At 39.4% G+C, this 63,846-nt stretch overlaps 1 protein-coding gene and 1 long non-coding RNA gene across 3 annotated transcripts; one reads left to right on the top strand and one right to left on the bottom strand.

Moving 5' to 3' along the window:
* The first annotated feature begins 6,547 nt into the window (after positions 1–6,547).
* Positions 6,548–12,421, top strand: LOC123385246. The gene is made up of 3 exons (XR_006597450.1): positions 6,548–6,635; positions 7,561–7,700; positions 12,328–12,421. It is a non-coding gene; the product is annotated as an uncharacterized LOC123385246 (long non-coding RNA).
* Positions 12,422–17,503: 5,082 nt separating this feature from the next.
* NMUR2 (neuromedin U receptor 2) lies at positions 17,504–32,048 on the bottom strand. 2 transcript variants are annotated; one of them, XM_003981478.6, is made up of 4 exons: positions 31,178–32,046; positions 24,606–24,690; positions 22,050–22,175; positions 17,504–19,041 (listed from the first exon to the last, which is right to left on the bottom strand). In XM_003981478.6, the coding sequence occupies exons 1-4, from the start codon at positions 31,892–31,894 to the stop codon at positions 18,770–18,772; spliced, it is 1,200 nt and encodes a 399-aa protein (XP_003981527.3). In that variant the 5' UTR covers positions 31,895–32,046; the 3' UTR covers positions 17,504–18,769. The 2 variants fall into 2 exon arrangements, with proteins under 2 accessions (XP_003981527.3, XP_019695618.1); XM_019840059.3 differs by lacking the exon at positions 22,050–22,175 and having other exon boundaries at positions 31,178–32,048.
* Positions 32,049–63,846: the final 31,798 nt, after the last annotated feature.

Genomic DNA, 63,846 nt, shown 5'->3' with positions numbered 1-63,846 from the left:
AGGGCCAAGTCTCTTGTCTCCCCGCTTCTGTAACTTCCTCAAGCATTTACCTTTGGTAGTTCCCCCATCCCCTGCATTACAATTTCTTCCTTTTAACGAAATCATTCCCATTGCATATAAATATACTCTAGTTTCTCACATTTTACATTACCCTCTAACTGTGCAGTTTCTATTCTTCTATCATCATATTTCTCTCTTCTTCACTGTAAATTTTGAAAGATTGGTCTACTTTCATTCACTGGATCTGGGTCCTTATCTCCCACTTTGTCTTCATCCACTCCAGTCTGGCTTTTACCATTGCTGCTTCTCAAACCATTCCTGTCTATGGTCATCGTGTTGCCAAAACTAATGGACACTTCTCTGAACTTCTTATTCACCATTAACGGTAGCCAGTCTCTCCTTCATGAAACCCTTCTCCTGGTGTCTAGGATATCCACCCTCTCACATTTCTTGAATCTTTATATATTTTTATTTATTTATTTATTTATTTATTTATTTATTTATTTATTTACTTTGTTGTTGTTGTTGTTGTTTCAATCCTACCTTTAATTGTTAGCGTTCCCCACTGGTTGGTCCTAGACCATGCTCTGCCTATACATTCTCCTACAATGATCTCATCTACCACATGGCTTTAAATATCAAATGGATGAAGGATTTCATCAAATCTTTATCCTGTATTCTTTTCTGTGGTTCAGATTTATATATCCATCTGACTCCTTACTATGTGTAATTGAATGTAAGATGCCATTTTCAAAACAGAGTTTTGGGGGGCGCCTGGGTGGCTTAGTCAGTTAAATGCCTGACTCTTGGTTTCAGCTCAGGTCATGATCTCATATTTTGTGGGTTTGAGCCCTATGTTGGGCTCCCTGCTGATGGTGCAGAGCTTGCTAGGGATTCTCTCTGCCTCTCTCTTTTCCCCTCCTCTGCTTGCTCTCTTTCTCTCTCAAAATAAATAAATAAACTTAAAAAAATTAAAACAGAAAAAAAATATTGAATTTTTCTTTCCTCTTCTTCCATGCCCCTCCAACTTTCTCATATCATTAAATGGCACCTTCACCCACCCAAGTCCGCTCAGAACCGACTCAAGACAAAACCCCAGGAGTCAACCTTGATATGTTCCTTACTTTCATTCCCGACTTAGAATCATGGTGTTTCTTTCTGTTTCTGAAAAATATCTTCTTTCTCTGGTCAAAGAGCAACAGTACCAAAAACTTATTAAAGGTGACAAGACAGATTTTATTCAGGCTTTATTCAGCAGGGGATAGAAACTCTAGTATAAACTGAGCTCACCTCCGGTTAAGACAAAGGTAACTGAGATTTTTAAAGTGATGACAGGAAACAAGGAAGGACCATGGGGAAGTGAAAGGAGGGTGATAAAAAGGGACTGGGGGCTGTGGGAAGTGGAAAATTACAGAAAGGAATAAGTGGAGAATTACCAAAAATGATTTGGCAGTGTGAGTTGGAACAATGCACATTTTGTAGTTTGGCAGCATTGTGTTTTCTATGACTAAAGACTCTGCAATGGAGCTAGGGTCACCTTTAGGGACATGGCCTAGTACAGGTAGAAGCCAGGCTCAAGTTTAGTCAAATCTCTTAGCATAGTGTTTGTGCAAATCCTTTGTGCCACAAAGGAGTTTATAGTTCATACCCTCTTCATTATTACCACCTGATCTTCACTTATCCTCTGGACTTAGGAAGGAGCCTCTTCAATGGTCTCCTTGTATACGTTCTTGCCCAGTGCCAGTTAAATCATGTGTTCATTGGCCATTAAAGACATACAAGTCAAAACCACAATGACATACCATCGCATACCCATTCCAGCGTATGAAAAAGACAATAATGAGTGTCAGTGAGGGTGCAAAAAAAAAAATGTAACCTTCCCAATGCTGGTGGGAACATAAAATGGTACAGTCACTTTGGAAAAATTTGGCAGTTTCTTAAAATGTTAAACATTGAGTTACTACATGACTGGGCAATTCCATTTGGAGATACCCACCCAAGAGAAATGAAAACATATGTCTACACTAAAACTATACCTGAATGTTGTTACCTGTCTGTTGTGGATCAGCATAGGGGCTCTGCTTCTTGCTGTCCATTTGAGAACATGGAATGATGAAGCAGCTACCATTCCTACCAACAATTGCTAGTTGTTGTTCCAGGGAGAAAACATAACTGTGGCAGATCTTACATCAGCAACTAAGTGATACATATTACTTCTGCTCTGAATTTAGAGGCTAGAATTAGTCACAAGTCCCCATCCAATAGAAGAACAAAGAAGGAAAATCCTTGGAGGTGGAGAACCAGAAATGGGCAGCAAGCGTACCAGTGACTCTGTTGTCTGTGCCCTGGGCTTGGTATGATTTCTCTTCAACTCTGTGCAGAGCTGGCTTTTCACACTTCTCACACTTTAGTTCCCAAGACTTCCCTGAGAGCACTTCTATAACAAGTTCATCCCAAGCAGTGCTTCTCCCTCTTGTGCAATCCTTTTGAGTTCTATGTCTCCTCCTCCAATGTGTTATGACACTGCTTAATTTGTGTTTTGAAATTGTTTGGTAAATTTCTTTGTCTGTTTTACTATGGATTAACTCTTCCCACTACAATGTAAACTTTTGGAGGCTGTAATTTGTATTCTCTGTTTTATTCATTACTGAATCCCCAGCTTTAAGAGCAATGCTTAACAAGCTCATAATAGAAAATCAATAAATATTAATTAAATGAAAGAATGGACATTTTTTAACCTCCATCACATTTTTTATGCTGTTCCTTCTTCCTCTTCTTTCAAACAAAATACTATACATTGTCTAATGTTCAGCTTAATTTCATCTTCACTATAAAGCCTTTGCCTAATTAGAGGTAATTTCTAACTTAACCATGCTCTCAAAAATTTTTATTTTTTTTAATAGAAAATACCCTTTTATCTTTGTAATTGTATGCATGACTCTCCATTATTTCCTATTCCATACTTTGAACTAGATTTAAGAACCCTATTAAAACTAAATATTAGGTCTCATAAGTATTTTATATCCCAGTGCTCAGCTCATTTAACAAATATTTACTGAACATCTGTGTTCTAGGCAATGTTCCAGGTGCTGAGGATAAAGTAGTAAACACACAGACAGAGTCCCTGCCCTCGTGAGACTTATCTTTTACTGGGACAGACAGACCACCCCACAAGTAAATACATGAAATTATTAAGATGTGATAAGCGTTTTGAAGAAAATTAAAGTAGAGTAAGGGAGATACATAGCAAAGAGGGAGTGTTGGTCAGGGAAGCCTTTTCTGAAATGTGATATTTGAATAGAGAGCTGCTGAAATGAAGATGTAAGCCGTAAAACATCTGGGAAAAGTATGCTTTGGGCAGAGAGGACAGCAGGCACAAAGGCCATGAGATGGTAATGAACCAGAAGAAGACTATTATGTGGATGGAGTGGAATTGGGACCACATTTCACGCAGGGCCTCTGTAGGCTGCATGGTACTTTTACATTTTGTTAGTGCGCATTAATAGATTTTGAACAGATCAAGATTCTTTAAATCATCAAATCAGCTCTCACTCCATGTTCTGTGTAGAGAATAGTCTGTGGGGAAGGAATGTGGAACCAAAAAAAAACAGTTAAGAAGCTGTTTGATAGATCAGACAAGGGAGGATTAGCGTGATAGTGAAGAGGTGTTTCATAAGTGGCTGCAAGATCAGTGATGAGTGTAGCATCCAGGGAGCCAGGTGAAGAAAGTGTTTCTTTCTTTCTTTTTTCCTTTTTTCAAAAATGTTTATTTATTTTGAGAGAGAGAGGGAGAGAGAGAATCCCAGGTAGGCTCTTCACTGTCAGTGACCTAAGCTGGAATCAAGAGTCAGACGCTTAACCAGCTAGGCCATCCAGGCACCTCAAGAAAGTGTTTCAATAAGGAGGAGGACCAAATAAATGAATGCTTTGGAGGAGTTGAGCAAACAGACTTGCTAGTCATTGGTGGGCTGAAAAAATATGGTTTCCCTGGAGTAGTACAGACAAAATCCTGACCAGAGAGATTCCAAGAAAAGATGGAAGATGAAAAGTGGGGGCAGAGAATATAGACTGTGATGGAATTTTACTATAAAAAAGGGGCAGATAAGTGGAGAAAGAAAGTATTATTTTGCATAAAAATGATTACTTAATGGATTGAAATTCAAAACCAACACTTATAAGGAAAGATAGAAGGCAATGGATTTATTGGTAATTATTGGTCACTCACTCTAATCTTAAGTGGAAGCTTGAGGTCTTTCAGTTAAGAAGACCTCCTCTCTCCACTATCTTCTCTTTCTGCTTCTTTAATCTCTCTCTGTGCTGGGTGAGGAGAAAGAACTCACTATGGATCAGGGATGAAAGGGACTCTAAGGACCAGCCAGCCCATATTGCTAATAGTAAGTTCTAGAGGAAAGCAATAAAGGGAAAACCTGTAGATTTGTCCTAGGCGAAGTCTCTCTTGTCCCTTTTAGAATTGCTCCTTCTTATTCCCATCCTTTCTTGGCCATGATATTCTTTTTGGGTTTCTGCCCAGTGCTTTTGAATTTCACTTTCCAGAAAGCCGGTTGTCCTGGCCAGAACTCTTAATTAAAGATTGAAAAAAAAAAAAAAAAAAGAGAGAGAGGTGGGGGAGGAGAGAGGAGGAGAGAGGGGGGCAGTGAGAAGGGAGGAGAGAGAGAAAATTAAAACAATAAAAAACAAGGCAAAAAACCAACTCTAATTGATTCAGTTTAGAATGAGGAATCAATTCTTTTTGTATTTTTCCTTAGCAAAGAAATAAGATCTTAATTTTTTTTAATGTTTATTTATTTAAAAAAAATTTTTTTTTCAACGTTTTTATTTATTTTTGGGACAGAGAGAGACAGAGCATGAACGGGGGAGGGGCAGAGAGAGGGGGAGACACAGAATCGGAAACAGGCTCCAGGCTCCGAGCCATCAGCCCAGAGCCTGACGCGAGGCTCGAACTCACCGACCGCGAGATCGTGACCTGGCTGAAGTCGGACGCTTAACCGACTGCGCCACCCAGGCGCCCCAAATGTTTATTTATTTTTGAGAGACAGACAGAGTGAGAGTGGGGGAGGGGCAGAGAGAGAGGGAGACACAGAATCTGAAGCAGGCTCCGGGATCCGGGCTGTCAGCACAGGGCCTGACATGGGGCTTGAACCCACAAACTGTGAGATCGTGACCTGAGCCGAGGTCAGACGCTCAACCGACTGAGCCACCCAGGCACCCCAAAGAAGTAAGATCTTAAAAATATATGTATATTATCAGGCTGTGGACAGAAGAAAATGTAAAAAAAAAAAAAAAAGAAAGAAAGAAAAGAAGCAATCCTTTGACTGTTTTTAGTTTCTACTAATGACCAGCAAACATTAACTTATGGGCCATGGGGCACCTGAGTGGCTCAGTCAGTTAAGCATCTGACTTCAGCTCAGGTTTGTGGGTTTGAGCCAGGTGTTGGGCTCCACACTGTCAGTGTGGAGTCTATGTGGGATTCTCTTTCCTGCCCTCTCCCTCTCTCTCTGCCCCTTCCACGCTTGTGCTTTTTTTCTCTTTCTCTCTCAAAATAAACTTTAAAAACAAAGCAAAATAAACAAAAAACCAAGAACTTAGGGGCCAAACCTGGCTTACTATCTATTAGTGTAAATAAAGTTTTATTGGACCATAGCCATGCTAATTTGTTTACATATTGTCAGTGGCTGCTTTAATGCTACAACAACAGTGTTGAGTAGTTGCAAAAAGGAATTAGTTTACACTGTTTTTTTAGTTCAAAATCCTAAAATGTTTAGTATCTGGCCATTTTCAGAAAAGTTTGCTCACCCCCTGGTCTGTACTAACATTTCCCAAAATTGCCTTCAGTGACATTACCTCAGTGGTAATGAACACACAGGCATGGAAACTCTAAATTAAACAAGAGTAAGCTTATTTCCTCACTGTAGGACTTTACAGAGCCTTTAATATTTCACTATGGATGTGAGTCTCTAAAAGGGGATAAAATGTACCTTGTAGGTTTCAGAATAAAATCTTAGAGAATTAAGATGGTACAATGGTTTTGATTTCTAAAAATGCCTAAATTCTGGCCTGAAAGACACCTCTTCTTTCCATGAGGTCTCTGGACAAGTAATATCCACACAGAAAAATAGAGTGAGACCAAAATGCCACAGTATTAACAGCTGCTCAAGTGTCTAGTCCCTCACTGCAGAGCTCTCCTGCAAATGGTGACAGTGAAACACACAACTTGTAATGTAAGTTACATAAAGTGCTTCCTACCCTCCCCCTGACTTAAATCTTGGGGTATTACCGTCTCATGTTAGACTCATGGATAAAGGGCATTCTAAGGGGATTGTTGGGGAGCAGTATGGCAGCTTTGCAGATCGGGTCCTAGCCTAAATTATGTGCTTGGGAAAGATGAGAGAATGATCAGAGTCATGCCTGCACAAAAGCACCAGTTTGTAAATGGAAGTGTAAGAGAGAGAATAGAATCTTGTTTATACTTTCAAGGTGCAGTGTTTGTATCTGATACTAACAATGGTCCAGTCAGTATTCCGGAACTCTGAACAATTGGATATGTAATTCCTTCCCACGTGCAATTCCTCCTTCTTTGCTGTTGGTGGAGACAATTAAAGAAGTGCCCTGGCATGGTGAGAGGATGCTGTAGTGTGTCTTTCTTTACAATTTTCTGATTTTCCCTAACTTTTCTGACTTCCACATTTTTTTGTTTTTTTTATGGAATTCATTGTGAGACCACCATGAATCTTCTAGGACACACCCTTAGAGAAAGTTGGCCTAAGCCAGTGGTCCTCAGACTTTAGTAGGTATAAGAATTCTTGGAGATACTTAATAATAATTCATATTCCTGTATTTGTATTCCACCTCAGAGGTTCCATTTAGCAGGTTCAAGAATCTGCCTTGTTTTAACAAACTCCCCAAGTAGTTCCAAATAAGGTAGTCCGTTGGTCATATTTTGAGGATCAACTGTCTTGACACTGGCTGGAGAAGCAAAAGAAGTCTTCTTTTAAACTATCATTTTTAAGTGGTTTTCCTAGAGTTTGCAATATATATTTACAAAAAAGCTAAGTCCACTTTCACTCTTCTTTATCGCTAATAACTTTCCTTACTTTGAAGTCTGTTATGTCTGAAATTAATATAGTTATTTTTGCTTTATTCTGATTGGTGTTATCATGGTATATTTGTTTCTGCCCATTTACTTTTAATTTACGTGTGTGTTTACATTTAGCATGGATTTCTTGTAGACAACCTACAGTTGGGTCATGTTTTTGGATCCACTCTGACAATCTCTGTCTTTTAATTGCATGTAGACCTTTGACATTTAATGTGATCATTGGTACAAATGGATTAATATCTATGTGTCATATTCCTACTGTTTTCTGTTTCTTGCCCTTGCTCTTTGTTCCTGTTTTTGTCTTCCATTCTTTTTTTCTTTTGCCTTTTGTGATTGTAATTGAGTATTTTATATGATCCATTATATATGTGTGTGTGTGTGTGTGTGTGTGTGTGTGTGTGTGTATTAGCATATCAATTATATTTCTTTTCTACTTTATTTAGTGGGTACAAATGGAGTCTTTAAGCTGACATGCAATCCTACCCAACTCAGCAGAGAGGGTTGGAATAGAACTCCAGGCTGGGGAACTAAGTTTGCATTTTACTCCAAAATCAAATATCTTCTTGGGAAACCTCTGACACAGGTAAGCAGATGTTCTAGACTTTTAGTTTTATATTTGAGCAAACTTAACTCTCAGAGGCATGGTTAACAAATTGGACCTAGGAAAATTTGGAAGTCTTAAAGATTATAGGCATTCATTGTATGTTATGAACAGTTGAGTCATTTTCATTAAAAAAAAAAAAAGTATTTGGAGGAGTCTTTTTTTTTAAGTTTGTTTGTTTATTTGTTTAAAGAGAATGAATCAGGGAGAGGCAGAGAGAGAGGGAGAGAGAATCCCAGGCAGGCTCCTCATGGTCAGTATAGAGCCAAAGGCAGGGCTCAAGCTCATGAACTGTGGCTCATATCATGATCTGAGCCAAAATCAAGAGTTGAACGCTCAACTGACTGAGCCACCCAGGTGTCCCAATATTTGGAGGAGCTTTTAGGGTAAGACCTCAGACAGCCTAAGATTCAGTTCTTTGGGTTATCTGAATATGCTTTCTGGGAAGTTATAACATCTCCTTTTCTGGAAATTATTTTTTCCAAAACATTATGAATATTAGATGACATGAGAGAGCTCAACGAGTTTGCAGACTGTTTATAAGAGAGATGAAGATTTACTAGAACAACTAAAATAGAGCTATCTGCAAAGAGAATGAGCTGCCTTGGCAGGCAGCAAACTTACATAACTAAAATGTACAAGTCTAAGATAGGTTGTGGAGGGAATTCAAATATCTCACCAGTTCTAGGGTTTTAAACTTTATTTTAATATAATTTATTGTCAAATTAGCTAACATACAGTGTGCAAAGTGTGCTCTTAGTTTTGGGGGTAGATTCCCGTGGTTCATCACTTATATACAACACCCAGTGCTCATCCCAACAAGTGTCCTCCTCAGTGTCCATCACCCATTTTCTCCTCTCCTCTACCCCCACCCACCCTCATAAATTTTAAAGTCCTTACCAGTTCTGAAATCCTAAGTCTGATGTATAATCATTGCATGCCATGTTTTTGTTGTTGTTGGAAAACAATGGCAATTTTGTATTTTATTTCTGTAAAAATAACATATGTGTCCACTTGGGGGTAGTAAAGTATTTTTTCAGTATCTCTAGGGAGTCTTCTGTATTTCCTCTGCAAATACATTATATGTATAAGTGAAAACAATACCAACTAGATGTTATTTTATGTCTTTTATTTTGTAGGTGACAGTTTCTTCTAGTGTATAAACAAACACAATAGGAATTATGAACAAACACAGCTTTTATTTCCCTTTTTCCCTGTAATACCCAGGAATTAAAAACATACAAATTAAAATTGTTTTATCAGCAACACATATGCCCAGAGGCTGAATGACATTAGTGTTAATTCTTTAATGGTTGTTTCATTATGTTCAATTCAATTCAATTCAATTCAGTAAGATAGTCCAAAGATGGTTTGAAAATTCCTGGGTTATAAAGATACACTAACACTTGAATCATTCTCCTCTTAAACAATTTCAAGACTTTCACATTTTTATTATAATAACAGTAACATAACAATTTACTGTAAAACTTAGTGGGTTAAAATAATGCATCTTTGGGGCATGTGGGTGGCTCAGTCAGTTAAGCAGCTGACTCTTGGTTTTGGCTCATGGTTTTTAAGTTCAAGCCCTGCATCGGGCTCTGTGCTGACAGTGCAGACCCTGTTTGGGATTCTCTCTCTCTCTCCCTCTCTCTCTCTCTCTCTCTCTCTCTCTCTCAGCCCTTACCCTGATTATGGTCATACTCTCTTTCTCAAAATAAATAAATAACCTTAAAATAATGCATCTTTCTTCCCTCATAGTTTCTATGGGTCAAGAATCTGGGCACAGCTCAGCTGATAACCCTGGCTCAGAATTTCTCATGAGGCTGCAATCAGGGTGTCCACAGGCCTGCAGTCCCTTCAAGGCTTGACTGGGTTAGGATCTGCTTCCAAACTCACTGACAGCTAGCTTCTCCAGAGAATGCTATGTAAAGAGGGAGGAAGAGCCTGCTCAGTAGAGAAGGCAGAGTCTTTTCATAACCTACTCTTGGAAGTGATGTCAGTCATTTCTCTCATATTCTATTTGTTAGAAGCAAGTCATTAAAGTCCAACCCACACTCAAGGGGAGGGGGATACCTAGGACATGAGTACCAAAATATAGGTATCATTATAGGGATCCGTTTAATAGGCTGCCTAACACAGATGCAGATTTCACATTTTAACTTATTTCTCTTTTGAAAAATTACTCAACAGCATTTAATAGTTAATGGGATTTTTATTTTATGGATGTGGTGACCAGAATCTGTCTTGTACTGGTGTCAGTAGACATGATTCTGGTCCTTCCTCTGTGTTGACCAGCTGCAACACCTCAGGCATTTAAATCCTGAATTGTAGTTTTCTTGTCAACAAAAAGAGGCAGTTGGATTATACTCTTTACTCTCCTTTGTAGCTTGGACATTCTTTCCCAACAAATGATCAAGTTCTGTGCTAAGGGGGTCCAACTCTTTTTCCTTTAGATAAGAGTTCCTCAGTCTCAGCACTATTGACATTTTGGGTCTGAGGATTCTTTTTGTTGGGTGAATGCTGTCTTGGACATTCGAGGATGTTGAAAATCACTCCCGGCCTCTACTCACTAGATGTCACAAATAGCTCCTCTCTTTGTGACAATAAAAAATGTCTCTGACTTGGAGGACCACAGATCTAAGCAAAGCTAACATACAAAAATTATTTGCTTTTCTGTAATATCTTGATTTTTTCCCTTAAGGGAAAAAATATATATAAATTAATAAATATACAGATGTTAATAGTTTACAAGAATTTGTAATTTAAAAGAGAGGTGATCTTTTGAGGTAGAAATTTAAGACCTAGAGATAAGGTGTTTCTGGTGACTATAGAAGGGTGGGTAGGGGGCAGGGGTAGGACCCTATTCATGCTAAGCATGAATCATACTTATCCTACAGAAAAAATTACTAGAGAATAATTTCCAGGAGCCACAGAAGTGATTGTGTGAAAGTACTCATGAGTCCTGTGATGGTTAATTTTACATGTCAACTTGACTGGGTCATGCAGTGCCCAAACATTCGGTCAAACATTATTCTGGGTGTATCCATGAGGGTGTTTCTTGGATGAGATTAACATTTGGATCCATTTGAATGAGCAGACTGAGTAAAGAAGATTGCCCTCTCTGATGTGGGTTGGTCTCATCCAATCAATTGAAGACCCGAATAGACCAAAAAGGTTGAGTAAGAGGGAAGTTTGCCTGCTTGATTGCACTGGACCACTGGTCTTCCATCCTTGGACTGGAAATTATGCCATTGGCTTGTCCCTACTGGTTCTCAGGCCTTCAGACTCAGACTGGAACTCTACCGCTAGCTGTCTTGGGTCTCCAGCTTGGTTACCACAGATTCTTAGTCTTCTCAGTTTTCATAATAACATGAGCCAATTTCTTCTGTTAAGTGTGTGTGTGTGTGTGTGTGTGTGTGTGTGTGTGTCCATCTTACTGGCTCTATTTCTCTAGAGAATCCTGACTAATGCAAGCCCTGAGGGAATTTATAAATAAAAGAAAAGATGGTCATGGGAAGACTTCTGGGGAAAATAGTTGAGAAGAAAATAGTTGAAAAGAGGATGGATAGGAGAAGTTAAGAAAAGTCATAACTTTTCTAAGAATCATATTCCAGGCCTCAGCACTATGTAACACTTGGAAAGTCTCTCTTTTTGCCACAGGTTCCTCCTATTGCCATTCTCAACTCCTAGGCACTGTAGACAAGGAATCTCTCCTTGACCAAACTTTAGTCAGGCTCCTTTGAGCCTTCTTTTTGATAAAGTCTCTCCTTGGCCCCCATCTTTGGGACTCTAAGTCCAGTTTTAGCAGTGGATCCTGCTAAGCCAGTTTATAGAGCATCCTTCTTCCCATTGACATCCGATCAAGTTCTTTAATTCTGCCCTTTATCTAAAGAAGTTCTGCTTCCCCTCCCCCGCCCTTGATACTTAACCAAGTTCCTCTTAGTAATTTTGCATCCACTCCCTCACCCTGACCATTGGCCATAAATCCCCACTGGGTTCTGTTGTGTTTGAGTTGAGTTCAGTCTCTCTCCCCTATTGCAGTAGTCTATCCCTTATTACAGTGGTCTTACATAGAGTCTTCCTCACCATTTTTAACAAGTTCCTAGTGCAATTTTTGTTTTATTTTACACTACACTGCAATGAAAGCTCCAGTAAATAAAAATTACAGGGGGCAGATTAAGACTAGATTCTTAGATATTTCTTCAATTCATGTCAACGTGTGACTTTAATTTTTTTTCTACTCAGCATGAACCATGTAACAGTTACCTAGGCATGTCTTAAAGCTATGCCTTTCTGTCAAAAATCGGTCCATATGTAGGGAGTATAAGGTAATTTTATAGCTAATCAAGTAGATATAAACCTATTGATAAAATCTTCTTTAGTAGACACAAAGACTAATATTATGTATGTAAGAATTATGCTATTTTTAGATTTTGCTTTGTTTTCTGAATTATCCAGATTATAGATTCTCCTCATTCATTCAAATGTAGTGAGATATGTGAACTGAAATTGTAGTCAGGAGAAATCAGTCCAAATATCAACCCTGCCACTCACTGTTTTATCTTGGACTAGTCACTTGTCTTTTTTTTTTTTTTTTTTTTTGCTTTAGATTGGTGGTATAGATTTGTAGCTAAGAGTCGGAGGTCTAAATTTAGAATGGAATTAAACCTCATCTTCAACATTTATTAGCTGTGTGACCTTGGGTAAGTTATTTAACTTCTCTGTTTCAATGTATTTTTCTTCTATGGAATGGGGATTATAATAGTGCCCATTTCTTGTGACGTTCTTGGGAAGGTTAAATAAGATGATAAATGTAAAGCTCTTAGCACAGTAGCTGGAAAAGTCTCAATAAATGTTGATAGTTGAAAGGCACATTGGGCTAGATGATCTTGAAGGCTCCTTCATGTTCTAGTTATCTATAAATTTTCTAAGTTACATAGGCATTCAAAATAGGCTGCATGTCTCCATTTGGTTAGGGCCAGGGTTAAGAATAGATAATGAAAGAATGAATATAAATTTTCTTTTAGTGGGTAAATTTGAATCCCCATAAATTCAACAGATTGAGAATAAGGGTGTACTTGTTATTCATTGTGTTTTTAGGTCTAGATCAATGTCTGCCACTTGGTGTATATTTAGCATTTACTGGAAAGGGAAAGTGGATAAAATATAGCATGTAGAGCAATTAAGAACAGTTCCAGGTCAGACTTCCTGCCTTGACCACTAGTCCTCTCACTTCTTTGTATAAATGGCAACTCAGTTACCTCTTTAAGACTCAATTATCTCGTTTGTCCAATGGGGATTGTTACAAGCTTTACTTGATAAAAATGTCAAGCACATGACCCACTGTGTGCTTCGTCTAAGTGATTAGTAAATAGCCATATATGATCCAAATCTGATATTGAGGTTCAGACACATAATACAGCTAAACATTCATTTCTACATGTGTTGGAGATAGTATAATGGTGAGTACCCCTGAGGCTTATCTTCTTTTCATTCCTCTCTGAGCTTCGTGTCTATGCTAGAATGACCACATTACCTGGATCCTTAGCCTCCTAAGTCTTCTAATTCTGAGAGTCCAAAAGAAGACATTTAATTCCACAGATGAAGACATGCCAAAGGCCTTTTAAGACAATTAATATGCTTGGTCATCCTTAGCAGCCTGGGAGCCTTGTGGTTTTGCTGACTGCTCTATCATAATATTGATTAATCTTTCATGTAACAAAGAAACAATCTTTAATGCATATTTGTGCCTTCATTATTAATGAAATCCTAGCAGTTGGTGATACAATCTTGGGCAGTTTGTTTATCTGTTGGAAATGACTACAAAAAACACCTGACACATTTCCTGATATAGAGCTCATTTAAATCTTACATTTGAATGCTGCCAGTGAGAGTTACATTCTCTAAAAATTGTAAACAAAGTGAAATGGCATCAAAAAATATATCTTCATGAAGCAATAAATGCCTCCATTTCTATGGATCATTTTCTCACAAACACTTATAGCACTTCCTAGGTGTCCAGCACTGTCCTGGAATGTTACAAATCATATGTTGACTTATTTAATCTTCATGTAACCACAGTGATATAGATAGATACTGTCAGCATGTCTATTTTATAGATGGCAAAACTGAACTATGGAGAGATTACGTAACCTGTCCAAGGTCACGCAGTTAATGATGTTAAAGCCAGGATTTGAACCCAGACATCTGGCTCTAGGGTCCATGTTCTTGACTGCTGTGTTTGCTCTCCAATCTTTGTTAATGATTTAGTGGGAAATAAGTGAAGAGGTAATATTTGGGGATGGCATTAAACTGAAAGGCTTTTTTAGTGATGGCAATGAACTAGAGTCCCATGTAGAATCCATGTAGTAAAATGGGGGAAGCTCAGACTTTGAAGTCAGATAGTTGCGGGTTCAAACTCACTGCACCATTTGCTAGATGCATTCTTCAGTCTCAACACTTCACTACTTCTGGTGGTATTATACATCTCATCGTTTGTCAGGCCGTGGTCTCATGGTGAGTGGAGTATACTTCCAGGCCCCCCAACTCTGAGATTGGCCATGTGACTTGCTTAGCATGGGGAGCGCATGCAGTGGGTGGCCATTGTGTTCCTTGTGAATGCCCCAGCTTGGGTGGAGTAGAGTCACCCCAGCTAGGCTGCAGACAGATGAGTAAGATATAAATACTGTTGTGCGACTCACTCAGACTTTGTGCTTGCTTGTCTCTTTTCCCAAGTGTAAGGGAGGACAAGTCTTATTTTGTCAACTGTAAGCAGGGAGATGACAACATCCTCTTAGTGAAGCTGTGGGAACTTAATGAGATAATTGTGTACATGAATGTTATTGAAGTAAAACTAACAGTTTCTAAAACTCACAGTTCTACTTAAAGAATTGGTAATAAAGTTAGGATCAATATCAAAATTTTTAACGTTTAAAAAAGGAAGCATGGAATTAGAACAAGATATTCCTTCTGTTGGTATAATATTCAAATAAATAATCCTTACCAAAGGCTGGTTAAGACCTATTTTCAAAATATCTATGTAGTCACAAATCATTTTTACCTATGCATTAATGTTGGCTTCTTAACATATGTTTTTTTGTTTTTAAAAATAATGAATTACTTTTCTTTTTAAATAGTGTTTTGTTTGCCAGCTCAATCTAACCATCCTGCCTACTAAATGCACAGTATATATTTTTCACCCTGTGTATATTTCACTGGCAATAGCATCATTTAGGTATATGCAACAATTTTTATGTATAGATTAGTTAAAACTCCCAAACATTGACATTACCTAGAAAATGTTTCCAAAGTACAGCATATGCATATGTCTAATGTAGAGTTCAACTGTAATTTAATGATTTAGAAGGGATTAAAAAAAGGGAAGAGATAGATTGTTTCGATTTGCTTGGCTTGCATAAGCTAATACAACCTCAAGCTTTCTTACAATGTTTGTATAGTATACTTCTACATATTCAAAAAACGAGATCTCCAGCCAAGTAGAGAGAATGTGGAATCCTGCATCTTTTTACAATGAATCTTGTGGGATATTTAAAAACAGATGTATAGGGAAGATAACATGTAGAACTGTTACTATTTCCTGCACTGATATTAATGGACAAAATCCAAGGATAATTCTTCCATTCTGGGTTAATTATAAAATGCTGATGAGGCTTTCATGTCATAATTAGCATGCTTTAGCTTATTTTATCTCATACCTCTGGGTCAAAATCTGGTTCATTGACTTTTTTTTTTTTCAGTGAGTTAACCACAAATTTAAATGGTCTGTAATTATAATGGTGTTTGTTATTGGCCATCTAGTCTATAAACAAACCATGTGTCATACAGCAAGGTGGCAGATTGCCAGCATATCAGTGGTTAGTGATGTGCTGATAAGATGGCTCTCTGGGGGGAAAATAGCTCCAATGTAAAGTGTTTGCCAATGTCTGTGGTGTAAATATTCCCACTGTGGCTGATTTCAGGCCACCAATCATTTAATACCAAGTTCTCAAAATTCCTAAATATATAATAATAAACTTTTGCAAGACAGTCTGAGCCAGTACCAGCCAGTACATCACTGAACAGTTAATACTTATAGACACTGGATTCTTATGTTGGAATAGTGATACTTTTAAATTCTCCTGCAATGCCTTCATTTAACTATAACTCATCCACTAAGTGAGGCCATTAAGGGTGCCTTAATTCTAATAATTTAAGTCAAGACTACTTTGAGGAGCTAACCAGAGCTATAAACCTTCTCCACAGGGGCGCCTGGGTGGCGCAGTCGGTTAGGCGTCCGACTTCAGCCAGGTCACGATCTCGCGGTCCGGGAGTTCGAGCCCCGCATCGGGCTCTGGGCTGATGGCTCAGAGCCTGGAGCCTGTTTCCAATTCTGTGTCTCCCTCTCTCTCTGCCCCTCCCCCGTTCATGCTCTGTCTCTCTCTGTCCCAAAAATAAATAAAAACGTTGAGAAAAAAAAAATTAAAAAAAAACCTTCTCCACAAAAAAAAGTACACACTAAGAATTATGAATACAATTTCAGAGGCTTCTTGGACTTCTGACACTTGTTCATGGGCCTTTATGGGCTAGACAATTTGGCAAGCAACGTTCTGAAGGTCATTGCTTTAGTTCACTAAGTTTGTGAATTACTAGAGAGCTCAAAAGTCACTGTTGAATTACAAAAGAGTATAATTACCAGCATTTTATTAATCATGTTTGCTGTGTGGCCTCTTTCATTATTGCAAAATGCAGAGATCACGAGGAATTCACAAGGAGATGATGAAGTCAACTATTGAGTAGCATTGAACAATTTGGCTTTAGTTTTTCCCTTTGTTCTACTAACTGTGTGTGAACCATTATATGAGCTAACTCTAACACTTGCAACATTTGAATTTTTGTTTTGAAATATAAATTTCCTTTATGTATATGGATGCATGTGTGCATGTATATAAACAAAATCTCAACACTTCCCCCCCCCCCCCCCCCATTTAATGCTAGGCTTAATTAAACCTATTGCTCCTGGAAACAAAAAAGAGATCAAAGCTGTAATCAAGCAACAAAATTACTAGCTTCAATTTTAGTGTTGTTTCTTTTTCTATCCATCTACCTACACCAGCAGCATATTTAGTCCTGGTCACTGGGAGTTGATGTTGAAGATGATGACTTTACTAGATCTTCATTTGAGAAGGTCTCTAAAAGATGAGAAGGAAATTCATTTCTCTTCCATTTCTGGAGTTTTGCTTTGCTGAGTCTTTTCAACTTAATCCCCAAATGACCCAAGGATTCTGCTCACCAACATAAACCATCACTGGAGAATTCTGATTCATTAAAGTTGGCTGTTAATTAGCAAAGAGATTTTTAAAAATATATATTGAATCACTTTGAAGATGATTGTTCAGTTAGGAAATAATGATGTCAGAGACCAATAACAGGATGGTTTATCAGTAGGATGGTTCATTCAATTTAGGGAAAATTCAGAGACTAAAAGCTGGAACTTGTATGTTTCAGCGTCAGTAAGAATCTGGGGTTGGGAAGAACCTTCTGGTACTGTGGGCACAGCAAGGCATGCTGTTATAATCACAACTGGTTAAACAGTGAACTGAAAGATATCCCGGTCAGAAACAGAATTTTAGTCTTTGGCTCTTAATGTGGTTTCATCTGGAGCTGTTCTTTGGCTCAGCACACTGGAATGTGAGTTCAACTAACTCACCACATATTTATTGAACCTCTACCATTGTGACAGATATACTACCAGGATCCCAGCAACAGCAAAAATGAACACAAGATACTTCACGCTTTTGAAAAATTTACATTCTGACAAAACAAGGATATAAATCCCTGAAATACGAAGCAGAGTGAGGAAAAAGCTTAAGAGAGAGATTGACAAGTCAGATACCACATCTATTTGAATAAATCAAGCAGGGTTTTATGGAGGTGACACACTGAGATGGGCATTGAAGGATGGGTAGGACAGCAACAGATGGAAACTAGAGACAAAGAGGGAATTTTATAAGCAAATATGTACAGCCGGAATAACCAGGGCATATTTTCATAAGAAAAGCAAGTATTCTATTTTGAATAGAATATACATTACATGTGATTATATAATAGAAGAGGAGTCTGGAAAGTTGATTTTTCTTATATGTGCTAAGAGTGTTATATAGGTAATGAAGGATTTGGTCAGTGAAAGTCATAGGATTGAGACTAGTAGTTACTATATGATTGTTTTTTTTCCCTAGATAGTAGACCATACCTCTATGTATGGAGTAAGACTTCAGAAATCCATGTCTAGACAAAACTATGAAAACAACTAAGCCTGTATTTGGTATAGTTTATGTCTCTTTTGACCCTCCACCATGGCCTTCTCCATCTTCCCATTCTTTTCTAAGTAGAACTTATATCTGATCTGATTCCTGGTGAGGAATGACTGAGAATGATGTGTGGATTAGGAAAGTGGGAATAAATAGTTCTAAGGAGCATCCCCATATTATCAGGAGGATTCTTCAAGTAAGAGGCTTCAAAATTCTAATGTATCACATTAAAAAGGCCAAATATGAGGCAGTAGGATAAAAAGTTTGCTGTGGAAGAACACTGGTATGGTTCCCTTGAGTCATATAAAGTAACATACCATCTACATGTCTTCCTTTTATATCTCAGAGGGGCCATTGGTTGTGAGAGTTAGAGCCTGACTCAGAGTTTGGATGACTCAGGACAAACTGTTTCCAAAAGTGAAAATCACTCAAAGTATAGGTGTCATTCTTTACTGGTCATGATTTTTTTTTTCTTTCCATGAACTAGTGAAGGAGCACGAGGCAGTTAGGATGGTGGAAAGGAAGCTAAAACTCAGAAGGTTCTGGGTTTTAGATACAGATTTGGTAGCAATTTGTTTAAATACACACACACACACACACACACACACACAATTAGAAGTGGGTATATAAGTTGTAAGACTCATTTTACCTCCCTACTATCATGTAAGAAGGCATACATTTTACACGGTGTCCCTTCCTGTAGTATGGTGGCATAAAGGAATGTCAACTCTTTGAGTGTCCCTTTCATGGTGCCTGTCCACTACAGAGGGCTGTAGGGGGGTGCGAGCTGCTGATGGTTAACTGACAAGGGAACTGGGGACCTGCATCTTCAGTCAGCTCCACAAGGTGGCATTCTGTCAGGAAGATGTTCCGCTGGGCAGGTGGCCCCTGTTGGTGGTGCTGAGAGTGCCCCTGTTTGCAGGGAGAGATCACATTCCAGAATGCTGCCCGGAAGCGGCGCGAGAGTAGGTTATAGATAATGGGGTTGACGGCTGAGCTCAGGTAGAAGAAGACACCTGGAACACAGGAGATTAAAAAAGAGACATGTTGAGGAGTGAGAGGCATGGTAGAATGAAGCATCACTATTTAACAAAGGCCTAGAATACCTGTGATTGCCTCTTTTGGAAGTAATAACATATACAAGACTCTAATTGAGAATACAAAATGCTCTGAACAGATCTACCACCTGTGTGTTTAGGAATCAAACACAGAAAGATTAAAGAGTCTTGGAAAAATTTAGGCCGGCATGGGATCTCTCTGAGATGCTTGGCAAATTCCTTTGATCCTCACTTGTTTAATTAAAGAACATGCTCTGATAGCATTAACGAGAGAGATGCTTAAGTATCAGAGGAAAGAGAGATGTTTTTATCTCATTGGAGCTTTGCTTAAATCTATAATTTGAAACTGCAAGTAATGGAGGAATGGTAAATCAGTTAAGTCGTAGTCCCTGCTGAGATATCTTATAATGCTAACTATCTCTTCAAAGAAATATTCCCCAATGCACTTTTCCTACCTAGTCTTTTCCCTTGATGCCTCCTCCCACCTTACTTTTAACTTTATTAATTGTATTTTTACATTTATTTTTCTCCACCAAATGCCTTGCACACTGACACTTTCCTGTTTGGCACACATGTTTCTTTTATTTCTATGTCTATTTTATTCCCCAAGACCCAAGATGAGCCTAAGGTTGAGAATCAGAGAACTTTGTTTCTGATCTTACTTAGCCTTGCTCATTATGTGACTTTAGACGGAAGTGGTACTTCTATTCTTTTCTCTGTAAAATGGGAATAGTAATACCACTCTAACCCACCTCCCTGAATTACTGTGAGGATAAAGTTGAGACGCTATCCACAGAGGGATTGAGAATGGCTAAGAATGTAAAAAAAGTGATAGGTACTATCATTAACATCTTCGTTGTTGTCCTCATTTATATAGTTCAGGACACACAGAGTGCCATACACCCTATGCACAGAACTGGGAAGGGAGGAATATAGAAGGAGAATATTGCTATGGGCTCTTAATTCATTCAATAAGTAAATATGATTGAATCCTTATTCTCTGCTAGAAACTTTGAGGCACATTGGTAGGCAGTGGATTTAGACTTTGGTCTCCAAGGACATGGAATAGTATTACAGAGGCAAGACCTATGCCTAACTTCAACAGTAAACAAAAGAACTCTACCAAACTATATCTGTTTATATATATATATATATATATATATATATATATATATATATATGATATATATGATATATATATATGATATATATGATATATCATATATATATATGACTGACAGTCATCCTATGGAAATTCACATAATGGCATAAACACAAGGACCATGATGGTCATGAAGGATTTAATGGAGTGCTTAAATGTTGCCTACCCTGAAGTGGGCAGGGGAAGAGATAAGAGAGTACTTCAGGTAGAAGCTAAATGTGCAGAGGCAGGAATGGTTATATTGTGCAGGAATAATGCAGACACGCACAACCCTCTAATTAACCAGTTTGACAAGTATATGATTTATGAATGGAAATACATAACTTGAGGATCAAAAGGCAAGTTGGGGGCATTTTTTTGTAGCATTTAGAAGGTTTAGACTTCATCTGGTTGGCAATGTGGGGGAAGAGAGACGATTTTTAACTGGAAAATATTAATATAAATGTTGTAATTTGAAAATCTTAAAATGGTTGTCTTGATGCATCTGGAGATGTAGAGTCAACTAATTGTCTCATGTGATCTTGTAGTGTTTTCCAATGTATTTAATCACTTTCTTTTTTCACAGCTTAACCACAAAGATAAGCTAAGAGCTATAAATATTTTTGAGATTTCACCCAGAATTAGTAATTAATTTAACATGGAGGAATATACTAATGTCAAGGTATAAACCATAACACAAGGCTTCCTGAGTACAAAAGAAAGGATGATTGAATATAGATAACATACATGGCACTCAATATACCTAGGAACACTGTTGTTTTTGCTTTATGCACACCTGCAACTTAACGTGCACAAGTTGCTTTAATCTGTTTTTTCTGGTGAGGTCTTTGATGATCTAATGTGCCCATAGAAGCAGCCAGTGACTAGCCAAGGTAGAGGGACAATGTGGTCTGCACATAAGTCTAACAGTCACCTTTGCTGAGAAAGAGGGATACAGGTGACCATTCTCTGCTCCATTTTGGGAGAAAGAATCTTGAACTTGAAGTTGGACAACTTGGGCTGGAACACTGTTTTTACTATTTGCCAACCAAGTGACTTTGGGCAAGTCATTTCTTTCTTGTGGAACTGTTCTTTCAGCTGTAAAAGGTGATGATAATATCTACTTACTAAGCTTTCGTGATGACTATAGAAAGATATATAGCATTGTGCAGCTTAAAAAGGCTTTTTAATAGCTATTATTTCATTTACTTCTTACCAACAGCCCATGGTTTGTATAGGACAGGCATTATTGTCATTTTCCAGTTGAGGAAACTATGGCATGAAGGAATCCACATTCTTCAGATCACACAGGATATTAATAATGGAAATGAGGTGCAAATCCAGGTCCTCTGACTTAATGATCTTTCCATTGCTATTTCCACCCTATTCCATGGTATCCTTAACAAGCAACATTAAAGTAGCCTAAAAACAGATCCTGATGCCTCATGAATGCCCTTTGGTTAGTTTTCATGAGGATTTAATACTTGCTGAAGACAATATGAGATTTTAGGGACATCGATATTTAATAAAAACCAATTCAGTTATGTGGTCTTTGGATGCAAAACAAAGGAATCACTTCTTAGACCATTTTCCTGCTGTAATCACCAGGCTTAGAGTTGAGGTCTTCAATAAAGTAGGCTCTACAATAGTGATTTGGTATATTTCTTTTGGATAAGTAACATGCCTAATCAATACATGAATAAAAAATCAAATGTGTTCTTTATTGTATGGTGGGGTCCGCATAATAATTAGTATATATAAATAGAACCTAAGTGAGATTAAAAAGTAGATACTTGTGATATAACCAAACCAGCCAAAATTTTACCTGACACCACATGGATGAGATTGAACACAGCAGCCAGGGATTCAGTCCACTCCTCCACAAAGCTGAAGAAGAGCCGATCAATGTGGAATGGGGCCCAACAGACAGCAAACACTAAGACCAAGGCAACTGGAAAAGGATGATGAATGAAAGAGCAAAGGACAGTCAAGGCAAGGATAGGTATATAATGCCCACTCTGAATCCAGCCATTCCTTCTAGCATTTCCCCTCCACCATCTTTTTAATCATTTAATCATTTAATCATCTAGATCCTAAAGAACCTCTACATAGAACATTTACACATGAGAGTGAATTGTATAGGATTTGGGGTCAGTTTCCATATGATTGTATAAGATTTCTTGTACAATATGAGTTTACTTTAGAACGCTTAAAATAGTACTGACTTTGTTCAAAGCTGAAAACATTCTATTGTGGAAAATATGTTGCAAGAAGGTTGCTGGTACCACATAAATGGGTTATATGAATAAAATGATTGGGTTCAAGCAATTGGTGTTCTTTTAAGTCCTAGATTAATAACAAACTATTGATACAGTATATAGTATAAATGTTGTATGAATTTATCTTTTTACTCTAGAAATAATTAGAAACTTATGCAAATTCAGTCATTCTGTAAGGGGTGGGAGGGACATAAAGAAAGAAAAATCATGAGCGTTATATTGCTTTACAAGCATCTTTTGATTGAGGTGGAGATGTATCTATTATAACTTTTCTATGGTACAGATTGCCTCACAATTTTTTTTTGTTTTTACTTTTTGTTTTTATAAAATTACAGATTCACAGAAATACACTATTGCCCAGGGTTTTTTGTTTGTTTGTTTGTTTTTGTTTTTGTTTTTTTAATTTTCAGCTCCTAAGACAGAGATTAGTGCTACCATATTTTCTCTTTGGGGCATTTAATCTTCACCAATATAAATATGTATGTTTTTTTGTTTTCTCTTCTGAAGTTGTAAAATACTTTTATTTCCCAAGACATGATGCTTGAGATTTCCCTCAGGAAAGTCTTATAGGGACTAGCGGGGAGATAGGAATATAGATGAAACAAGATTAGTTGTGAGTTGGTAATATTTAAAGCTGGGTGATGGGTACACGGGTGATCATTTTACAATTGTCTGAATTTGTGAGTGCATTTGAAGTTTCCATGGTAAACGGTGTGGTATGCCTGTGTGGTGTAGTTTCAAGAATATCTGAATGTTTCTTTTGAGTTTACCAACCCCCCCTCCGCTGCCCTTCTACCAGAAAAAGTCTCTAATCTGCTCACTACTGCCTACAAATCCCTTTAGTTAAAAATTTAATTACTGTTAACATGGAACACTCCAACCCCAAAGGCAAATACTTTACTGTATATTTTATCACAGTGACTTTAATGTGCATACACTTCAAATCTTTTTGCAAGAGCAGATTATGATCAAGGAGGAAGAGGAGAGAGAGATTATGAAGACATGAGATTTCTTAATAGGGAAAGTCAGGTGCCAACAGGGGCTAAGCGATTTCTAAGATGATGACTACTAGAATTGAAAAGACAGGCTTTAGTGACTTCACAGGATTTTTGCTCATAAACACCACATAGTTAGAGTAAGTGTTTTATATACCTATTAGCCTGAAGGATATGTTTCTTTCAAATCTTTGGTTTTGTCTTGGGAAGTTTATTATAAATCTCCTTTCCTCCTTTCTCATCAATATTTCTCATACGCTAGTGCAGGACTATATATATATCTTAATATTTACTTATTTTTGAGAGTGCGGGAGGGGCAGAGAATAAGGGAGACAGATAATCCCAAGCAGGCTCCAGCCGTCAGTACAGAGCCTGAGCCCAACGACAGATCTCACGAACCCTGAGATCATGACCTGAGCAGAAACCAATAGTCGATGCTTAACTGACTGAACTGAGCCACCCAGGCACCCCAGGACCACATATTTTTATAGCACTCTTTTGGGAGAGTGTAGAGCACTGCCCGGATTTTTAAAAACACCTTATCTATACAAAAGAGTGTATTGTTTTATATAAAATCATATGATGTTATAGGTGGTATGACTGCTTACAGTTACTCTTGGCCACATGTTCTTAATCTGGAATTAAAAGATCCTAGGGAGTCCAAGGATGGGTGTCAACAGGTTCGTGATCCCCTGAAAAGGATTATACAATGTTTGTGTATGTGTATTTGTACATTTTCTGAGGGGAGAGTTCACAGCTTTCATTGTATTTAAAAAAATTAAAAAAGCAACTCATAACACAAAATAGGTTAAAAATAACCTGCTCAGTTTAGAGAGGAAAAGAAATGCTCAAAATCACAGAGAGTGAGATTTGCCAAATACCTCAGAGAGTATTACAATGACACAACTCAGGGCATTGTTTGAGGGTTAAAAAGTGAAATAGAAACAAAACAGAAAGGTCCTAGGAGGCTGAGAAAACCAAGGAAGACCAGACCTCAACATCTTGTTTCAGAATTTTGATTCTGACCCCAGCAACGCTTTCTCAGTACCAAATGCAACTCCTTTGCTTTCACAAACAAACAAACCCCAAACAAAATGAAGGACTCACATAGCATCTTGGTGACTGATTTTCTGGCAGGTCTTTGAATATTTGCAGTCATTTCATCTGCCCCAAGCAGTTGGTCCTTCTTTAGCTGCAAGGGAAGTGGAAAGGTTGCTAAGGGAGGTAAACATTTTTTTCCTCCTGTTAAGATCTGAGAAATGTAGCTCTAACACTCATTTTGCAGACAAAAAACTGGGACACAAAGAAATGTAAGAATTTGTCAAATGTTTAACAATAAGTTGGAGGTGGAGTTGGATCCAAGTCACCTAAATCAACAGGATCGAGGGTTGTGGCCACGTTGCAATGCAACCATTTATCATACGCTATTCTGTAGAACCCTGGTTATATAGTATGTTAACGTGTATTCTATAAAAAATGTGAAATTCTAAAGTAAAAAAAAGTTAGGTAGGCAATTCATTCATTCATTCATTCATTCAATAATAATCAGATATCTTTTAGAATGGAATCCCTCTGCTATAGGGTAGGTAGGCAGTAGAAAACAAAAACAGATATTGTTTCTGCTTCATAAATTTTATAGTCTTTATTGTGAGTCTTCTCAGTGTCTTTAAGGTGCTGATGGACATTATGAACATTTTCCTGGGGGTTCATGTATCACCCTTCCCTCATCCCCACCTTCCACACCCCACATCTCCAACCCCAACCTCAAAGGAGATAGTGCTTCTTTGACTAAACAATTTTCCCCCACCCAACCCTTTTCAGTGGAATACTTACTATATCTTAAGAAGCGCAATCTGAGAAATTCTATGTTAATAATGTTACTGATAAGACTGCACATGTTTCTGAATTTAGATGTGGAATATACTCATCCTGTTGCAAGAGGTGGTGATCCTTGAAGTCTCTAAAAATGTCAAATATTAACACCACTGTACATGCAATTTTTCCCACCCTGTTCAAGTCCCATCTACTTCTACAAGACTCTGGTGGCCCTGCAGCCCATTATCCTCTCCTTCCTCTCAACTCCCTTAGCACTGAAGATCTGCACCGTTTACCTAGTTGTGGAATTTTCTTCTTTTCAACTTACATATTTTTAGTTGGTGGGGTTATACAACTATAAAGAAACCATAAAGAAAGCTTTAAGGACTCATGACAAACTACTATCAAGTATCTACAAGATAGTACAGTATGTGTTTGTGCTTGATTCTCTAGCACTTATTCTCTTCTTTTCCTACCAATGGTACCATGATTTTCCTTTAGGAAATTAACGCTTTCTCCATTCCTAGGCATTCATTAATTTGGATGGCAATGATCCCATCTCCAGCTCCAGGTTCAGACCCTAAATAATTTAGCTCCTTTCCATCAGTCACAGTGATTAGATGATTGGAATCAATGGGGTTTCAGATTCTTGCTTGTACTTCTAGGAATTGAAGCTTTATTTCTCTCTTATTGGGACCCCTTCTTGTTCTCTGCATGGAATTCTGGAATACAACAGCTATTTTTTTTTTTTTCCACCACAAGGAAAGTGCTGGGAGCCACGAATGACCTGTTGTGTGTATTTTGAGGTTGAAATCAACCTTATGGAAAGAAGAGCAAAGAAATAGAAATAAAGCTAGGTCTTTGAGAATATTGTGTGTTTTACAGAATTAAGCTTCATCAAAAGCCAGCTCCACCTCTTGATTTATCAGGTCTATACTGCCCTTCATGTTTTGCCAGATTGAGTTGGGGTTCCCTCATTAGCAACGTAGAAAGTTCTGACACACTTATCAGGACCATCAGGTGGAAGGAACATTCAACTTATTCTATATAGTTTTGGGTAGATTAGGATCAGATTGTTGAATTATAAGAAAATGTATTCCAGTTCAAGATAAAAAAGAGTTTGGTGTGGGTATGTGCAACAGTAGAACAGACTGCTCTTAGAATCAGTGACCTTCCTGAGCTGGATGGCATTTTTATAGAACGCTTCAGAGAAGGTATTTAAAATTAAATAAGAGTTGGGGGCACCGGGGTGGCTCAGTCAGTTAAGCGTCCGACTTTGGCTCAAGTCATGATCTTGCCATCTGTGAGTTCAAGCCCTGAATTGCACTCTGTGATGATAGCTAAGAGCCTGGAGCCTGCTTTGGATTCTACGTCTCCCTCTCTCTGTCCCTGCCCCACTTGCATGCTCTCTCTCTCTCTCTCAAAAAATAAATACACATTAAAAAATAATTTTAAATTAAATAAGACTTGGAAGAGAGGGCCATTAAAAGTTGCCTACAGAGTTAAACAAAGGAGTATCCTGTCTCTCTGACAAACATGTTAGCTCCTAGAAGTCAGGTAGCTCTCAAGACCACACCAGCCCTGAAGCATCACTTGGATAATTAACAAACCTGACCAATCTGTCTCTGAATATACTGGTGCTCTCTACGTATACCCGTGTCTTTACAAAGTAAGGGAGTAAGGAGTCTGTGAGATTTAACCCTTCCAAGGTCATCTAGAACTTGGAAACAAGAAAGAAAAATATTATGCAGTTATTAGGAATGGACAGGAGGAAACTGACAATAATGTTATTAATGTAATAGTAAAACAAAATAATGCAGGTGTAGTGCTCATCTCAGTTCCTGGCACATGCTATTCAATAAGTATATATTGTCATTCTGGTTATTGTCCTCAGTTTACTCAAAAGACATAATAAAAACTGAATTTTGGTGAAACAGGGTTATTTATTCATATCTGTGGGGTCACTCATGTGGATTACTGAGTCCCTTCCAGAAATTCTCCCTCTCATGGTAACTGTCACCCACAAGCAGTACTTGTGTTGAGACAAAGAAGCAAACAGATGCACTGAGACAAAAACCTTTTTGTTTAAGAGCAATAAATCAAACTGCACATCTTACTAACTCATCACTTAAATCTGCTAAAGGTTCTAATTATTTCCTACTATTTTAATCTTATTTTTAAAGTTTATTTATTTTTGAGAGAAAGAGTGAGAGCTCAAGGGCAGGAGAGGGGCAGAGAGAGAGGGAGAGAGATAGAGTCCCAAGTAGGCTTTGCACTGTCAGCACGGAGCCTGATGTGGGGCTTGAACCCACGAACCATGAGATCATGACCTGAACCAAAAGCAAGAGTTGGATGTCTAACCGACTGAGTCACCCAGGCACCCCCCATACCATTTTTTAAATTTTGTCATTATTACAAGAGAGTCATTCCATAATTTGATTTCAGTCCAAAATTAAGAACAAAGAACAACTATTGAGATCTATTAGTCCCTTCTTTGGGTGGGTTTAAAACTTCTCATTGGTAATTTCTCTACTTAAAGTAATAGTTTCCTTAAATCAAACATAAAGCAAACAGTTCATACAGTTCTTTTATGAACAGGCTTCCTGTACAGTGTAGTTTGCAACGAAAAGAAAATTATATTAATAATTTCTTACTTTTCAGCTTTCATAGGTTTTAGTGATACAACTAACCAACTAGGGGGAAGAGTGAAAACTGAATATTTATGCATCTGATACATTGTTTCGGTGGAATTTGAAGGAGGCGGTATAGTAGAATAGAATGCACACAATTTGTCTGGCCAATATTAACTACTGCTTTATGTTTGAATTATTTTATTTCCCTTCAGATGTTTAGCAAAGTAGCTATTCACTCCTTAAGTATTCTCCCCACCCCTGCACTTCTAAAAGTCAAGATACAAAAAGAGGAGTGAAAAATTGTGGTTACTCTACAGGAAGTTCAGAGGCCTTCCTCTCCACTCACTTTAGCTGTGTGAGATAAAAGGTGAAGGGGAGGGCCATGTGGGGGATTCAGGTTGATCCACCACATTTATATATATATAATAATAATTTATATTTATATTTATATTTATATTTATATATGTATAAATATATGTATAAATAATATATAAATATATAATATATATAATTATATATAATTATATATATATATATATATATATATATATATATATATATATAAATTCCACCACGTTTATATAGTTTGTGGAGACTAAGCTCCAGAATACCAAGATATACTCCTAGCTTTTGTGTAAATATTTCCACAATCTGAACAAGATCTGTTTATTAAAAAAAAATAGTGCAACTCTGTTTGGCATGGCTGGATTCTGCTACAATTCATAATACATCCTCTTCAATTCAAGTGTTAATGTTGCCTGCAGGAGTATAAGTACCAGGTGAGAGACCCAAAAGAGCTTCCCTCCCAGATGGGAAGAAACTTGCCTTGGGGTTGTCTACTTTCCATCTCTAACAGGTTTGAGCCTTGGAGAGCAGCTCAGTGGGTACTTGTATCCTGGAATGATGCAGCAGCACACATATGGCTCCCCTCTTTCTTCCTTGGTCCTGGGATTCCATCAAAGGGAAATCACCAGGAACCATGACCACGTACACAGGGACCAGGTGCAGCTAGAGTCAGGGAGAGTTTTCCTGAGGAAGTGTGGGTGAAGTAGGATTTAAAATATGAGTTAGAATTAACAAAGCAAAAGGGATTGTGATTGTCAACAGTAGCAACATTTTGGGCAATGATGCAGCAAAGGGTACAGCCTGTGCAAAGGCCCCGAACGCCATAGTCTAGGGCCTATTTCTCCTAACTCCGTCTACAGATCTTTAATTCCTCTAGAAGTGATATTCTAAGTCGAGAGTTTTTCCCTGGTGTCCTCTGGGTAAGAGCTCATCCTTCCTGAGAATAGGAAAGCTCGAAGTTTCACTATACACACAAAGCAAACTAGATAGTTTCTAAGCTGTCATCTGAACTGTCACTTAGCTTCTGATACAAGGTAGCCTTAAGTTCATTACAGCAAAACAAAATGAAACACAAAGTAATTGGTTGGGGTGAGGGATATGTGTTTCCTACTCAAAGTTAAATACTTCTCCCAAATTAACCCAAGATAAATGATTGGTGTTGGATGAGATGGTATTGATAAGTTTGGGGTAGAGATTTCTCACAGGGCTCATGATATGTGGAATGATACAGAAATCCTTTTCCCCCAGTGATACACACACATTCTAAAGCTAGTCTGGGGTGACATGTATCTCTGGGAATAGAGGAGCCATCCCTCTAAGAGGAGAATGACAAAACTCCCTGCCTGATTAAATTTACTTCTGTGTCTGGACATCTGTGGTACTTAGAATTTGTTCTTCTTAGTTGGATTCTGCCACTCATCTTAGGCACAGCATGTATTTAAAAGGACCACTTGTGGGGGCAGTCATTTCTGATATTCACCTTTCTCAAAGATGCACTAAGATGGGAGTACCTTGACTGTCACAGAATACATGGTGGCAGAGTCATCTTGAAACATATGATGGGAATGTGATGTTTGCTTTGTTTTCCCTTCATTATTAATTCTCGTTGTTCCTGCTCATGGATTTTTCTTTCTCATTTTTTTTTTTTTTAGGTTATTACAGACTGCCAGAGCTATTGGGAGCCTTAGATATGATCTAATGTGACCTTTTCATTTTATAAATGTGAAAACTAACTCCAGGAGAGAGTTGTGTGGCTTGGCTAAAAGCATATTTTATGTGAGCTTCAGATCTGGGAATCTAAGTAGTCCTAAGACTGTTTACAAAACACAAGCTGCCTCCTTAAATGGGCATAAAACCGTCACAGTTAGATTTCATCTCTATGAATTTGGATGCAGAATGTGCCAGGAGAGGGATTATATAGACTCACTACTACCCTCACCAAAAGTAGTTTCTCTCAGCTAATTTAGATTAGGGAAAAAAAAAAACCCCAACTCATGAGTATCATATCACCATGAGTATAGGAAAGGAACCTTCTCTAATTATAAGATATGTTGGAAACAAAGTGATAGTGTTTTATTAATTCTGGCTATCACTTATCCCACTTTCTTCTACTCTATCTTATGTGCTCTGTTCACTTCTTTGTCCCTCAGTTTCCATCTGATCAAGAGAAATCCAAGTTGGTCCCACTCAAGCCATATATATATATATATATATATATATATATATATATATATATATATTGCATTTTAACCTGATATTTTATATATCAAGCCATATATATATATATATATATATATATATATATATATATATATATTGCATTTTAACCTGATATTTCAACCAAAGGGTCAAAGCAACCATAAGGAACAGTCTCACTTTAAAACTATATATCTGTCTTGGAGTAGAAGATAGAGATAGTTTATGTTATACACAGACCCAATTGGTACAGAGGAAAATTTCAGTGCAGGCGGTAGATGGGGACAGGAGACAACAGGATGTGGAGCAGTTTCTCCTGTGGTAGCCACTTTGTGCTGCTTAAAATGAGGCTCCCCCTCAGGCCTACTGAATCAGGATTTCCCAGGGGGAAGGGCCTGCACTTTGATACCCAGAGTAAAATTTCTAGGAACTCCTAGATTTGAAAGCCACAGGCATAGAGGGAAGAATAATGATAGATGAGTTGAAGGAAATGGTTTATAGTTGTGTTTAGTATTTGCCTGATTTGGGGCCGGTCCTTTAACTTCTGTTTGCCCTCTGAGCTCATTCTGTTTTCCTCTCTGCTTCCTTCCAATTCTGGATTTCTCCAAGTCTAAGTTCTTTTCTCTGAACTTTGAGTCAATGAGAGTAGAAGAGATACACCACCCTAAGCCAGCGAGCTCGGATACTCACTTTGAGCCCCATGAGGTAGTAGAGGACACTGATGACAGTCATGGGGAGGATGTAGAAGAGGAAAGAGGTAACCTGGATGACGAAATTGTAGATCCATATGGGCTTGATGACCGCACAGGTGGCGGAGCCCGGGACCAAGGACCCATTGGGGAAGTAGTGCAGCTTGATGCCGTGAACGCTGGTGTTGGGCAGAGAGGAGAGGGCAGAGAAGCCCCAGACGAGGCCAAGGATCCTGAGAGCCCGCCGCCGGGTGCTCCTCAGTTTGGCCTGGAACGGGTAGAGGATGGCCACGTAGCGTTCCACGCTGACCGTGGTGACGCTGAGGACGGAGGCAAAGCACACCGTCTCAAAGAGGGCCGTCTTGAAGTAGCAGCCCACCAGCCCAAACAGGAAGGGGTAGTTGCGCCACATCTCGTAGACTTCCAGGGGCATCCCAAGGAGCAGGACCAGGAGGTCGGAGACGGCCAAGCTGAACAGGTAGTAGTTGGTGGGCGTCTTCATAGCCTGGTGCCGAAGAATCACCAGGCACACCAGGAAATTGCCGACGACTCCCACGACGAAAATCAGCGCGTACACTGCAGTCACTGGGAAGAAGAAGTGGCTGCGTGGAGGCCCGTAGAGGAAGGCCAGGTAGTCCTCGGTGCTGTTCAGGTATTTCTGGGATGGATCTGCCAGTTCCTGCTGGTGGATCCAGGAAACGTTCTTGTGTTTTTCCATTACTGGTTTTAAACGGCAAGACCTGAGCCTCCTTTGATAGAGGCTTCTGTCCCAGGCTGAGCCAGAAAAGAAAGAGAAAGCAGGCAGGAAAGCACAGACTCAGGGGGGCGGGAAAGAGGCTGGGGAAGCGTGAGTACTTCAGAAAGGCTGGGCTGCTCAGACGCGGATCCCTTTGGAAGAGATAGAGGCCCCGCCCCTGCACGGGCTGTGGGCCAATGAGTGTGTGTCAGACGCTCAGCCCGAGGACCCCTGGGTTGGAGGGCTGGCTTTGAAGCAGGAGCTGGAGAGGAGCAGAGACGGTTCTCTGGATTGGAAGGAGCTGGGAAAACAGCTAACACAGAGGGTGATACTCTCACTTGAATGAGCCGTGGGTACTTTGAGCGTGCGTTTTGCAGAGCTGTGGGCGTCTGGATGGAAATACAAAATAAAGTTGCAGGGTCATGGATAGGAGAGTACAAATTTCCATTGATCCTTGTCACCTGCACAGCGTGACAAAAATGGGAGATCAATAGATTTCTCAAGTTATCTTGTTCCGTTGGAAATCCAGGGCTCTCTGGGGAAAGCATGATCAATGTGCCTTTCTGGTTTGTTTGCATCCACAATAGAATCCAAAGCCTGGAAAAACCCTTGTGCGACATCTAGCCCTGCCGGCTGTCTCTCACTTCGGTCTCTTTTGGCAGTGGCTTGCTGTACTAAAAGGCAGTGGGGTTTAAAATCAGACACACCCGTAGAAATCATGTAAAGGCATTGGGATTGTTGCTCAGGCTCTCCCAGCCTCATTTCCTTACCTGTAAATTGAAGATTTATTCACTCTATTTTATTCAACCAATACTTCTTGAGGGTTCACTGTGTTACCAGGCAATGTTCTAGGCTCTGTGGAAACATCAGCAGACAAGCAAAACAAAGATCTTTGTCATGTGGAGCTTTTCTTACTGTAGGGAATTCTGAAAATATGCAAGCAAACAAATAATAATACAATTTCAGATAACAACTTGTGATGTGAGGGGAAAGAAGGATATAGGACCATACACGCATAAGGCTGGGGTGTTGTTTTATTAAGGATGGTCAAAGAAAAATTACATCAGGAAATGTCATTTGGGCTGAGGTCTGAATGATGAGAAGTCAGTCATAAAAGAGCAAAGGGTGAGGCGCCTGGTTGGCTCAGTCGGTTGAGCGTCCGACTTCAGCTCAGGCCGTGATCTCACAGCTGGTGAGTTTGAGCCCCATGTTGGGCTCTGTGCTGACAGCTCAGAGCCTGGAGCCTGCTTTGGATTCTGTGTCTCCCTCTCTCTCTCTGTCCCTAACCCACTCGCATTCTGTCTCTGTCTCTCTCAAAAATAAATAAACATTAAAAAATTTTTTTAAAGAGCAAAGGGAAGTGCATTCCCAGCAAAAGTAATAGCGAGCGCAAAAGTCCTGAGGCAACAATGAGCTTGATGTGTTTCAGAAACATCAAGAAGACAAATGCAGGTGGGACTTAATGAGTGGACAGGAGAGTATGAGTGATTAGCTTGAAGTGACTGGTGGGGACCAGATCATGTAAATTTTTCTAGGATTTGATATAGCGTTTGGGTCTGATTCAGACTGCAGAGAGAAATCTCTGGAAAGTTTTGAGCAGGAGAATTAAGAAGGGTGAAGTATTAATAGGATGTAGGCAGGAGGCTGGTGCAGTATTCTAAGTAAGAAATAGTAATGGATGGGTTTACTATGGCAGCAGCAGATTTGAGAGATATCTGAATTCAGAAATATTTTTGCAAGGGATGGTACCTTATGTGGTTGTTGAGAAGATTAAATGAGAGTACTTATCTTAAAGCATCTTATCCTTAAGAGATGCTCACCAAATGTTAATTATTTTTTCCTTTTTATTTGTTAAGTTGAATGATAAAACTGAGACGAAAGAGGTCAAGTGGCTTGTCCAAGAATAATATGTTGGTCACGATGGGGCAGTTTATGCTGCTGTAAGGAATGACATCTCAGTGGTTTAAAACAGCAACAATTTGTTTCTCACTACAAATTTGTCATTGGTCCCTAGGAGGGCCTGTCCCATGCTGTACTCACTCTGGGACCCAGGCTGATGGGATGATCACTATCTGGGACTTTGCTGATCATTGCAATAGAAAATGAGCTCTGGAAGGTCTCAGGTAATCATAAGCTCTAGTCCAGAAGTAAGTAATACATGCCACCTTTGCTCATGGCTCACAGCTCTTTGGCCAAGACTAATCATGTGCATCCACTCAAACACAATAGGGGCAGGAAGTGCTCTCCTACCGTGTGCACAGAAGATGGAGAACCGGGAAAATTTGTGGAACAGCCTTAACAGTGACTTAGATAGCAAGTCATGGCAGAGCCAGAACTTGAGCCCTCTCGTTCATGATGGGCTTTGTCGTTAAGATCACTATTAAGAAACTTTAATATATATTTCTGATAGAGTTTAAGTATTGGGATGCAGTATCTCATTGAGGTGCAGGGTCATTAAAATTATAAGGGTGAACAGGGGAGTGTGGGTGGCTCAGTCGGTTGAGCGGCTGACTTTGGCTCAGGTCATGATCTCCCGGTTTGTGAGTTTGAGCCCTGCATTGGGCTCTGTGCTGACAGCTCAGAGCCTGGAACCTGCTTCAGATTCTGTGTCTCCCTCTTTCTCTGCCCCTCCCACACTCAAGCTCTGTCTCTGTCTCTCTCTCTCAATAATATAATAAACAAATATTGCAAAAAAAAAATAAAAAAAAATTATAAGGATGACCAGTAGCAGATGTGAACTCTAGGCTGGGGAAGATACACACTATACAGGAAAACAAATTAAAGATTCAAAGGCATATCTCTGTTTTGAAAGGTAGATTGAATCAAACAGAATGATGTCTAATAAGGGATGCGATAACAGGCTTGATGCAGGGAGATGATATAGAAGTGATAAAGGCATAGACTCTAGTGTAGGCTTGGGGTTCAAATCCTAGGCATTCCTCTTACTAGCTGTGTGACCATAAGGAACTTCTTTAACCTCTGTGAGTCTCAATTATCCCATCAACAAAATGAGTAAAATAGCAGTACTGCCTTTTAGGATTGCTGGTAGAGTGAAATAGTTCCTGATGAAATGCTCAATACATATTATTTAAAATAGTACAGCATTTTAAATAAGTATGTAATAATAAGACATGTGATAAGATAATAATTTAATAATAAAAATGTATTTATTTGGGGGAGGTCAAAAAGACTTAAAGACTGGGAGATGTGGTTGGGAGTGTTACTGTGAAAAGGACTCTTCAGTTTTAATGAACTATCAGTACAGAAGAGCAAGTCAAAGTAGCCGCTAAGAAAGTATATGCACATCAATTCCCCAGCTCACCTGAGTCTGGATCTGCACCTTCTAGCCATGTGAAGATGGTGAGATTGATGAGGGGCATAGTATCCTGAAGGCAATGTTTGACACAGGTTGGGAATGTTTTGCCTGAAGAAGACGGAAGTGGGATATCGGGGTCACCTCCAAATATTTGACAACATATTTGGATGACACTTAAGGAAAGAGGGGAAGCTCATGTATAGAAAACCCAAGGTAGCCACCACTGGGGGTCAATTCCACTGGGATTTCCTGATAAGTAAATAGAAAACCTCTCAAAAGTGTTCACCTCAATGAAAAGGAGCTTAAGTTTTTATCCACCAATTTCTGTCCCCCATTGTTTGAGGGCAGTACGTCCCTACATCTCTGAGGGGATGCTCATGGGTTGAACAAGCTTCCGTGTTGTCAGAGAAGGTTATGGGATAGAAATACAGCCTGAATTTATGGCACACCTCTATCAGCAGAGGTAAGTCTGAGCATGGACAGGGCTACTTTTTGTAGCTGTGGCTTGCATCAGGTGGGCCAGGGGGATGTGGCATGAAGGTACCGGTAGCATCTACTAAAATCTATAAAATTAAAAGAAAATACTAGCTGATGTTTGTTAAATAATTATTCTTCCCAGGCACTACTTTAAGCATCTTACATGTATTAACATGCGTAATCTTTGCAATAATCCTGTGAGACAGGCTCTCTTTTCATCTGTGCAGTGCAGGTGAGGAAAAGGCCTTGTTTTGTTTGGTGTGCGCTTTGGTGGATTTATAAAAGAGAAAGGAGAAGAGATCCTTGATTTAGACAAATTTTCACAGATACCTCTCTGGATTCACAATTTCCCAGAAAGTCAGTGGGGATTTCTGTGACAGGAGATGTCACGTATCTGGGAAGCGGATCATGGCAGCTGCTGATTTCTTTGGAAGCTCTTTGATAGAAATAAAATCAGTTTCCACTCTAGTCTCAATGACTGATATTGATTGGAAACAGAGAATGGCTAAGGGTGCTTAAACCACCAACAGATGGAGACTTTAGTAATTACATCTGTATGAAGGTAGATACCTGAGCGGCCTCCAGAATAGACAGTTTTCTCTGCAGATCAGAATGTGACTCGTGAAAGTCAGCACGTGACAATATGGTATGTTTTAAAAGAAGATAAAAGTCCCCATTGGCTGAAAGTCCTGCCCCAATAATGTTGAAAATCTTATTCCTTTAAGCTTCACACCTCTCAAAGGGAAAAATATCATTACCAACAGCAGCAGCAGCAGCAATGGCAATGCCAACCTCCATGATCGAGTGCTGTGTGCCAGGAGCTATGTAAGTGCTTGTCGGTTTGCAAACTGGTTCCCATACATGGAGAGCAAGGAGAGACTGAAGAACAAGACAGATCACTCTAGATTGGTAGGCATAGGTTTAACGAGCAAGGGAATGTATGTACAAGGCTTGTCCTGGGTGGCCATTAAACAAGCAGATTTCTGCACCTGCCTGCTAGAATCTTAAAAGAGAGGCCTTAACTGGGTTCAATCACATGTACTGTCTGGATGGTCTCAGCAACACCTTACTCTCTCAAGGCTGTGTTCTTGGAATAGCTCTCAGGCAGGTTCTGTGGACAGAACATACATTTCAAGGACAGGAGAGGGTATGAGGAGTCCAGCTTATGGGTCAACTGGTGGTCACATCCTCTTGATGACCTCCTCCAACAGTATTCTACTTGAATTCTTTAATACAATCCTCAAAACAAAACCCATTGAAGAGATAGTTTTGTGATTCACATTTTACAGATGAGAAAATCTAGGATTTGTAAAGATGAGATGCCTCACAAATTCACATGGTTAATTATTATCAGTTACAGGATCCAGACAGGATCTGAACCCAAGCAGACTTGACCCTTTGTTATCTGACTGCGAGGCCTTTGCCACGAATCATGACTCAGGATTACCATGTAACAAATTCTATTTTATTCTCATATGAATTACTGAGTCTTGCGTTTCAGGGATCGCTACCTTTAAGCAGTGTTCCTCTGGATACAACATATTCATCCAAAGGTCAGTTCAGAGCTGACATGCATGCACTCAGTTCTGGGAATCTTATTTTAAGGGACTTCTTATTTAAGTTAAAAAATAAAATATTATGCACCCAAGTTAATAGAACCTGTCAAAATGCTTTTACACTGAAGCACATCCATATTGTTCTTGTATAAATTAGCCGACAGAATAAAGTAAGTGGCAATTTGCCACATTAGTGCTCTTTATATAAAGAGTCCTTGTAGATGACACCATTCAGCGTGCCAGCTGCTGTAGAAGGTATTTTGACTAAATCTAGTCAGCGTTTTTTTGTGGGCCAGTTGGAGAGACAGACTAATTAATAATATAAATAATATAAAATTATAGCAGGGTTACACAAAAGAGGTACTTTATTAATAAAACTATAAGATGTGATCTAGTTCTGAGATCTGAGAGGTGAGAAGAAACTAACATGAAGTTTTGGGTTGGAGGCCAGGAGAAGAATATTCCAGGCAAAGCAAAGAACATGTGCAAATGTCCTGTGGTGGTGGGGAGGGGGGGTCTAGTACCCATGAGGAATAGGTGTTGGGGGCATGTTGAGAGATGGGGACCATGGAGAGACCTGTAGGCCACACCAAGGTCTTTGTTTCTTCCTTTTGCTATTAAAAAAGCCAATGAAAATTACATTCTCTCTCTTTTTTTAAATTTTTTTCTTAACGTTTATTTACTTTTGAGACAGAGAGAGACAGAACATGAACGGGGGAGGGTCAGAGAGAGAGGGAGACACAGAATCTGAAACAGACTCCAGGTTCTGAGCTGTCAGCACAGAGCCCGATGCACGGCTCAAACTCATGGACCAGACTGCGAGATCATGACCTGAGCCGAAGTCAGACGTTCAGCCGACTGAACCATCCAGGCGCCCCTGAAAATTACATTCTAAGCAGGAGAATGACTTAATCCTCAGAAAGATCCTTTTTTTGCTACAGTGAAGAAATGAATGGAGGTGAGGAAGATGAGGGGATATAAGGTATTTCAGTAATCCAAGTAAGAAGTGATGATCATTTGGGCTTAGATGTGGCAGTGGAGATGGTGGGAGGAGTTAGAGATAGGAAGTACAGATAATAGGACTACTGAGTGTCCAGATCTATCATATTCTGACTATGTGAGCTTGAGAAGATACTGGACCTCTCAGAGTCACTATTTCTACCACTGTAAAAATTGAAACAATTTCAGTATTTATTCCAAGGCTCTAGGAGTTCATCTGTGTACCTGACATATGGTTAAGTTCTTAATAAATGATAGTTATTATTAGTATTCCTAGTTGAAGAAGTCCCCATAGTAACAATAGTAGTGTTATCAAATTTAGGGTAAGGGAGAATTGACTGAGATGAAAATATTTCCAATAACTGGGTTCATATAAGTAGAATTTCTGTGCCAAAAAATATAGGATTAAGGATTAACCCTAAATATACTTTTTTGTAACTTTTTTGTAAGCCCGTGTTAGAGACTTAAAAAAAGTTAAGTTCAGGGGCACCTCCGTGGCTCAATCAGTTGAGCATCCGAGTCTTGATTTCAGCTCAGGTCATGATCTCAAGTTGGTGGGATGGAGCCCTGTGTAGGGAGCCTGCTTGGGATTCTCTCTCTGCCCCTCTCTCCCAAAATAAATAAGTAAACATTTAAAAAAAAATGTTATATTCACCTTTCACTCTCTGGTTTTCTAAAAAGACTACTTAAATTTACAGTTCCTCTGTGAATTTGAATTTACATTCACATGCCCCCAAAGCCTTGCCAACACTACTTTTTGGGGTACGGTATTGTTTTCATTGGGTTAAACTTGACTGTTTTTTTTTTCTAAATGTTTAATGATCATTTTCTATTTTTTTCTTTGAAATGCCTTTTCACACAATTTCCCTAACATTAAGCAATAAATAAACAGCAAGCTAGACCTCGGCAAACATCACAGAAAAGGACACTAAAAGATGACATCCCAGTAAATTGTTGGAATTTTGATAAGAGTCAGATGAAGGCAGCCAAGATAGTAATGAGATTAGAAGTCAGAAAAGTGATAGCACAGAGCCTGGGGAAAGATTTGGCCTCAGGGAATGAGCACTTCAGTAGGGTACAATGATTGAGCGGTTTGTCAGTCTCTAAGAGATTGTCATGTGGAAGATGAATTCAGTGTTTTCCATGTAGCTTCTTTGAGCCAAGTAAAGATGCTACTAACAAGTGAGTATTGACTTAAATTAAGGATGAGATTTCGAATGATTCTCTGAATTCTCTGAATAAAAATAAAGGAAGCTCTGTGAGAGGCAGGGACCCCTTAGCAGGGAAGATATTTAGAGAGATTAGAGACCTTTCTGCTGGAAAGGATTATAAATCGGACAAAAATGAATAAGCTTCTCACTACTCAGTGTTGTCCACAGACCAACAGCATCAGTATCATGTGGGAGCTTATTAGAAATGCACGATTTGGGGCCCAGCCCAGACCTCCTGAATCAGTGTGCGTTGTAAGAGGACTTCCAGGAGATTTGTTTCTACATTAGAGTATGAAAATCCCTGGACCAGATGTCCTGTCCAGTTCTGTCTTAATCAGTATGATCCTGTGAGTCTAGAAGTGATTGCAAGTGGAGGGAACTGGGCATAGTATGAGGACTAGGCGAGATGCTGGATGAGTGGGCAAGGCTTTTAGGGTTGTTCCAACTCTTCTAGCCATTCTTGCATCAAGTTCACAGCAATACCTGGGGTAATACTGGAAGGAGTAGGCATTGCTTTATACAGAATGAATTTTGAGCTGTTGACTCTCTGAGCTAGAGGAAACCCAGGGATTATCTGTTTGCGGTGACTTGTCCTAAGTTAAAATAAAAATTGGTAATCTCTTTATGCTTTAGTTTCTAATCATGTTTGTTCTTTCCCAAGCTTGTTATCTCTTTCCGTCTCTCTCCTCCTCCCCTTCCCACCTCTGATACACACATGCACACACATACACGCATACGCACAGGCATGCACTTCTTAATTTAAACAACCTGCTTTTAAAATTAGTCTGGTAGCTGCCCTTAGGGCCAAACACCAAAATCAAGGAGAGAGGGGAAATGTAATATTATGGAATGAGTCTTTTCCAGGAATAGCAAAGCGGGCTGTGAAGAGAAATATAAACAGCAGTTGAAGTTGAAAGGAATATAAACTAAGAATGCCAACACTCTTCAGAATGATATATGCTCTTCATTAGTTCTTCCTCAGACTCTCCAGCTGAGGTTTGCCATTGGTTATTTCAATGGAAAGGCTAGTGTCATGATGTAGGTCAGTGAAGAAAATGGGGACTAATAGAGTAACAGTGGATGGAATACCCTGTCTCATCAGTCAGAAAATGGGTACGCCAGCCCCAGTTCTGGCATCTAAGAGGACTATGTTTGGTCTCATGGGTTCTTGGGCAAGTTATTTTATATGTACACATTTCAGTAGCCTTATGCATAAAAGCATGGATTATTCCCAATTCACTTACAGGTTGTTTTGAGTTCCAATAACACTTTGTAGTTTCCAAGAGATGTTTGTGGTTTCACTCTTAGGGCGTGTGTGTGGCTCATCTGGTTGAGCATCCAACCCTTGATTTCGGCTTAGGTCATGATCTCACTGTTTGTGGGTCTGAGCCCGCGTCAGGTTCTGTGCTGACAGTGCAGAGTCTGCTTGGGATTCTCTCCCTCTGTCTCTGCCCCTACACTGCTTGTGTTCCCTCTCTCTCACTCTCTTTCTCTCTCTCAAAATAAATAAGTAAAATTTAAAAAATAAATCCTCACTCTTCCCAACGAGGATATTAAGATTAATGATGGCAGGGTGCTGTTTTACTTACTCACTGTTCCATTTCCACGGCTAGCACAGTTCTGCTGCATACAAAGCAGAAGGAGTACTCAATCATGTTTTGCTAAATGGGTGGGTATTTACATGAAGGAAAGAAGGGGGGGGGGAATGGAAGGCCAGCACATTTGCTGCTTGTGTGACATTTGTCTTATTTGTGGTCATCAGGTTTCCCACAGTCTCTTTCTGGTCACCTCATCTGATGTTTCTCTCATAGGCTTTGCTGTTTCGTGATGGCACAAAAACGGTTAATGGTGTAGCGAGAAGCACTAAGGCTCTGTGACAGGTAGGCTGAAGTTTAGTTTGGCCACTTGAAACTGCATTTGGGCAAATGACATGGCCTGTCTAAGCAGAGTTTTCTCAGTCAGGTGGGATTAGCAAATTCTAACTCATTGGGATGCCTGTGAGGATCACGTGGCAATATGGATGCAAACAACACAGTGTTTTGAATACAGTAAGCATTCAATAAATGCTATTTTCTTGTACTAAGAATTCAAGGAGCTTGATCTAATAAAAAGATGCGATCACTGGCCAGTATGTTGGCACATGGTAGGCATTTAATAAATGATTTAAAGTAGGGTGCATAAATGTAATATCGATTTTTGTCTTCAATCACATTTTAGTTGAAAGTGATTTGTAAATCTGGGATTAATTTTTTACATGATTAAATGTGAGCGTTTTTTTTAATCTTTCATTTTAAAGTGTTAATTATATAACTTCCGCCTTTTGAAAATTTTGAGATGTTTTTCTTTATTCTGACTTATAATTAAGTTTTGTAAATGTTATATGAAAACTCGAAGATATATTTTTGATATGGGATAGAATCTTATTTGTTAATTTAATCTTCTGGACTACATCAGTTAATTTTCTTTGATGAAGAGCATTAATAATATGATAGAAGCAAACAAATAAATAAACACAACTTAGTTGTGGCAAACTGGGTAATTCAAGAAGTTAAAGGATGAGGCAAACAACCTGGCTTCAAGCCAGGAAGGAACAGTGTTAGCTCTTGAAGGGCCAAGTAGGGGATACTCATGAGCAGCACCTTCAGGTCACTGTCATTTGATGCTTAATTCCCACTATTATCCCTCATTTTGGATCTCTGTTTAAGAGCCAGATTCCTCAAAGAAATAACGAGATTGGCTTAGCGTAGATTTCTTGGCTAATACGAATTACAGAGGAGGTCCATTCCCAACTAGAAGAAGGGAGGAGGAAACCAGACAGATAATAACAGAGGTCCACAAGCTGAACTGTGAAGGTAACATTTTTATATCCTTATTTCACTGGTTCTCTTGGCTTTGCCAGAGTAGGCCATAGGTGTATTTAGGACTCAGAAAAAATGGAAACATGATTAGCTATGTAAAAGAACATGGCTGGGCTTGGGTTCAAGGTACTCTCTTTCCCTAGATTTATTTGTCTACAGAAAAAGAGTTATGGCTCTATCCTTACTATTAATACCACTACCAGCATTTATTGAATACATTGTTCATTTGTTTATTCATTAATTAGTATTTAAACTGTTTATCGGATACTATGCTAGGTATAATTCTGCCCTCATAGAACTTAGAATCTAGTAGCAGGATAGTCATTTAATCAAATAAACACTTAAGTTGCTATATGATTATGACTGGAGTAACTATACTGAAAGAGAAATACAGTGTGCTTAGAAAGTGTGTATGGAGACTTGTCCTTGTCTGCAAGGGCCAAGAAGTCTGAGTTAGTAGTGATATTGGAGGATGCATAGGAGTTAACCAAGTGATGGAGCTCAGGGGTAGAGTTTTAGCAATGAAATGAATATGAAAGGAGTCCATGCCTAACAAAAGCATGATTTATCTGGGAAACCAAATGAAGGATGTCATGTGGCTGGAGTGCAGAGAGCAAATGGGCATTAGGTATGAAAAGAGCCTGGAGAGGGCAGTACAGCCACCCTTATGGACCTTATGGGTCATTTTGACTATTCTGGCACTCAGCTAACAATGATATGAAGCTATTGAATCATAAGCAAGGGAGTATGATATGACCGGGTTTGCATTTTGCAACAGTATTCCAGCTGCTGTATGAACAGATTTGAGGGGTTAACAGTAGAAGTAAAGTATATCAGGAAATGTAGGAGTCTATAAGGCAAATGAGGGTGGTTTACACTGGGGTTATGGAGTAGAGATGAAGAGAACTGGATAGATTGGAGATCTATTTAAAGAAGTAAAACAAACTTGGTGTTTGATTGGATATAGAGAGTGTAGGAGAGGAATATGACAACCACGATTACTAAGTTTTAGCTGGTATAATTGAAAGGATTACCCATCCATGGAATCATTTATTGAATGGATGGTGATACATTCAGTTGTGCCAGTTAAAAGCTAGGTCCATTCACATTAATTTAAGCATCAGTGTAAGTCTGAGCTGAGGGGGAAAAGTCATGAGTTTAATTTTAGATACGCTGAATTTGATATGTCTTTGTGATGGCTATGTGTAAAAACCCAGAGGAGGTTGGATATAGGTGTCTAGAACTCACAGGGAGACCTTGACTAGTGATAGAAAATGTGAGATTTTGCCTATAGAAGATAATTATAGCTGCTGGCATGGGTGAGGTTGACTAGGGAAAGAATACAGATGAGAAGGAGATTTAGATTGGAATCTTGAGAAACGCCAACATTTAGTATCAAGATAGAACCTCCCCCAAAGAGCCCAAGAAAAGAGGAGTAAAACTAATACAAGGTTAAGAAGTTGAATTCTTTTTTTAAATTTTTTAAAAAATGTTTATTTATTTTTGAGGTAGAGAGACAGAGACAGAAGGTGAGCAGGGGAGGGGCAGATAGAGAGGGAGACAGAAGCTGAAGCAGACTCCAGGCTCTGAGCTGTCAGCACAGAGCCTGACACGGGACTCGAACCCACAAACCATGAGATCATGACCTGAGCTGAAGTCGGACGCTCAACTGACTGAGCCACCCAGGTGCCCCAAAAAGTTGAATTCTTTAACAAGTCAAGGCAAAATCATGGATGACTTTATGACAGGTATATAAACACAATGATGGGGCATGCAGATTTCATCATTGATGGGGCATGCAGATTTCACTAATTGGGGACTTAGAAAGATGAGAGGAAATGAGGATTTATTAATAGGCAGCAATTGTAGACATTATTTTGAGAAGTTTGGCTGAGAAGGGGAAGAAGAGACATGCTGTGCAAGAAGGTAATTTTGAGTTGAGTGAAAAATTGTTGTTGTTTTTTTTTAATGAAAGAGATTCATTTAAGAGCACAAAGCACCCCTCTGAAAGAGAAACAGGGAAGAAAGATGCTGCGGGAGGCAAAGAAAGGGGGAAGAGAGGAAGGACACGGGGATGAATGAGTACATATGACACAGCCAAGGGACACTTCAAGTGTAAGATTCCTGGGAATGTGGGAAAGGGAGCGTGCAAATCACAGCTGGTAGAGCTTGCCTTGGGAAAGAGGAAGAGATGTTTCCTTTATTGTGAGAAAAGGGAAGATGGTTTCTAGATTTTGTAGCAGGAAGTTGAGGGACTCTGGCCTTTGTCTGATGGCCTCCAGTTTCTTTGTAAAGTACAAGGCCAGGGTTTCTGCTGAGAGTCATCAAAGATGTGACAGGGAGAGGGAGTTGGGACGGAGAAAAGGTCAGAGTAGGGCTGGCAGTTTGAGGAGAGTGGAGATGACTGAAATAGGCTCATCAGCAAGTAGGAAACTGAATTAATAAAAAATTATAAGGTTACTGGACATGATAAAGGCCCACTTGAAGCTGGTCAATAAGTCAGTCAACACACATTTATTAAGCCAGACATTGTTCTGGCACCTAAGGTGCAGTAGTGAATAAGAGGAGCCTACTTATTAGTGACAGGGGTGATGGATAATGTAAGTTTCCATCCAGGCACCAGTTCCTACCAAATGCAAGACTTTGTGCTTCACGCTGGGGATAGAAAAATGAAGTAAGACCAATGGGTTTTCCCCAAGTGATACCATCTCTCCACAACACTGAAGAGTTCCAGCTCTTGGATTCCTTCTTAGTTACTGCAAATGAAGAAAAGATAGCCTTGGAACCTCCAGGAAAATAAATCTCCATGGTCAGAGGTCTGCAACCATCAAATGAATTCCCACACACTGACACATTTGTCATGAGTGGGAAGTACACATTTGGATGATCAAGATGCAATTTATAGTAGTCACAGAGGCCAGGCCTGATGAGAATGTCACAAATTAGCAGCCAAAATGTCTGAAACATTGAACTCCAAGTCTTGACATAAGAATTGTGTATAATCCATTTCCCTCTCCCAGGGAAACTCTTCTGATAAGGACCAGGATGCAAGCCCTTGTAATCCTTCCCCTCTACCCTTTTGAGGCTCTGTCCTTGCTTAGGCCCAGCTCATTATACAGCAGCTGTCTTCATTACCATGTCATGTTTCACTGATGGGAAAATGTTGCCATGGTAATGCTGGAATATAGGCCTGAACACAGACCAGCATGAACGTATCCCAAGTTAGAGGTAGTAGAGGACTGAGGAGTCATAAGCCTATCTCCTTTCCTCCTCATGTATGTGCTTCGTCACTGAAGGGGTATTGGAGTTAATGAAGATGAGCCCTTGGCAGTAAATGGGATGGATGCAGGTCCTCACACAGGTATTTTATTTTGTTGTAATTATATTGTTTTTCATAAACATATTCATGAAGGCTCCCAGGTTAGCAAAGACATCTCCCAGTTCCTTGAAGAACTGGCAGTCTTGTTTTTTCTTTGGATAGTCATAAACTGTCCAGTATATACACATGTACACATAGGCACCACTAGTAATAGATAAAACGGAGAACTACTTGGATGTCTTCCTATTAACCCTTTGTTGTCTCTAGAAAAGCTCAGATTCATGACCTGTTGAGAGTAATTTGGCGTTTGTATAAAAAATGATGGATTATTAGAGCTAAGGAGCCCTGAGAAATAATCTAAGCTAACTTTTCCGCTTAGAGATGAGCAAAAAAAAAAGGCCTAGGTGGGAGAGCCTCTTTAAGCTACCCAGTAAGCAAGAGGCAGGTTGATTGAGCTGGAAGATGAAGCATCTTTTTTCCCCATCTCTTTGTCTGATATGTTCTTCCACTAAATTCTGCTTCCAAAGGCTTTTAGAGAACAAACTTTATCTTCTTCAGCATGTGAATTGATGGAAATGAAAATAAATCCAGAAGACTCCCCACCCCAAATATTAAACTTTATTTAGTCACTTAAGGCCCCTGACCGGAACCTCCTAATAAAGCCTGGCTCACTTTGGAGGGTATTATGAATGGACCTGAAGCCTCGAGGAGATAAGTGAACACTATCAGGGCTCAGAGCTGACTTGTTAGCACATGTCCAGTCTAGCTGTCAGCAGGACCTCTTACTCTTTTATCTTTGCTTTCTTGGTCTCCAAACCCATTAGTGTGAGGCATCATTTGATATATTTCTTTCTGTCCTTCCTAGAGCTCAAGTACTATTTACAGTGGGTCTTGGTGACTTCACATCATAGGATGATATCAGAGGATTATTGTGACACTGGGTTAGTTGTAATTTAAACTAAGCCATGTGGATTCCCTGGAGACATTGGTGAATCTCAGCAGAAATGTATATATATTTTATTAAAAGAAAGGGTGGTTTGGAACTTTGTATTGATTTTTTACCCACTGTCACAGGCTGAAGATCTTAAGAGCTTCTTGTTGGGGAAGGGACTTAATAAAAAGTATAATTAATTAAGATTGGGGCCAGACACCAAGAGTCTTAGATTCTGACTTCCTGTTGATGGAAGAGTCATTTTAACTTCAGCTCATTTCTCTCATATATAAATCAGGCTTGGAATTATATATCCTGTTGGCATTGTTGTGAGGAAGAGAGGAGAAAATGCAAGAGAAATGGGTAAGAGCTGTCACCTTCTCCAGCCTTTACTGAGCACTCTGTGCATGCTGGGGTGCTTTGAAGAAAGAAGGAAGGTGCTTCTTTATTCTTGGGGTTAGTTTGGCTCTGGTTGCTCGGTCAAAGAGATTTTTATATCCATCGACTCTCTTGGCATACCCACTGATGATGTGAGGTGACAATGGAGAGAATATTGACTTGTTCAAGATTACCATGCACAGAGTTGGGATTCCTGAGTGTTAGTCCTTGTTGGGTTTTAATGTAGCCCATGTGATCTTGACAAAGTGATCTTCATAAAATGCAAGAAGAATCATTTTGAAATCCTCCCAACTTGAAATCCTCCATTAACTTCCTCTTCTATTTGGATGAATTCCAACACCTTCACTGTGTTCTGCAAGGTCCCACAGCATTTGGTCGGCTCTTACTTCTACTTCATCCTTTTTCATTCTCAGTCTTACCCCCTGCCTTTCAGGGACAGAAGAATTCTTTCAGTTCCTTGACATACCTTCCTTTCCTGCCTCAGGGTCTTTGCATGTGCAGCTACTTCAGCCTGAAATGTTCCTTCTCCTGGTGCACTGCAAAACTGCCTCTTCCTCATGGTTCAGTTCTCAGCTTCAATGTCACTTGCTCAGAGTCTTTTCCTGAACACCCCACCTAAAGTAAGCATACTCTTATTTTTTATTAGAGTCCTTAGTTTATTACCTTCCTGGCAATCTCAACTTGTAATGTGTTTGATGGTTCACTACTTTATCCTATTGTGCTTACTTGATTTATCTCGTGGTTTGTTTGCTCTTCTGCAATGTAAACTTCATGCAAGTAGGGACCATATCTATTTCACTTACGGCAGTGTTTCCAGCACTTGACACAATAGCCGGCACCCAGCAAACACTCAGTAGCATTTGCTACATGAGCAAATATATGAATAGATATGTCACTCTCTGAGTCTTCAGCTCATCATAAATGAAAATATGCTGTAACAGTGCCTATTTTACTTATTCTCTAAACTACAGACATGAAAGGATATGTGATTCTTCCCTTCTGTGGTAATCATTTCGTGGTCTCCATTAGACTTGCTTTTTCTCCTGTGTTTTTTCTTTTATATATATTTTTTCTCCGCTTGCTTGAATGAGATGCAGAATTTACTAAACCAAAAGTGATAGTGGTGAGAACACTGGACTGAAAGTCAGGAGATCTGGGTTCTAGATTTAGATGTGATTCTGCTCACAGTATGAACTTGGACAGGTTACATGCCTACATTTGGACTTTAATTTCTCCTTTGTTTATAATGAGGGGGTTGGAACAGATAAGCCAAAGAGATCTTTTCCACCTGGACTATTATCTAACTTACATTGTTTGTTTCTCTTTCATCAATTTACCTGGGCAGCTTCATAAGGCAACTGCTTTTAAAATAGCAGTGGTCATCTGGATTCATGGTTGGGTATATTGGTTAAAAATAGAAGTCCACTAATTAACTTATATTCATACTTTAAAATTTCTAATCCCTGAAGAGAAACCAAGTCTCAAAACATCTTGCCAATAAACAAAATATTCTATGCCCTTGATGCATGCTGGCCACAGTATGCTGGGAGCCAAGAGTGCTGGCAAAATAGAAGAGAACAGTGTGATGTCCTCATGTTGTCCTTCATCTGCCATATTTTGTAGGTCTTCCAGAGTTTTCCCGGCATGAGTCCTCCAAATTCCCCATTTCATCCCAGCTTACACACATCTCAGCCCTGGCAGGGAGGTCCATATTTAGAGCCAGTTTTGGAAATAGTGGGAATGTTTGACATATCTATGAAGTTTTTAGTATTCTGTAACCTGCATCCAACAGTGAAACAGGAAGATAGTCTTGTGATTTAGAGATTAAACTATGGAACAAGAAACCTGGATTTGAATTCAACATAACTTTCAATGGTGACTTAATCATTCTCAGAGAAGATTCCTTGTTTATAGGAGAAGTATAATAATAGTAACAAATTCATAAGTTGTCGACAGGGTTAAGTGAAATAATAATGGCAAATGCGTACCACATCCCTGACTCATGGAAAGCACTTAATATACATTACTTGCTGTTTTACTTTCTGTTATTGCTTGACGAAAACTGGAGAATGCCAACCTAGATTGAGAGGTGCTATTTATTTTACCTGTCCAATATGTTGACCTTTTGTGTCATCATCTGAAAAGGTGATATTTGGATTATGACTTTCAAAAACTTTTTTTAAATGTTTATTTTTGAGAGACAGAAAGAGAGAGAGGAGGAGGGGCAGAGAGAGAGAGGGAGACACAGAATCCGAAGCAGTCTCCAGACTCAGAGCTGTCAGCACAGAGTCCAATGCAGGGCTCGAACCCACAAACTGTGATATCGTGAACTGAGCCATGAGATTGGCCGCTTAACCGACTGAGCCACCCAGGCATCCCTGGACTATGATTTTTAAGATCCCTTCCTGCTGTGAAATACTAAAGTGAATAGAATAAGGCAAATTTGACATTATGGGAGGATACACACTTGACATTTTAGTTTTTCTAAATTATCTAAGAATTCCTGAGCATCAATCACTACATATTATATAAAAATGACTGTGAGTTTCTCAGTTACAACACAGAAGCCACAAAGTGGGTGCGTGATAAAACTGTACAGTGGGTGACATTTTGGGGAAATCCAAACCTTCCCAGTCTTCATCTTTGCTGAAATGTATCTCCTGACATCCTAGCTTTTTTCTTATGCTTTTCTTTCCCTAATTTCCAGAATCTCTGAATTATATGTCTTATCTCTGACTGTAAAATGAAATTCCCTTGTTCCCCCCTATTAAGTAATTTCATGCTCTGAGAAGCAGGGAGGAGGCATATTTCAAGCAAGTTCTGTGATTGGACCATGCTTTCCCGGGCCCTGATATAATGCCAGATTGGTGGTTGCTATTTTCTCATGTTTGACAGATCAGAGAATTATGGTGCTTCCTCTTGCAGCAATGATATAACCAGTTCCATAATCTTCACACATTACTGGTTCTGGCTTCAGTCATGACCAATAATACATCTCATTCTAAGGATACCTAGAGTTTCTCTCTCATACCTAATTAAACTCTTAGAATTTTTCTGACTCTAACCTTCTCATTATACTGATGAGAAATGAAGTCCCCAAGAGATGACAGGACTTGCTTTAGGTCTCCAAAGGTAATAAATTATGAGACTTTCTGTCATAATTCCTGAAATACTGTTACATGATTGCATTCCTCAGAGTCTCGCTTCTTTATGATTTTTTTTTAATTAAAAAAATTTTTTTAACATTTATTCATTTTTGAGAGTGAGAGAGACAGAGCATGAGCAGGGGAGGGGCAGAGAGAGAGGGAGACACAGAATCTGAAGCAGGCTCCAGGCTCCGAGCTGCCAACACAGGGCCGGATGAGGGGCTTGAGCTCACGGACTGCAAGATCATGACCTGAGCTGAAGTCGGACGCTCAACCGACTGAACCACCCAGGTGCCCCACGATTATTTGTTTTTGTTTTTAATAAGAGGCTGTTATTAAGTTTGGATCTCTCTAGGATAAGAGGATAAGAAGTATGTTAAATTGGAAGTAATTAATACTTCCCAGGTTAATTGAGAATTGGTTGTTAGTTGGAACAGGACCCAGCAAGATGCCTAGAGCACAAGAGGGACCGGAAAAGGAGGGGAGAATTGCAGAGTACAGACTGGAGTAGAAAACTAACCTTAGATTTGGCAAGATGGGATTTGTTAGAGACTGATAACTGGCTTCTGCATACTCATGGGGGGAAAAAAACCTGCCCAAAGTGGTTTAAAAAGAGAATAAAATATGAGGGAATGAATATATTCCCATTTCTAGGAATTTTTTTTTTTCTGAAGGTGAGTAGATAAACAAAACAGCTGGCGAGAGACATGAGGCCACTGGAGGGATCTTTTAAAAAATAGATGAAATTGTAGCGTATTTGTAGGCTGTTGGGAATGATATAATATTTAGGGGGAAATTGACAAAGAGGAGAAAGAGATGATGGTCATAAGAGCGAAGTCTTTGGTTGGTGAGAGGGGATGTCATCTAGTGCACAGGTAGAGGGTTTGGTTTTATACAGATGTGAAAACAGCTGATGGGCAGAGAAGCAGGTGGGTTGACAGATTTGGTGGTGGAAAGATGTGACAGTTCCCTTTTGGTTGCTATGATTTTCTCAGTGAAATACAAAGTGAGTCAAGCGCTGAGAGTGAGGAAAGGGAGAGAGCATTGAGGATTTTGGAGGAGATGAGAATGTGTGAACGCTCACCTTGGACAATGGAAGAGTGAATTAGTTGGGGGATATAGTGAAATTGCTGGGTAGTACGAGAGGGCCGCTTGGAGTTGGGTGGTCACAGATTTAAAGAGAGACAAGACCTGTAGTGAGTTTTTCTCCAACCCCTTTCAGATGCTTGAGTGCAGTTGTACAACAGGTGGAGGATTGAGTTAAACTACAGTTGGGTTTTTCCCAAACTGGACTAAAGGAGGGAAGAGGATCCAGGGTTTGGGTAATATATAAGGGAGTGAGTGAATGTAGAGGTTGACCATGGCATCTAAAAGAATAAAGGAGGAACGGAGGGCATAAGATAGGCAATGGACAGTGAAAAGTGATGGGGCTGGTGTGTTGGAGGTCCTAATGGTAGTTAAAGAAATAGTACAGGATGGGGTGCCTGGGTGGCTCAGTAGGTTAAGTGTCCAAATTCAGCTCAGGTCACGATCTCGCGGTCCGTGAGTTCGAGCCTCGCGTCGGGCTCTGGGCTGATGGCTCAGAGCCTGGAGCCTGTTTCAGATTCTGTGTCTCCCTCTCTCTGCCCCTCCCCCATTCATGCTCTGTCTCTCTCTGTCTCAAAAAGAAATAAATGTTAAAAAAAATCAAAAATAAATAAACATTAAAAAAAAAAGAATTAAAGGGGTGCCTCGGTGGCTCAGTCAGTTGAGCACCGGACTTCAGCTTGAGTCATGATCTCATGGTTCGTGGGTTCGAGCCCCACATTGGGCTCTGTGCTGACAGCTTGGAGCCTGGGACCTGCTTCAGATTCTGTGTCTCCCTCTCTCTTGCCTCTCCGCCATTCCTGCTGTGTGTGTCTCTCTCTCTCAAAAAAAAAATAAACATTAAAATAATTAAAAAAAAAGAATTTGTACAGGAGGCTATGGGAGATTATAAAATTAACTTAGTTGCAGAAATAAGAGCAAATGTTTGAAACAAATATTTCACAAGCTATGTAGTTATTAGTAATAAGAAGGTCTAGTGTATGGCCATGGTAGTAGGGAGCTGAAATGAGGTGAAGGAGAAAATTGAGGTAGTAAAGTACTGAGAGGCACAGGGATTGGATGGTGACCATGGCATTGGTGTGGAAGTGGTCCAGAATGCTGACGTAGCTGTTAGGAGAGGAGGTAAAGAGATAGTGGTATAGAAGGGGTGAAGAGTATGATGGTGATTTTGAGACTAAGTTTTCAGTGATTAAGGAAGCTAAGGACAATGGCAGGTGACCGTAACAAGGCATGATAACAGGTGGTAGAGCTTAATGGCATATGCTTCAAAAACAGCAGGACTTTGGAAGGGAGGAGGAAATGGTTTACTATAAGTGATTGTGAGGATAAAGGAGAGCACCTAGCTTCACTTGCAGGTTCTTTACAATGCAGGGGGTGTGGAAGGTAAAAACAGTTTTCGCTTGAGAAGCCTGCAAGAGAAGCAGGTTTCATAATGAGCACCCCATGCATCATGTGGTGGAGAAGTTAAAGGAAGTTTGAAGATATAGAGGATTTTTCTGGTAGAGACCATAAGTTCTAGAACATCCAGTAGAAGAGCTGGGATGGGTGGTGGTGGTGAATAATGGCTGTGAAATCATATTAGAGGATGCAGAGAACTTATCTGAGTAATGAAGGTGATCTAGAGTAGTCCTTCTGAAACTCTAATATGCATACAAGTCTCCTTGGGGTCTTGTGAAAATTTAGACTCAGTAGGTCTTGTGGGGAGTGGGGGCAGGGGGCTGAGATTCTGCATTTCTAACGTGCTCCAAGGAAATGCTGATACTGCTGATTTAAGGATCACACTTTGAGGGGCAAGGCTCTGTAGGCTTGGACTAGTGTCACAGTTGGACATGGAGAGGGGAAGGCAAAGATACATTTGATGCAGAACATTTAGAACTGTGCAACCTCCTTCATTCCAGGAATATTTAATAGTGGCCACCATTTTGGGGACATCAATTTTATACCTTCAATCCTCCTCTTTTTTTCTCGAATGTGAAACACATGTGTTTAATATATATATATATTATATTTGTTATATAAATTATTATATTTGTTATATATATACATGTGTGTGTATATACACATGTGTTTAATATATATATATTATATTTGTTATACAAATTATTATATTTGTTATATATATACATATGTGTGTGTGTATATATATATACATATATATGTATATATATATACACATATATATATGTGTGTGTATATATATATATACACACATGTATATATATATGTGTGTGTATATATATATACACATATATATATGTATTTGTTCCACTAAGTGTATTGTCTTTGTTTCATAGATATGCATACATTATTCCAACAGGATCATTTGCTCCTTGAAGCCAGACACTGTGCGGAATGGTGGAACATTTTTGGATAATGAGTCGTAACTCCCAATTTTAATTCCCATTTCTACGATTAACTGGCTATGGAAAGCAGTGGAAAAAATCATTTACCTTTCTGATCATTTTTATATGTGAAGTGGGGATAATCATGCCTCGCTGCCAATGCTATGAAATTCAAATGAGATACTTGATATAAAAATGTCTTATAAATTCTAAAACAATACAATAGTATGATAACTCTTACTGTAGGGCTGGTATTTCCCTGGCAGATACCAGTATGACACTCTGGCATTCTGACCAATTGTCCGTGCCATACTGGTGGTTAAATATTTTTAATATAAGCACTATTATGCCTTATTATAATTATTTATTGTGTTCCTTTATACAATGCTAGCAGAAAAATAGACATGAAGTAGTTGTTGAATTAAACATCTGGTATAATGAAGTGGATAGAATATCTGAACATCTACCCCAGGGCATAGTGGGTGAAAAGTAAAGGTAATTTCCAAAGTCTGTGGAATGAATTCTTTCTAATGATGATTCTGTCACTTTTACCAGGAATCCTTAAGGTGTCAATTCTTGTTCCCTTAAGAAATTTTAAAGTGCCCTCACCACAGTTTCTTACATCGTCTACCTTTCACATTGCTGTTGATTGATGGTTGATTCATGCTGGTGCCCTCAGCCAAGGGAAGAGTGTTAAGCAGCCAAGCTATGATTCACCTTACCCATGTATTTTGTTCTGGAACAGAACTCTCTGTTCCAAAATGTGTTATGGGATTCAGGTCAAACCTTCTTTAAAGACTTCTTAGGTGAGTTAACAAACACAAGTTATTCTCTCACAGTAAACATATTTCTATTAAAAAAAAATTCTTGGAGAGTTTGCTTTATTTAGTGAGGACAGATTTTCCTAGGTCTCTGTGGCAATGACATAAAAACAATGGACTTTGCAGTTCAAGTTCTGACTCCACCTCTTATTAGCAGTGTGATCTTAACCAAGTTACTTAATCTCTGTAAGCCTCAGGTTTCTTTTTTTTTCTTTTTTTTTTTTACATTTATTTATTTTTGAGAAACAGAGTGAGACAAAGCTTGAGCTGGGGAGGGGCAGAGAGAGAAGGAGACACAGAATCTGAAGCGGGCTCCAGGCTCTGAGCAAGAGGTCAGCACAAAGCCTGATGTGGGGCTCGAACCCACAAACTGTGAGATCATGACCTGAGCCGAAGTCGGACGCTCAACCTACTGAGCCACCCAGGCACCCCAGCCTCAGGTTTCTTACTTGTAGAACTGGGATAGTTATAATTAGATTGCTCATAGGACTGCTGTAAGCATTGAGACAATGTGCGTAAAGCAAGCAGCACACTGTTAACCCAAAGTAAGTGGTGGTGGTGGTTGTTATTACTACAACTGTATAACAATTTGGATAAAGGGCTTGAATCTAGAATCAAGAACTCTAAATTCATCTGTAGAAAAAAGCCACAAACAACCCCATTAAAATGGGCAAAAGAAGAAGATACACACTTTATAAAGTAAGTGCAGAAACATATGAAAAGATGTTCAACATCATTATTCATTAGGGAAATGCAAATTGAGACCACAAGGAAGTATCATTTTACACCTATCAGAATGGCTAAAACTGTAATACCAATACAAATTCTAATGCCCATAGCAGTATTGGTTAAGACTGTGGAACGATTGGAGTTCCATTACACTGCTGGTGGGGATGGAAATTTGTAAAACCACTTTAGAAAAGAATTTGACAGTTTCTTATAAAGCTAAAGACACCACTACCACATGACCCAACCATGCTTCTCCTAGGTTTATTTCTCCAAGAGAAATACCATATAAAATTTATATTTGTAACATTCATAACATATAAAATGTTCATATATTAATTTATAACAACAAAACACTGGAAACAACCCGAATTTCCATCAACAGTCACATGGATGAACAAATTGTGGTACCATTAAATATTACTCAACAATAAAAAAGGATTTAATTATTGATACCAATACGGATGCATCTCAACACAATTGTGCTGAATGCAAAAAACAGACCCACTGTATATTCCCCCCAAAAAAGCACTTACTGTATATTCCATTTATACAAAAATTGAGAAAATCCAAACTATAATGACTGAAAGCAGATCAGTGATTGCCTGGGGACTGGTGGGAAGACAGTGGGGAAAGGCAGAAAAGAGGGATTACCAAGGGACATGAGGACATTTTCAGGGGAATGTATATGTTCATTTTCTTGATTGTGCTGATCATACTGATGGTTTCACAGGTGTGTGCATTTGTCAAACCTATCAAATTGCACACATTAAACTGTAGAATTTATTATAGGTCACAAGTAAGCTGTTAACAGAAGAAGAACATATGTTGGCTCCCACCCCCACTGCTTTCCTTATGCTTCTAAGCCTAGAAGGCTTTTCATAATTTGACCCCATCTTATTGATTAGTCTCAACTATTACTGAACCTTCTCCATTGAGACCATTTTCTTCGTCCTCTCCCCTGTAGGGCCAGATGGTTCCTGCCTCCCTGTCTCTATAGTGGCCTTCCCCTATCTTATCCTGATAATCATACCCCTTTCTAGGAACCAGCCCAAAAACATTTCTTTCATTTGTTCATTAAACATGCATTTATTGCGCACTTGTTATGAGACAAACCTTAGGCTAGGAGTTCGGCACCCTTCAGGGACCAAGACAGACCCAGTTTATGTTCTCATGAAGCTCACAATCTGCCTAGACACACAAACAATTCAACTGATGTACAGTCATGCATACAATTATGCTACTCAGCCTTTGAATACTCTTCATGTTATGGGGGAATTCTCCATGGGTGGTTGTTGTGGGAAACAGGACTGATTTCTTCCTAAAGGTCTTAGGATTGCTCGCTACTCCCTAAGTACAGACATACGACTTAGGTTTGTTAGCTTAATGGTCCTGATTACCACTTGGAAATTTTGAAATAATAAAGCAGAGACACAAATACAATTTGGCAAGTGCCCAGTGGGGTTTTTGACAGTGTCAGTGTCCCAAAGAGGCCATGCCTGTGGGGGGGGGCATTTAAGCTCTTGCACATTTTTAGATCCTTGTTCTCTAGGCTTCCTTTAGATACCTACTAAGTCTATTTGGGCTGCTATAATAAAATGTCACAGATTGGGTTACTTATAAACAACAGAAATTTGTTTCTTACAGTTCTTGAGGCTGGAAGTCCAAAATTAAAGAATGATTAGTTTCTGATGAAGACTGTCTTCCAAGTTGCGTATAGCTGGCTAGGGAGCTCTGTGGGGTCTCTTTTATAAAAGCATCTATCCCAATCATAAGGCCTCTATCCTCGTGACTTAAGCATCCACCTCTATCACTTGCTGGTCTACTCAACATCTCTTAGTTTTAGCTTCCTGGGCAAAATAATAGTGTCTACCCCTTATGGTTGTTGTTAAGTTTCTATGGGATAATGCAAATTAAATCCTCTGCACAGTGCTTGAATATAAAGAGGTTCAGTAAATGTTAGCTATTCCCATTACTCTGGCTTACTAAGGTGGTCAGATATAAAATCCACTCTAGCCAAATGTGGTCAACTCATGCTCACTGGAAAGCAGCACTGATCCAGAGCGTTTGAGGATCCTTAGATCACCAAGGACAATGTTCTTGCATGGATTACATAATCACACACCAAAAGAGACAGAAGTTCAGAGGACCAAGACAATGAGACAAAGATACACACAGTCTGGAACCCCAGGACAAGAGGCAAATCAGGAATTTAGATAGTGAAAACTCACCCAGAGCACAGGTCAGTAAAGCAAGCTTTGGGACAATTAACCACGCTTATTTAGGTCATAACGATGCAGACAGAAAATCTGGACCACAAGCAACATCAATCTGAATGCTAAAATGTTGATTTAATTGAGATCTGCGTTGGCCCCTACCAAATTTAGCTCTTAGCTGGGTAGAGGTGAATATTCTGAGACCCTGGTGGGTAGTATGAATATGGCTGCCATGGCTAAGAAGGACATGAGAGCTGTGTTGTCTGACAGACTGAAACACACAGAAGTACAACTTTGTATATTCATCTTTTTTTACTCTCTCTTTGTTAGCTCATTCTTACCTTAAAACTTAGGATCTGATAGAAATTTTGACACACAAAAAAAGTGACAAACAATAGTCATTCTCTGGAAACATATTAACTGTTAAACTGATCGTTTAAATTAAATAAAATATGTAAAGGGCTTATACTCAGAGACATTACCCATAGTGCAGTGGTGATGCTTTTAAAGCCATCACTAAAACATTCAATGCTTAAGAAATTTAAGGATAATGGAAAATCACCGTACCTCTTAATGGGCATAGAGCCAGAAAAAACAGTGGCATATTATCTTCTTGGCGTGTGGACTGATTGGCAGTGTTATTATCCCTGCACACCTAATGGCACATAGAGTATCCATGTGCAGAGCCCTTTCAGTGTCAAAAGGGTGAACAAGGGCAGTGAAGTGAAGGATGTAGAGTGTCCTATCTAGCAGGTTTTGACTTAAATTATAGACTTCCCTTATGTGCCATATCCCAACCGAAGTCCCCTGCATCAGAGTCTCCCCATCCCCAAACTTGTGATGGGATGTTGGATAGCTGCAGACAACAGAAAAAAGTAGAAAAGAAATTGGCTGCAGCCTAGTGGAGAGTGCTATCAGAGAAAATCATTAATGCTGAGGTTAGAATGAGATCTGGACCTTCCATGTGATTGCAGTTGGAGTCAGACCATGGAATCCTCTGTGATAAGTTCTCTTCCTGCCTTTGCTTCTCCCTTCTTTACTCCCTAACTCATCCTTTCCTTCTTTCCTTCTCCCACACCTCTAGAACACTAAGCACCTGAGAGATTACAAGCTGAGTAAGACTCAACTCCCGCCACTAAGAACAACTGCAGGAGTTAGAACAGCAATTCCTAATGATTCAGGTGACTTTGCGCAAGTCTCTGTAGTTCTTCATCTTATTTAACAAATCAGGAATTAGAAATGGTGTTTTAGGTTTTTCTAGCTCTCAAAGTTTACTAACTTTTAAATATTATCAGTTATTATGGACTAGGCATTCAGCTATGACTGTGATTTCATTCCCATGAAAATGAAATAGACAAGAACAATTGTTATGTCTTCCATTTTACAGATGAGGAAACCAAGGCTTAACAAGGTTAAATAAACTGTAGAAGATAGCTCAGAAAGCTAATAGGTGGAAGACTTCCAATTTGAACCGGGATGTCTGACTCCACACATAGCTGCTATACTCTTTTGCCGTTTTTGAAGCCAGTGGGTTTGTTTTACAGCTGATGTGGCTGGAACTGGTAGAAATTGCTTAAGTGCTGGACTCTGATGTCAGAATTGCCTGTGTTCAAATTAAAGCTCCATCACATTCTAACTGAATGTTTTTGGACAAATTGCTTAATCCCTCCGTGCCTTGATTTCAGACCTTCAAAGCACTAATGACAAATTTGGGAATAGAAAGCATTGCTATACTAAGCTTTGCTTTGCAAATCGATAGCCGTTAATCTCCTGATCCTCAGAATACTTCTAACTCCCCTATTTCAGTGCCATTGTGCCTGAACTGTCACCATTATAATACAGGTTCCTTCAAGCAACACATGATCCTGTTAGCACAGTCCTCTTGTGAACAATAAAGATATTGACTAGGATTGAGGGATTGCACTCTGCCAGGCAAAATAGGGACCCCTTTCCGTTCATCATCTCACATGCCTCACTACCACCATATGAGGTATGTCCACACAGCATGTGTACAATTATTATTCCCATGTGATACATGGGAATATGAGGCTCAGACCAATGGCCAGATCATACAACTTATAACTGGTGGGACTGGGATTCAGTCCAGATCTGATTCTAGAATTATGCTCTTTAACAATTCTGCCATTCTGGCACCATCAGATATGCCTAGAAGAATTAGAATTGAGTCATTATTACATAAACATGAATTTATTTGTTTCTCTTATCATTTTCCCCACAAGAGGAGCAACCAGACAGCATGAAGAGTACAGCCATATGGGAGGTGTGGTCAATTTAAAAAGAGAGAAAAGCCTTGAAAAAACAACTTCCCTGGGCTGAGGAGGGCTGGTTATGGAGATTAATACCTTTCCTGGTTTGGCTTTGAGCTCATGCTGGGATTGCTGTTGGGAAACAAGGCGACCCTAATTCTAATTGGAATTACAGAGTCTCAGGGCTGGAAAGAATTTGGAGTGTAGCCTTCAACCCTTGTTCCAGGAAGGCACCATCTCTGTAACAACACAAGCTGTTGGGCTTTTTCCCCCGTTTGTCTGCTGTAACATCTTCTTGGACATGAAATCACAACATACATCCTTCACGTTAGCTCTGTGTTTCAAAGCTTTTTCCTTATCTCAACTTTGACTTTCCTTGTTTTGTTCTTTTAATCAACAAAAAGCAAATGTTCTCATCTTTTCGTACTGTTATTGTATAATCTTTTGGAAGCAGCAGTTATGAATCACATGCTCTGCGTCTCAGTCTTGCTGCCACCCATTAACCTGGTTGCCCCCACCCATTCTTCAGGTTTTGAGTCACACATCACTTTCCTGAAAAAACCTTTCCTCATGCCCAGACAAGATCAGGTTCCCCTGCTTTATGCATCCACAGTATCCTGAATTCTCGTTTGTAGCACTTCATATGCTTACACTTATATAATATATTGAATATTCACATTTTCACCATATATAAAATCTAGAATTTGGTGTTGCTCATATCTAATGAACAGATACACTGTGCTTCTTCATTCCATTCAAAGCTTTTATGGATTACCTCCTGGTTGCCAACCATTGTACTTGTGAACAAGAGATTCAACACCTCACCTCACGGAACTTAGTCTAGTGGATTTTTCTTTCTTTTTTTTTCAATCAACTTTCATCTCTGGTAGCAACTGGCAATAAAAACATTTTGCTTTGTGATTCCTCTGTGCAATATTTTTCTAAGTATATAGATTGGTTCAGAGTGGTGGTTCAGACGTGTGTTCCCTGTCTTGAATTAGTGTATGAACTACACTTGTCCTCACTTTGCACATTAAAAACTGTGGCCAGGCAGTTCAGCTGATAATTTGCACAGTTGGACTGCAACAGTGACTTCATTCATTCATTCATTCATTCAGCCATCTTTGCATTGCCAGTTTCCCTTTGCAATTCTGATTCCAGTCATCTCAGCGTTTGGGATCTTGAAAACGTTGTCCACGGTGTAGGCATGGGGTTTGGTGTCAGAGTGGCTTGGGTTCTGTAGCATTCTGCCACTTACTAGCTGCGTGACCTTGGGCTAGTCAGTTAAACTTTCCAGTGCTCAGTTTTCTGGGAAATGCCAAGTCATACTTCATTTTTTTTTAAAAAGAGGACCAAATGAGAAACAAAGCAGCCACAGCATTGAACAATTATGTGATACTTATTATAAACCAAGAACTGTTCCAGGGACTTTGCATATATAAACTCATTTAGTCCAACCTATGAGGAAGATGCTGATATTATTTCTGTTTTACAAACAAGGTAAAAGAGGCCCATAGAGGTTAGTGAACATGCCCTATGTCACCTAGCTGGTAGGTTCAGACCCAGAAAAATCTCAGTGTCTGCATCTACAGCCTACACTCAACAACCTGGCAGCAATTGCCTATGGATAATACATGCAGACCACTCAGCATGGTGCTCAATATGAGGTGTCTCTATCTGGCTCATTCAGGTTTGTGACAACTCTGAATCGGTTTGCCCCACTTTCCCTAGGAGATTTCATCAGCTAAGAGAAGTATTGTGAATATGAAGCACTGCTTATCCATTTTGCTGCTCAGATGAGCCCTAAGCCCATGCTTATCCCAGCTCTAAGTGGCCAGACTGACAAAATGAAGGGAATAAATAGGTAAAAGATGGAGCAAGGCATGGAATCTAATGAGGGGAAATGAGGTTCTGATGTGAAAACTGTCTGCAAGATAATAGACTTGATTCCTAGGTCTTCCACACGAGTCCCTCGACTCTGAAAGCAGCAAAATTGGCCATCAGTGTCAGTGATTAAGCTATTCAGTGCCTTCGTGGTCCCAACCATACCAAGAGCTCTGAGAATTTTAATTCCCTTGAAAAGAGGACAAACCTTTTTTTTTTTTTTAAGTTTATTTATTCATGTTGAGAGAGAAAGAGCACAAGTAGGGGAGGGCCAGAAAAGGGGAGGGGGATACAGAGAATCCCAAGCAGGCTCTACTCTGTCAGTATTGAGCCCGACACGGCTTAAACTCATGAAACCCGTGAGATCATGACCTGAGCCAAAACCAAGAGTCATTTGCTTAACCGCCTGAGCCAACCAGGCACCCCAAAAAGAGGACAGACTTACCCTGTGTTTACAGGCTCCTACTGTGCATCTCAGTTGTCTTTTCAGATTAGAATAAGGAGGATTTTCTGTGCATTAAAACCTGGTCTGCTTTTTCTCTGTCTTGTAAAGAGGATGAACCTGCTTCCCATGTCATCTATGTAACATTGCCCCTCTCCCCTTCCAGTCTTTGTTCCAGCCTGCTGTGCTTTCCATTCAGGGCTGGCCAACTTCCAAGTCATATTTTCACTCATTTCATTCACTCTTATTTATTTCTTCAGCAAGTTTTACCTACTCTGTAATAGGCCCTGGGGGCAGATACAAGATAGAACGAAACAAACATGGACCCTAGCTTTTAGGTCACACGAAGGAATTTGGATTGCAGGTTCAAGGGGAAGACTTTATTTATTTATTTATTTATTTATTTATTTATTTATTTAAAGGACATAATTTATTTTTTTTAAATTTTTTTTATTTGAAATTTATTGTCAAATTGGTTTCCATACAACACCCAGTGCTCATCCCAAAAGGTGCCCTCCTCAATACCCATCACCCACCCTCCCCTCCCTCCTACCCCCCCATCAGCCCTCAGTTTGTTCTCAGTTTTTAAGAGTCTTTTATGCTTTGGCTCTCTCTGACTCTAACCTCTTTTTTTTTGTTTTTTGTTTTCCTTCCCCTCCCCCAAGGGATTCTGTTAAGTTTCTCAGGATCCACATAAGAGTGAAAACATATGGTATCTGTCTTTCTCTGTATGGCTTATTTCACTTAGCATCACACTCTCCATCAAGGGGAAGACTTTAAAGTGTTTTATGTTGGAATGGTGATCAGATGTGCATTTTGAGATCACTCAGACTGTAGTGCACAGGTAGATTGGAAGGGACAAGAGTAGGTGATATTTTACCAACAGACAAGAGATGATAGAAATACTCTGTCCCTCGGGTTCATATTACTTTCTTTCATGATTCCCTGTCACCTTAATATTCCTTCCCATAATTCATTAAATTCCCTACCTATTGCATCCTGCCTGGGTAAGTGGTGAGCTCCATGCTGAGGGTCCATGACTGATTATTATCATCCAAGTTCAGCACAGAGCTTTACACATACTCAGTGCTCACTCTAAAGGGTTTGCATCTCAGTGTTTCAAAGTTGAAAGTGCCCTTAGAGGAACTCTGGTCTGACCACTTTATTTGGCAAAGCCCAGACAGGGTAAACAACTTGCCCATGATCACACATTAAGTTAGTAATAGAGATTAGATTTCATATTAGCATTCTGTCTGATTCCAATTTAGGAATGATTCAAAAAATTACCGAATAAAGACTTTTTTCTCTCTTATTTACAGTTAGAATCCTGTAGCGAAATAGAGAGAGGAGCCAGGAGTTTGAGAAGAAAACAATGGAAAGAAAAGGTATAAAGTTAAAAGTGAAGTAAATATCCTCATTTGCACTTGATACTGGATCAGTTTATATTCTGATGGCAGTGAGGAGATCCAGTATTTTTAGACCGGCCAGGTGACAGCCAGGAGGTCAGGGACAGAGACTGTGACTCCTGGGGAAAAGTCTGGAGAGGGACCACTAGACATTATGGTGATAAGGAAAAAAACCTCCTTTTCATCCTTCTGTCTCACAAATGGCTTCTTTATCCTTTGGGTTTTACCCATACACACAGTTGCTTTCTCTAATACAGCAATGTTTACTTTCATTCTAGTGTTTTAATTCATGTACAATAAACTCAGCTTTTTTAATGTGAATGTCTTCGGATTTGGGATCAAACATGTGGTTTTTGAAATCTAGCTCTCACATGCCATGTAAGATATTAGGCAAATATCTATGTCTCTTTGAGGATTAGCTTCTTTATTTTTAGAATCTCTAAAATTATCTAAAGTGTGATCATTAGCTGACACAGCCATGGTCAGCCTTCTATAAGTCAGAGTTTTTCTAAGCTTGGTCTGTATACCGCCT

This window comes from Felis catus, chromosome A1, assembly GCF_018350175.1.
Source record: "Felis catus isolate Fca126 chromosome A1, F.catus_Fca126_mat1.0, whole genome shotgun sequence".
Taxonomy (NCBI): Eukaryota; Metazoa; Chordata; class Mammalia; order Carnivora; family Felidae; genus Felis; species Felis catus.
This window is presented reverse-complemented; position numbering and strand designations above follow the sequence as displayed.

Coding starts and splice junctions, on each gene's coding strand:
- NMUR2 (XM_003981478.6), bottom strand. CDS start 31,894: ATGGAAAAACACAAGAACGTTTCCTGGATCCACCAGCAGGAACTGGCA. Junction 24,691..31,177: donor ACTACCTCATGGGGCTCAAA/GTGAGTATCCGA, acceptor CTTCCCTTGCAG/CTAAAGAAGGACCAACTGCT. Junction 22,176..24,605: donor ATCAGTCACCAAGATGCTAT/GTGAGTCCTTCA, acceptor ATCCTTTTCCAG/TTGCCTTGGTCTTAGTGTTT.